The sequence below is a fragment of the Poecile atricapillus genome, chromosome 6, assembly GCF_030490865.1.
Source record: "Poecile atricapillus isolate bPoeAtr1 chromosome 6, bPoeAtr1.hap1, whole genome shotgun sequence".
Lineage (NCBI taxonomy): Eukaryota > Metazoa > Chordata > Aves > Passeriformes > Paridae > Poecile > Poecile atricapillus.
This window is the reverse complement of record NC_081254.1, coordinates 30,811,203-30,883,291: the sequence shown is the minus strand read 5'-3', so window position 1 is coordinate 30,883,291 and position 72,089 is coordinate 30,811,203. Positions and strand designations below refer to the sequence as shown.

Sequence of the window (72,089 nt, the reverse complement as noted above, 5' to 3'; positions counted from 1 at the left end):
TCAGCTCCCTGTTTCTGTAGGATTTATTATTTCACCCTCCTAACTAAGCCTGTCACCACTAAGAGAGAGATGTTTACTGTGAGGTGGCTCTTCCCTGCAAATAATTGGCAGTGAGTTCCTTGCAGAGGCACAGCAGAGACTCATCCTTGCAGAGGACTCGAGCTCTGACAACGCAGGTCCTGCTCTGCCAGCACGGACTCAAACAGTGCCTTCTTCCTAATTATGGAGAAAACATGAAGGAAAAAGGCCATTGAGGGACAGAACGTTATGCAATGGGAGTACATTCTAAGAGAGGAAAGGTTTAATAATTAAAACTCTTTCCATGCATCTGAATAGGAATATCTTCTCCAGAAGAGATGAAGAAAATATTTATTTGCATCAAGAATTTTGCAAGCTGCTTGGAATAGTGGATAGCAAATCTATGAACAAGGCTGCAGGATTTGTATTTCAAAACAGAAGCATAATTTTCCTCCTTTTTAAACAATCACATTTTATGCTATACTTCATATTCAATCTACCCGTTCTATGCAACTTCCAAGATTATTTCTCTCTGTCTTCCTGCCTACTCAGGCAGTACCTATTTATCTCACTTCAGTATTCATTTACTTTCCTGAAGGAAAAATTAAACAAACTTAGCAATACCATATTTTTTAATTGACACAATTACAAGTAAATTCTGTTTCTATGCCTGAAATTCCAGTAAAATATTTTAGATCTGTAGGAATGGGCCTTATATTCTGAAGCAGACATTCCTTAAAGAAAAGAAAAGAGAACAACTGTACAGCTGACAAAAATAATTGACTTTTAATTGACTAGTTAGAAAGATAAGATTTGCAACTCATTTTAATCAGAGGTGGTTTAGAGGTGGCTTTACATGTCTGCTGTGCTTGAATGACATTAGCAATGACCTTTGCATGATTAACTCAAAAGCCTAACCTGGAAAGATAGCCAGCTCTACCTTAATTGCCATTATTATGGTACTCACTTTGGCCTTGAAGACTTTAGTAGGCTGTAAAATAGCATCTATTCCAAATAAGCTCTGTTCTCTGCTACCTATCCATCTCCCTTACACACAGTCACGGATTACAAGGGCAGAAGTAATTGTTGTCATCTCACCTCCTCCTTCAGACTGATCTTTTGGATGTCCTTGGTGCTGAGTGTCCTTTAGACCTTATCAGGCTGTGTTGGAGCTAATTTCACCCTTCTAGGAAGTCAATGGTGTTGAATCAAAGATTTCAAGTATCTGCTCTGCTGTTGGACAGTTATCTGTTTATCTATCTAATTAGAAATATTGTTTCTTATTTTCAAGCCGTGAGTAGTTTGACTGGATATTTTTATGCTTTTGTGAGAAAGAGAAAGGAGCTGTCACTAGGAATGACAAAATAAGTATTTGTAGGCTGATCAGATCACATGGTAATTTTCTTTTAAAGAAGAGTGAGCTAATTAAGCCTCTAAATACGTGGCAGGCTTTCCAAACCTTGAATCATTTTCATAGCCCTGTAGTGAACCCTCTCCATTCTGTCAGCTTACTTTCTGAAAAACCCTATTTTAAGATGAATTTAATCATTTCACTGCAGCTTCAGCTAGAAGGCAAACGTTTCTAGAAATCATAATTCTCCACTGCTCTTTCTGTAGATATGTAAATCTGTGCTGACAGGAGAAGGATAAAGTGACAATACCTGAAATAATCATTTTACTATCCAGCAACCAAACTAATTCCCTTCCAAGGACGTCATATGCAGAACTATTTCCAGCAAATAATTGAAAATACACAGGCTAAGCTTTGACTGCCCATAACCAAAACTGACCTGAAGCTGCGTGGGCCAGAAAATTGCTTCAAAAGCAGTTGTCTTTACTGCAGCAACAGCTTTTCTTTCTAGGCAATTGCCAGCACTTCACTAACACCATCTCACAATTCACCTACCCAGGTCTGGATGGAGGATTGTGCTGCCACGGCCCAGGGAGCTCAGCTCTGACGATGCTGCTGGGCAGTGCTGGAAGAACAGGCTCACAGGGCAGCTGTTATCCAGCAGAATCTGGAAAGGATGGGGCAGCCCACAGGAGCACACCTGGGGGCTGTCAAACCTCAAAGACATGGTATTCCAAAAGTGGTTTTCTTCTGTGCATTGAACACTTTGCATGCTACTGTACATGCATTCCTCTGTTGCTATTTGTCTATTTTTGCTCATTCTCAGTTCCCCAAACAAGTCATAATTTCTAAAATCTATCAGTGCTCCGGCTGAACTTCTGAACAGCTATCAAATTGTGATGTGAGGGTTTGAAATCATACACAAAATGGCAGTATCTGAGAAGTCACAGAATCACACAATCACTGGGTTGGAAGGGACCTTCAAGATCATTGAGTCCAACCCAGCCCTACCTCAACTAGACCATGGCACCGAGTGCCACATCCAGACTTTTTTAAAAAAGTTGTTGTTTCTTTCCATTAAGAAAAAAATAAAAAGGTAAAAATATACTAATTCTCCAGAACAAATCTCACAGCCCAGGGAAAGTGGAGTTCATATGAAAGCCATTCCCAAATGCACCATGATTGCCACCAACAAACATGCTTTAGATAAATTTTTCAATTTCCTTCTGCTCCATTCTCTGGAAATATTTCACATTCTGCCTTGGGCACAGACCTTGACACAAGGGGCTGGATAAAGCATCCCCAATTCATGTCAGAATGTAGCTATGCAGGGAAAACCCCCACTGCCTTCAGTGAGATACTGGTGTATCTGAGGCATATTAATATGTGCAAGAATTGATGACTAACATGAGCATCTGCTTCAAAAATACCCCAGCTAGAGCTAAGGTATTATTATAGACAGTCTATTGTACTTGCAAAAGACAAGTAAAGAGTTCCTGGTTGAGAACACATGTCAAAAAAATGACATGTTTTCATCACTTCCAGCCATAGTTAAAAGACTGAATACATTAACCAGCTGAAGGAAAAATACTTTCAGCTTTTGTATCACGGTGGGAATCCGTAAATGCAAGTTATGATGTAACAGACAATTACTGTGAATTCAACTGTTCATCATTTCTAAAAAGCTAATAATTTATTTTTTTTAAGGTACACAGAGAAAGGTGGTATTTTTCACCACGTTTAAAATGCTCCAAGCTAGGGAAAGGAGTTTAAGGTGGGCAGGACTGACTCAGTAACTGCAGCTGAATAGTTATTTAATACAAAGCTTTAGCTCATTAGATATCTCAACTCAAGTACATGTTCCTGCATCACTTTTCAAAATGATCCAAGTCCTTTTGATGAAAATCTGGTCAATAATTCAGCGTGCCAACTGGCATGGGATCCTGGGCTTTGCTTGCAATACCTTCTTATCAGTAATGGCTGTTTCTGCTGGTTCCTCACCTAAATCAGACTTGTTATTTCCTCTATGCAGAAGGCTTCAGCCATGCCCCAGAGACAAAATTCCAAGAATACACAGATGGTTGTTCTACCTCTAGGAATGCAGAGCATGGATCCCGAAAGGGATTCCTTGTGCTGGCACCAGCAATCACCTGAGGATTACAGGTCTGACAGAATACATCTATCGCTGCCTTTGCACTGGCTGAGGGAATGTGAGTATAGGGTCCAGCCTTTAGGCAAATTAGACTTTGAAATAAAATTCTAATAGATTTAAGATCTGAGTGTAATAAATAATGGGCCAGTTGTAAACAATAAATTTAAAATAAATAAAATAAAACTAAATTACTTTTTGCTTACTTGGGCGAAGAAAAGCAGGAAAAGGAAAAGATAAGGAAATATGTGGCCATGCAAGGAACAGGTGTGTGCACCCCTCAGGCTTTGTGAAAGGCACATCCACAGCCATGAGTGTTACTGAAATGCCTCAAAGGAAACAAAAAGGAAACAAAAAGTCTGGAAACACGAGTATGTGTAGCATCTTTACCGAGGAAGAAAAACAGTGATTTTCAGGTCTATATAAAGAGAGAGAAAGTAAACTGAAAGCTTTACACAACCAGGTTTTGCCTATTCCATTTAAATTCTGATGGAAAAAAAGGGGAACCAGATCCCTGAAAATGTTTCTGTACCTGTGCAGATCCTTATCCATCCTATCCATGTCGGTACAATCCTCTGCTGAGCTTTACCTTCCAGTCACAAATCTCATTTTTTCTCATGCATTTAGAGCAGCACCAATGTCACTGTGACATACAAATAGAAGAAGAAGAAAAATGTTAATGTAAATATGGGACTATGAAGCAGGAGACCTGGTTATTATTCCCTGCTCCTCTGGTGCCTCTCTGCCCCTCAGGCTCCAGGAAGACTGTACTCCTTGGTATCTGTGAAATCTTCAGACAATGTCACATTGAAAGAAACTAAAATATAAGTACAGAATCAACATTAAATGCCACCGATCATCTTCAGTATATTTTATCCCTATGTTTAGTTGGATGCTTTTTCCATGCTTGAATTATCATGTGCCTTGTCATGTCCTCCCTCTGCCAGCCTTTTCCCCTCTTCCACTGTATCCCTGCAACACCCCTAAAGAGGAGACAAAATTTAGCATAGAATTTGTAATGGCCAAATTAATTGGCATTTCTAGGCTGCCTCAGCTGTCAGTGCCTGTGATGGCAGGGGATGTTTTGCCAGCACCACTTTCATGAAAAGATATATATATACATATATATAGCCAAGAACAGTGTGGGAGCTGCTTCCCAAAAAATGCTAAAAATCACTAGTGACATAAGAGTTATTAGAACATATCATTTATACCATGTCAAATAAAAGAAATAATGAAAATAAAAGAAAAAGTGCCTTCCTGGAAAGTAAATGCTATAAAGCTGTTTAATTAATATGAGGGTTTAGTGGGTGTCTTTAAGCACCTCTTTAGGTTAATTTTAGTCTCAGCAGGGGTGGGGATAAATAGGAAGTAATTTTACCTTGTTCCAGATATAGCATCATTTTATTAAATCAGAAGGGACTAGGCTTTCCCAGTTATTGCATTTATTTTACTGCTCTATGAGGTAACAAATTTTCTCTCTGTTTTAAGCATTACAGTAGCATCAAGACCATTATGAAAAAAACAAAACAAAACCAAACCAAGAACTAACCAATAAATAATAAGTTAGGCCTGTATTGCCTGCTTTCACATTACACACACTAAAAAATGTGAGAATTTGAGGCCAAACTTGAATCTGAAGGGTGCTGACCATCTCTGGAGTAGAATTATATTTCTGACCACTCTTCTGCCCTTAGCCAAAGCCAGATCAGCTCATTTTTATTTAAGTCCACAGCATGCACAAAAGGACACCAGAAAAAGCAGTGATTCATCCAAACATGGTGTTTCCAGAGAAGAGCTCTCTCAGAGCTGCTTGTCTCCAAATACAATTTATATATGGAACACAGAGACACATCTCTGGTAATGATTCCACTTTTATGTTCCCAGCCTTTCTTAAGCAAGCAAACTTGACATATTCCTGTTATTTCACAGATAAGACCATATATTTTAATAAATCCTACAGACTTTTCTTTTTCGAGCATTTCTTAAATATGCAGCAACTGAGAGCACCCTTTGTGGTCTCCCAGATTGCCTTTCCAGCAAGGAGAATTTTTATTTCATATTTTATATGAATTTGCATCAGTAAATGAAACAAGTAAATAAACACTTTTGTAAAGTTCAGCCACTGATTTTGACAGAAGTGAACTACTGCAGCTAAAGTGCAGAGTAAATCAGGTGGTACAACCCACCTGGCCTCACCTTACACACAGGCTGACAAACAGATTTACAGGGTTTCAAATTTACACATTCATTTTCTGATACTTAGAAGTTTAAATATTTAAATCTGGATTTACTTGTTATCCTAAGAAGCCTCCTGCAGGTTTACAGGCCTAAATTCTTCAGATCTGCCTAATTCCAATCTGTCTTTTCCTGACACATTGGAGCAGGTTTTAGCTAACACATTTGTTTCTGAGCTGTTGCAGCACATTCAGGGTGTTCTAAAATCAAGTGTGTGGCTCCTCCTTGGCAATGCTAAGGAATCTTTGGGATCCAAACCTCAGTTGCCCCAAGGTTTTTTGATACGCAAGTTAAAACATGGAGAAATATGTCCAGTACTACCTAGGACTTGGCATCTGCCTGTTCCCATTCCCAGAACCACAAGGAAGTGAAAGGGAGAAGTAAATAACAAATAAATAACAAACAACAATAACAAAACACAACAACAAACCTCCCTCTTAACCTTTTAAAAATATGTTTTTGGGTTTTTTTTTGTATCTCCAGTATTTCAAAACTGGAATTCAACAGTATAACAAAGCATCTCAATACCTCAGGAAGAATAAATAGTGTATGAGATCATCTTAATAACACAGTGTAAGAGACAATGAAGTGATAAGAATTTTAGGAATTTGTTTATAACAATCAAAATAAAAAGAGGACAGAGATAAGAGCACAACCTAATACACATTATTAGCATTATCCATGCTAGCCTTAGTTCCACTAAATGCTTTTGCTGCTCACTTACTATCAGCCACTTTTGTGGTATTGGTTGTGTCCCTTTCTCCACTGTGGTGTGAGAGTTTAATATAGAAGATAATATCAGTGTTCAAAGCCCTGCTACTCTGTCTCTGAGGGTGTACCTGTGATAGGATGCTGCTTTCCAGGTCTGAAGGAAAACCCTTTGTCAGGCCATTCCCAGAACATCAGCAGATCACTGTGATAAAGCAGCCCCTGCTTACACTCACACACCTCTTGCCTGACCCAAGGAACTCCTGCCTCGTTCCAACTCTTTGGATCTTGCACTGGTTTTCATTTTGATGCTGTACTCGTTTGTTCATAAACTTCATTGTGTCTCATGACAGGACAACATTTGGGGGAAAAGAGGGGGAGGCTAATTCCACCCTAAAGAGCCTTAAAAGTGTCTCTATACACTATAAAATCTAATTTTTTATCCTGAAAGAATGGCTGCCTGCAAGCCCAGCCAAGCAATGCAGCAGTCAAAGATGCTGTGGTCAAGCCTCCTCTTCAGAGCAGCTTCTTTCTTTCAAAGCTTGAGCACCATTAAAAGAAATACTGAATTTACAGCTGAACATGTGTCAGTCAGGTGTTTCTCTTCTTAGACTTAAATATATTTTGATCACGTATCACCATAGTGCTGGTTACCAGCAGGGTTACTGGGATAGCTTATTTGTATTGGAGGGAAATGGCAGCTGAGGAAATGAAGATATGATGCAGGAAGCTATAAATTACTTTAGCATAATTTTGAAATCCTTGTGCTGGCAGTTATTTGAAAACAATTTATTTTTTTCCCCCCTTCTTTCCGCCTTTATTCCACAAGACAGCAGAGAGTTTGTGACAGAACCTGAACTCTGTAAATACCACATTACCAACATTCAGGGCCTGCCTCCCCCAGCACAAAGCTTTGATTTTGACTGTTCCATGAGACCCAAAGCTTCCAGAGGGTGAGGACTGAGCAGGCTGCCAGCACCTGCAGGAGAAAGGTCCCAACAACCCCAAGGTCCATCCAGCACCAGCCAGTCTGAGTCTGCTGGGGCAGCTTCCTCCTGCCACTGACATTACAAATCCATCTGCAAAGCCAAAGTCTTCTAATCATTAAAAAATGTCTCATTTCCACCCAGAATGGACCTGGGGCTGCATATCAGCACTCGAGCCAGTGTTGGGATCTGTTCTGCCTCCAGTGCTTTCTGACATTCCCTGGCATTTACTCCTCTTCCCCACAGTTCCTTCAAGGCTATCAATATTAACATTCCTCTGACTTGACTCCCCTAAAACAGGCACTCCAAGCTCTCAGGTTTTTATTTTCTGGGCCCAGGTTTTGTAAGCTGAAGAGATATATCTATGCCTAGAATTTTTTGAGGTGGAATCAATCCCAGTTTTTCAATGTAAAATCTTGCAGGCCAATTTACCGAAGTGTAGCTGTCTGCTGGATGTCTCCTTGAGCACTCAAGCTCAATAGAATCAAAGAAAAGCAACAATCTCCCCTTGACAAAAGAAATTAATGTTAAGGAAATATTCTTAACAATTTCTTGAAACAAATCCTTGAAAATTAGCTCTAACACCAAGGGGAACCCAAAAGCATAGGGAGTTCCTTTAAAAATATTAATGGGAGAAAATACAGAATTTTAATGAATATATGCTAAATATCTTATGACTTGAAGCACTTAAGATGCAATTGATCTCACCACAGTGGTGACAAGTTAGGGAGCAGTGAGAACAGAGACTTATCATCAGATAAAAAGCTCAAAACAGAATTACATTCTTTGCTTGTCACCAAAGCACTAATACTGAGAGGGTGTGGGAAGGCAATTTACATACAAAATTGGAGCCACATAGCTAATGTACTCTGATTTTTCACTTGAACTATATTTCACTGACAGAAGGGTCTTTTTCTGTAGCCCATTTAGGAAAAATGGGTGATTGTTTTCCTCATGCACTATCCCATTTTCTATAGAGAATTATTTTGTGTTCTGCTGAAAATTGTAAGGTAATCTAATGAAAACTGGCCATCCCCTGTCTTCTCATCATTTCAAAGGCCCTAAAAATACTATTTACAAAGTATGCAACTGGAAAGCTACACTGAATAATGTATAAAGAACACATTTCTTTGAATTTCATAGCCTTTTGATGGCAAAAACTTGACAGACTGAAGGATGTTATTCTGTCATGTAGCAAGCTAGATGAAGAGATGTGTAAAGTTTTCTTTCTTCCAAGCACATCCATCTTCTGGGAGTAGATACCTGGAAGTGCATTTATGCTACTTTTTTGTTGGTTTGATGGGTTTTTTTGTGGGTTTGTTTTTGTGGATTATTTTTGGGGGTAATGGTTGTTTGCTCTTTTTGTTGTTTTTTTAATATATACATTTGGTAGTCAATTCTGAAATCTTTTCCTGAATGTTAAGCTGTTGTCCTGGTTTAGGGTGAATCACCCCTTCTCTATCACATCTTGGTGACTCATAACTGACAGCACAACTGAGTGATCTTCTAAATTCCAAGGAACTCTTCTGACTTCCCCTTGTGGACTGTGATGCTCCATGGCAACAACTCACCTGCACCTCCTGGGTCGTGGTTCCGACAGCAAAGGGATTTTCCTGGGCTGAGGGCAAGGCCATGCCCAGGAGCAGGCTGGATATCTCCTGTCACTGAGAGAAACATGCAGCCAACAGGGACACAAAGGGACATGGAGTGCTGGTCCCAGCTCCACACCTGCACTGGGAGAACAACTTCACTTTCTCACGGATCGATTTTCCTCCTCGCCCGTTCCTTCACAGCCACGAGGCAGGAAAATCTCTTCAGCATGAGCATTTATTACTGCACACTTCATTGCACAGTTCCAGCAAATTCCTCAACAGCTCTCTCTGTTAACAGGCATGCTATTACCTGTGCTTTATTCCCACTGTAAGAATTAGTCACTGTACACCATCTGTTTTCCCCTTTAGTCAGCAGCCAGTACATAGCACTGTGCACAGAGCATCAGGCCATTCTTTCAAGGTGCAGATATATTTTTAGTGATCATTTTCACTTTTCTGAGAAATCAGAAAAGCAGATTTCTCCCTCTTCAAGGATGATTGTTATGTTGTGCTTTTTCTGAGAAAGCAGAATTATTAATTTAACCCCTGCAGAAATCTCAGTTACAAAATGCACATTGCATATGAGATATTTAATGTGCACAGCTGGTGTGACCATTTAAAAAAATTAGGAAGAAAATAGCTTCTTGGTTTTCAATTTCTTCCCCAAAAGAATTTTAAAAAGGCACATTTTGTTCTGCTCTAATTAGTATGTGTGCCAGTGCATGACTTCCAAAGCAGGCAGATGCTTTGAATGAAGTGTAATGTAGATTTTCATTAATCTTCTTTGGCACAAGACTTTTCTTCTGCTATGTGTATGCAGGAAGCAATGACTAGAAAAGATGAGCAATCACAGGCATTTCTAACCAACTTAAGCTGGCTTTTATAAAGGGCAAGACAGGGTCATAAAAGAATATGGTTACCTCAGTGTCTGACATCTCTCGGTTTCTGGTTTTTCATAATAATGAAGGGTTGGGAGTAATTCCTTTTTAATACAAAATATCAAATTCAGATATGGGGACTCTAAAGAAATTAAATATCAATGCACTGACAAATGCATGCATTTCAATCAGTTCTGGGACCAACACAAGAGAAAACCACAGATATGTTTTCCTGACAGCAAGCAGAGAATTCAAAAAATTGCATTTCCTGAAACCACTTTTCTATTTAAAAAGGAGTAAGAAGAGTTTTTCCATTTTGCTGGAAATAAAGCCTATTATAAAGTGAACAGTTTTAGAGTAAAGCTGGAATTACTTTCATCTTTTCCCACCTCAGTTTAGGGATATTCTAGATTGCTTTAGATATGGCTAAAGCAGAAAAAAGCTTGAAGTAGACTGTGCATGTTTCCACTTATTCAACAGCAGAGTTATTCTTCCAAAGACAAAGGTCCCATGTTTGGAGAAAGTCCATGTGCCATGATGAGAACTGATGGTGCTTCAGGCTCATTTGCCAGCAGCAAAATCCACTCTTGTCAGGAGAAGATTGACACAAGAGTGAAAGTCAAACATAAACAGCTCTGAATTCAGAGGTACTCACTTAATTTTGAGCACATCCTGGGGGCACAAGTTTTCCACTCCTGCGTTCTCCCAGTTGAGCATAATTAATTTTTTCTTTCTAAATCTGCTATTATTACCTTTTGCTTTTCTGCAGTCTCTTCCATGTCTTCCCTTTCTCTTCCAAGAGTCGGTCACCGATGCCCTCTGCACTTCTTGCCCTCACTCGTGAGTTTTGCGTCTTGCACTTCCCTACTTGTAAGAAGAGACTTAACAGATTGCTGATCTATACATGAGATTTGGGGATGAACTCCTGAATTGGAATAATGGGACTGGGAGCTTCATGCTGCCTCAGAGATGTTGGCTTGGACAAATGCTGCTACTCAGATGTTTGATTTCCACTTTGAGAAGAGTCTTCCTCACAATCATGAGGTCAAAAATGTAGCTGAAAGCCTCAGCTTTTTCTCCAACAAGAAACAGGCCCCTAAGCACACTCTGCTGGATAGTTCTAGGCTAAAGATAGCATGTTTGACAGCTATGCACAAGAGAAATTAAATTAAAAAAAAAAATGTTCCTATAATAACAAAATCATTAATTACACAAATGGATTTCTATTTACAGTGCAAGTGAAATGATGACTTAAGAAGATTACAGAGCAACGTGCAACACAGAACATTGCTTTCAGGAAGAGTACAAGCCAAAAAAAAAGAATGAAAATTATATGCAATAATTTGATATAATACACAGGGGATGCAAAAGCAAGTTCTAAAAATGGAAGGAAATGTAGTTCTTTCTGACCTCTGTAGAAACAGACAAAACCATGAAGCAATGGCACAGGAGCATTAACATTTCCTGACAAAGCATTAAAATAACAAAAAGAGGGAAATTTGGATTTAATCTACTTTAAGTACTATGTTCTATAAAAGCCACACAGAATAAAATAACACTTTCCTTAAAACAACAAGAGGCTTAACTGGTGGATATTTATAGGAAGAAAAAAGGAAAGGTACTCTGTTTGGGAAAAGTACCTGCTTTAGGTTGCAGGTTATGATGGTAGAACTGGGCAAAATATTAGGTTTCCCAGAAGCAGCAGGATTCCGAGATTTTATAATCTACATTTCATTTTCTCTTTGCAGAGTAGAATCAGTTCAGCTTTTCTTTCTTTTTCTTTATTATGAGTTAATAGGTACACCCGTGTCACTGAAGAAACAAGATCTCATTCTGCTCTCAGATTTGCAGCCCCCTGTGTGGAACCACCTCCCTGTGGCTGACCAGGCAGGGCCCCCCGTGAGCACCTGCCTGCATGCACACTGCTCAGCTACAAAACAAATCAAGGCTCTTCAGTCCTTGCTTGTTCTTCAGCGTGAACTTTTAGAGATGAGGGATGGGCAGGCTGATAAAGGGAAGAGGACTGGCATGCTGTCTGGCTTCAGATCTCCTCTCTTTCTCTGCCTATTGGTTTATTTATTGGGGGTTTTTTTAACTCTTAAATAGGAGACACCTCTTTACCTCTCCCCACTGGCTGCTCCAGGAGCTGAAGCATCACTTAGAGCCCAGAATTTATAAACACACTGCAAGCTGCCTTTGTGTTCACTCCACTGTCTTGTCAACAGTTTCTGTGGCACACACTGAGGTTGGGCATGATACCTGTGGGCTTTATCAAATAAAGGATTGAAATTCTAAAAAACAAAAAGAAAAAAAAAAACACTCAGAAGTTAAGGCCCAACTAGAGTTTCTCTGGTTCATTCAAACATTAGAAATGATCACATTGTACCTTGGTTTGCAGTGCTCTTTTGTCCCAGCTACTGTGAAGCTGGCCTTGTTGGCATCTGGACACCCTGGCAGGGCCAAGGACTATTTTGATCTCTTGCCTTAAATATTTTCTTTCAGGGCATCCAGGGTTTTGTGTATAATTTTTCATTATGAAACATTGTGTTAATCCATTAGTGGTTCTTTTCATTGTATGTATCTGTATCTACTTGTTTATCTACTTGTGTAAAGCAATGATAAATCTGTCCATTACATCAGTTAACATTAAGTGTAGATACATAAATCAGCATAAAACCACCAGATTCAACCTAAATAAATTGACTGCTCAAACTCAGACAACATATTTAATATCTGAAGAGGAAAAAAAAAAAATTCTGCAGGCACCTTCTCTGATATCAGTCTCTACTAAAAAACTACTTTAGGTAATGCCCACTTCATAACAGGCATTAAAAACCCCTGTTAATGACAGTAGATGCATGAATATCTACTTTAGCTTTAAACTTATTTATAAAAGCTGTTGATTTTGGAACAGAACACTCTGAGACTGGGTTTCCCTTATTATGGATCTTACCACACCGAAAAGATGTAACTAATTAAAGCAACAACACAATTTGTTTTTTCTCAAGGTTTGGGCCTCCTATACTGTAATATCTCATAAATAATTACAATAATGAAAGGACATGCGTGTATCTAAGTGGACATGATTATAAAGGAAAAATGTTGCTTCTAAGGCTGATACCATAACAGTGGAGTGGCTCAGACAAACTAGCTCAGATAAATGATCTTTTTTTAGCAAAAAACCCACCAAACCCGCTCTACAAATAACCTTTGTTTCATAAAGAAAGTATTATATACAACCTTACAGGCAGGAGAGAGATTCATATGAGATAAAAGCTCCAAGGCAGATAAGTCAAGAGAGGAGCAGGGGGATGGGCAGGAAGCGATACCGCCAGGCTGACAGCTCACTTCTTGCAGGAGTATTTTGAATTGTTTCAGTTGTCATTACCTTAAGGAAGCTTTGATAGCATAAATATTATATATTTTTAAAGATGAAAGTTCCAAAGAAACTGTGTGGAATTATTTTTATTTTTTTTTCCTTCCATATAAAAGCAGTAGTCAGTAACTAGACTGCTCACGGGCTACAAAGAGAGAAATAAACCTGCACAATGTGACCTTAGAAATGATCAGCTGTGAATTTCATTAATGTAACGCTAAGCTGAGCTCTAAGAATTTTAGCTCTCACCCTTTGTAATGTCAAATATTTTGGCTATGAGGCCTCCTTAGAGTGCTCTGTGTATAAATACCTTTAAAGTGCCAAGAAAAAGAGCCAGTCATAACTAAGCAAACAACCAAGAATAAACCAAACCACAACAAGAACAAGAAAAAGCCTTCACATGCCATGTGTTCAGTTATCTGGATTTAAAACTCCATTAGGGAAAAATCTTTTAAAGACTCAACATAAGTTTCATTTTTAAAGTGATACTTAGGCTGTGCAATAACATTCAGGACAGAAAGTGGTGCCCAATTAAAGGGTGAAAGAGAGTAAATAAATATTCTTCTCTGAAGAGTGCAGTATTTCAGTATCCCAGGGCTTTTTGCAAACAAGTGGGAGATTAAGCACCAATATTCTATTTAAATACTATTTTCCACCCAAAAGATGATAAAAGACTTTAAAGTATTTCTTAGACTCCCAAACTGAAGCTGGGGGAGAACATAAAATAAAGAGTAGATAAAATTGCTCTCCTGAGAAGAAGAAAGGTGTGACTCATTTGCTGAGCCCAGATGCTCCTGAGCAGAAGGATCCTTCCCTGCACATCTTGTGCAAGCTCAGCTCCTTTCTGCTGGGCTGAAATGGCACAGTTCAGCTCAGACAGAGGAGAGAGCTCCTGAGAAGGGCTCTCCTGGTGAGAAACAAATCAGAGTGTGGGAAGCAGAGGACAACAAAACAAATGAAGCCACCAGCATCACAGCTGGGCTCAGGGGTGCATGAGGAAGCAGCGTGGAAGGGAATCCTTGTCCTGTGGTGGGGGGGAAAAAAGCCCAGCAAGAACATGGGATGGTCTAAAACACAACCTCAGTGGGGTCAGCTCCTACAGCTCAATCTGCCTTCCCCAGCAAAGCCTGAGCACCGCTTATCTGCTGATCCTGCTGCCCTCAGTGGTGGAGGAGGCTCTGTCTGGGGCCAGACTCAACCCAGCACGACGAGGAGTCCCCAGAAACACATCAGGGACAGGGGAGACAGGAGCTGGAGATTGGTGCTGGCATCAGAACACAGGGGGTGGAAAGGATTTTCTCCCCCTCCTGAGTGCTGCTCTCCTGAGGAACAGCCAAGGCTACTTCGTGCCTGCCAGAAGAAAGGTCCTGGTTTGAGGACAGCAAGAGGTCTGAGAAAAGCCTCCCACCAGAAATCTGAGATTGGAGACATGGAGGAGCAGTAAGAAATCTCACACATCCCATGTGTGGGTAGCCTTGTTTCTGCAGTCAGATCAACCAGTAGAAACCCACTGATTTCAGTAAAATCATGATTTTGCAAAAACTGAGAATGAATAGAAATTTGTGCTGTAAAAAATTTAAAAAAAAAAAATGCAAACTGACAATTTTTATTACTCAGAGGCAGCAAAGGTACATTTCAAGCATAAGAAAAGACAATTTATCAAAGCCCCAAACCCAGTTGGAGAATTCATGACTTCTGGAATACAAACAGTAAAATCCTTAATGAGACAAGTACCTCAAGTACAAGAACTGCTGCTTCAGAAATACCCTGAGCAGCCACACTTACCCAATTAGTGATCTGGCAGGAAAGTGAGCACATTCCCCCATTCAGCTCTACAGAAGAAAAATAAATATTTAATGTATGTAAACTCAGTCACTGACTGATCATTAAACATTACCCTAAAGAAACAGGAATATCTTATATATTCACACACATTTTTTTTCAGCTTTTCTCCACATCTTTGTGAAGATTAAAGAACTTTTGTAGGATTTAAATTAAGAGCTCAAAGTTTTCATGAAATAGCTTTGCGTGGTTATTGTCTACACTAGAGTACTGCAAATAATTCTACCTAAAATATAATTTATGAGTGAGTAAAAAAAATTGCCTGTGATGCTGAAAACTCCTACATTTCCTGCAGGGTTTTCTGGGGTGCTGGGAAAAATATTCTTCTCTATTTCTAAATTGCAGCTTTGCTTTTCAGAGGAGAAGGAGCATTTCACTCGCAGTGTCTCTGCCCTGAGGAAGGAGGCACCATGGCAGGGGTGGGTCAGGAGGGAGTGGAGCCAGGTCACCCAGGGCTGATGGGCAGCTCTGCCCCTTCCCCACAGGCTGTCAGCTGGCAAGCTGTGCCCAGCCACTGTACATCTCATTAAATGTTCCCACAGCTTCTCAGAACTGCTGATCTGCGTGTCAGCTCTGCTCCTCAGGAAAGGAGAGGCTGCATCATTAGTGCCTTTCTGCTACAGAAAGGAAAAAAAGACTGTAACGCCCCTTCAGCACAGACACGACTCAAAGTGCTGAACTTTTCAGGACACCAGCTTTTCACCTCAAGAATAAAAAATGTATTCCCAGTGAAACAATAAGAAACATAAAGAAATGGCATCAGGAGGTCAGCATATACTCCTGAGGTGGCTCCTACAACAAGCAGGTGCTTTCCCTGTACCTCACCACTCACCTGCAGAGCCGCCTCTGCAGGACCAGACTGCCGTGAACATCCTCTGCCTGCAGGTCCTGTCACACCAAAGCCCAAAACCCAACAATTTCGTGCATATGAAATTAAAATAGTGCTTGATCTTTTATTAATATTTTTGAATGGATATTATCTTCAATCACCACTAAGTGTCAAAAAGAAGTCCCTCTCCTATATTAGGGTGTCCACATTAAGGGAGACACCATCTACTCCCACCCAGCTCTGTGAGCCAGGGCAGCCAGCACATCCCAGCAGCATCACTGCTCTTCACGCTGCAGCTACAACACCTTCCTCACAGCCCCAGGAGAGTTTGCTACTTAAGGCTCTTTTTGTTTCATGCATAACATCCAGAGCACGATGAGCTTTTGATTAATCATATGATGATTAATTACTGGCACTCTTTCTGGTTTGGATTCAGCATAGCAATCAGCTCCTCCCAGCAGCATATTCTGAGCTCTGAGGTTGGGGGATTACCTGCACTGGCTGCACATGTACCACATTCCTATGTACATTCCTCATGTGTTTGGATTCTGTTCCTGGAGCACTTGCATGGAAGAGACAAAAGTCATCCCATTAATGCATCAGCACTCTGCAGGCAGCACCACACAACAAGGGATACTTTTAACATGTATTAAAATGTAGCTGTGACTTTTCACCAATGTTAAAGAGGCTGATCCAACAACATTTGTTATAAATAATAAATATATGTGGCTAGACAATGTATTTTGAAAGCAAAATTGTCTTATATATACAAACACCTATTTTAGATTAAATATATCATTGAGCAGAGGCTCATATGGGTGAAGACAAAAATCAAATTATGTCCAACTTAGACGTGCAATGTGTGGGACGTGCTGCTTGTACCTGCAGCTGAGCTAGAGAAAAATTCCCATCAGGCCCATAGGTGCACAGGCAGAGGATAACAGGCCCATCCTTCCAAGGAGCAGTGAAGTGACAGCTCCAGGAAGGGCAGATGTTTGTCCCTACATAAGCAGTGTCAGGTCAGACCCAGGGCCATCAAATACAAAATGACCTTTTACCTCTTTTAGTAAATAACCAAAAGAGAGAACCAGCACGGGGAAAATAGGGAGTGATGAAAGTTCTGTCCCAGTCTCCAGCAGCTTGTGGCTCAGACCAGCTCAGCCAGAGAAGGTATAACAGTACTCAGGTAAAGAACCTGCAATTTTAACTTTGCCTTTTATGGGTTTCTGACAGTTGCTTAAATCCCAAACGTTCTTTCTAATTAGCATACATTTAAATATGCATGAATCCATCTACACTCTTGCCTTGTTTGGGGCCTTGGGGGTGGCAGAGTGCAGGGTGTCTTCTCCCATTAACTTCCAGAAGGAATGATTTTTGAATTATCTGTTAAAAGCAACTCTTTTTTTTTTAGTGTTGAAAAGCGTAACCCAAAATGGAGGTTAACTACAAACCTGTGAAATCTACTGTCTGATTGACATTTTAAGAAAACCACTGTTTTTTCCTTCATTCATGCTATTTTCCTGGTTTAGGACTGCAGAGCTGGAGACCCTGCATCACCACAAAGCTTTAAATTTCTATTTTATTTGTAGGTAAAGCATCCTTGAGTCTTAGACAGTGGCACTTTCCCAATCTGTCTCTGCCTGCTCACTCAGTGCCATTTCCCCAAGATCTGATACAGTATTTGAGCAGAGACACTGCCAGAGTAATTTTAGAAGTTTCCCTGGTAACCACTGCTGACATCTCTAACTCAAAATTTAAGAGTAGAGCTCTCTGTAACACCCTTACATGGCAAAGTGCCTCGCATCAGTTCAGCTCAGGAACCTCACAGACAACAATGCTGCTCACAGAGTTAAGGTACGTGCTCACAGACATTCCTTTCACTTAAAGAAAGCTGCCCTCACCTTCCCTGGGCTGCAGAGAGGGAAGAGGCACAGATGAAACTCTCAGGAAGTGATTCAAAGAAGGGAAAGTGAGACTGAGAAGAGGTAGATGCTGGAGAGAGAGCTGGTAAGAGACACAAGGGAAGGGAGGAGCTTAGAAGCAACAGCATTTAGAAGGCAACAGGAACACTCAATACAGAAATGTATTGAGCTGGCAAGAGAACTGAAAACAAATTATTTTACAGAAATGAAGAAAACAATGAAAAAAGGGGAAATACTATTTCTTTAATCAGTCCTTCAGTATATTTTCTGGAGGATGCTCATCTTCCTCCCCAGGTCTGGGAGGGAGGCAGAAGGAAAAGGGGGTGGCTGTGAGATGGTATTGAGGGCCCCTGTGTGCCTCAGTGATTTATCTCTGGGCATGGATGCTCTCCCTTCAGTGCATTTTACAGACAACCAGGACACCTCCCTAGCTGGAGAATTATTTTATAAGTAATACCTTTAATGAACTGCACTCCCATGCCTGTCTAGACCCTGTAGTCCCTTTCTGTGACCCTGCTGCTGTGAGCTTTCCCCACTCCTGTTCATCCCAAAGGCTCCTCCTGTTCCTGTGCCCCTGCCTACTGCTCAGGGCCTGTGAGTCCTCTGGCTCTGAGCTTATCCATCATCTAATGCTTTGGAATTCTGGTCCTCAGCGGGCTCTTAGTGTTACATGATCATAGGTCAGTGTGAGACAAAGAGAAGAATGAATACTGAGAGACAAGAATAAAGAACCAGGGAAAAAAATCACTTTGAATAGAGAATATTGCCTTGTCTTCATTCTCCCATTTTCCCAGGTACATGAGTGCATATTGGAAGACATCTCTAGGAATATATTTTCCCCCTCACACATATTATTACTTTTGTTTTACCTCCTCAGGGACTGGAGTGCTGTGATTCAGCACTCTGTGTCAAAGGGAGATTTCTTGGGCAACACTCAGCACTCTGGGCCCCATCTTTCCTCCCATCCTTCATCTCCCAAGTTTCAGTTTCTTTGACAAGGAATCTCTCCCTCTATTTGTCTATTGCTTATCACAAATGAAGTCCAGTTTCCTGTTTCAGAGAAAGAAAAAGCAGTAAATAATACAGCTAAGGGCAGGATAATTTAAGAAAATGCTGGAGAATCCCTGTTGATTAACCTGCATTGTACAGGAAAACCTAGGGAGTGTGGTGCTCATTAAGGTGTAAGGAAAAATAGACAATACAAAGGGATAGAGGAAAGGAGAAATCCAGCTGTTTGGTCCCTTACCACAGCAAAAACAACAAAAAAATCCCTCAAAAACAGAGTCAAACTACAGTGCCAATCAAGGACAGAAAAAAAGGAACAAAGAAAAAATAAAGAATGTGTATAGAAACAGCAGAGTGGGGTGAAGTAGAGACCAGAGAGCTCTAACCCATTATAAAAAGAAAATGCTGAGGTAGGGAACTAACACTGCCACTACAAAGGTCACCAGGAAACTGCTGGGGGAGGGAGGGAGGAGTGAGGGGGGATCCCTGGGACAGAATTCACCCTGAAAGGGTCAAAGATAGTTACTGCCAAAGCAGGTTAGCTATAATTAGTGCATGGGAACAGACAGTAAAAGGATTGTGATGCTAATGTCTGGGGTTTTCAAAAATACTCAGAAAGCTTTTTGTTCTCCACCTCTCGAAGCCCCTCATTGTCTTTGCATCCCAGGTTATTGATGGTTTCAACTACAATTCCAAATGCAGAAGGAACACAGAACTGATTATCTCTTGCTGCTGTGGCTGAGTTCACCAGTCCTTCAGAGTGAGAAGGAGGCAATGTCTTCACAGATGAACATTTCACCTCTAAAATTTCTGAGCCATGTACCACAGCCCCAAGCTTTCAGCATTCTCTCAGAATCCTTTAACATGTTTTTTCTTAGATGACTAGACGTGAAAATGTGCTTTCCACTCTTATTATTACATTACTGTGCCTTCTTTCCCTCCACTCCTTTATTTTCTAACTGCTTTAACATGTTTGAGAACAAGCAGTGCATGAGAGTGCAACTCACACTTTAAGAGACATCCATAAATTTAGACTTGAATTACACTGCTGGTGCCATGCTGTGCAGCTGCTGGGGGGAAACTAGGCCAGTATAGAGTAGTTACTGACAGGAGAGATTTTCCTGTAATGGTACTGTTAGGTACAATTCAAGGGTCAGCATCTCCACTTTCCAAGTGTCTGTGAAGAGGCACAAACCCCACTGAGTTTAGCTGCATTCCAATGTTGCATAAAATGAAAACCAAACAATTTGTCTCCCAGAAAATCTTGACTCATCACCTGATCTTCATGAGATACACCCCCTTGGCTGAAAAACCACAAACACGTTCACAAGCATATGAAAAATCCAAGTTTTGCTTTCTGCAGTTCCTACACTATTGGAGATCTCTCTCCTTCCTCTGGCACTGGCCTAAAACCAAACACAACCTTCCAACAGCATCTGACTAAGGGAGCCACAGTTTAAGACCTGAACTGAATGAGCTCTAAGCTAGACTTGACCTTTTAACTCTGCTTGCAGGTATCATCTGCAGAGTCTAAATCAAATCTTCCTAACAGAAGACACAATCCTGCAACCTTGGCAGTGAATCTAGAAGAAATTTTGGCTTTTCCCCCAGGATAATGGGAAAACTTGCTCCAGGCCTTTAATCTCTTTCTGTGGTAGGGAGAAGGCAGGAGAAGGTCTTCGGGGTCCTCAGATTCGGGGTCCTCAGATTCAGGGTCCTCCCACCAGGAGCCGTCCATGAGGATGGTAAGGACCAAAGAACAAATTTCTAACCATGCAGTTTCTGGTCCATTTTCTGGTGAGTGGAATCTGCAGCTGCTGATGGAACAGCTCTGATGTTTACCCCTCATCACCAGCACATTTCTATAATTTCTTAACATTTTCTTACCGAGTCTGATGCTCCAGGGCATCACAACTCCTATAGCTCTTCAACATTTCACAAAATGCAGGTGATTGCAAGGTTTTGGATGAGCTGCTCTGTCAGGGTAGTGAGGGCAGCACAAGCAAGGGCTGGGTGATAGAGTTTGTCCCTGTTTCCTCTTCAGAGCTGGGAATTGCTCAGTGTCTTCCCACCCTGGGAACCTGACCCCCCCAAAATTTGCCTGCAGCCTCTGCTAAGGCAGCCCAGGCTGCAGTGGTGCTACAGCAGAGCTGTTTCATGCAGGTACAAGATAGGGTTTTTTTTTAAATAACACGGTCCTTCGCTATCCTTCTATGCTGCTCAGCAAAATTTACCACCTGCTAATCACGAGCTGATTATAAGGTTTTCCTTAGTCTGCTGGAAAAGCCAGCAGTGTAAGTGGGCCATTTCTCAGTGCTCATTAGGCACTCCCAGAGCCCAGCATCACACAGGACACAGAGGCAGGGCTGCAGGTGCTGAGTTTGCTGCCAGCCACTCCAGGACTCCCTGGATTCTGCAGCTGCAGAGCTGAGGGCACCTCACCCCAGCTGCTCCCAGGTGTCCCCAGCCCTGGCCTGACCCACAGCTCACCTGCCCAAGGAGAAAAGAGGCTGTGCAGGCACCTGTAGGATCATACTGACAGGAAAATGGACACGTACTAAACGAGCCAGCCTAACCCTATGGAACAAAAGGATGAGGTCATCTTTGTGAATAAAAAAGTTGACGTTGCAAGAAGAAAGAAGAAGCAAAAAAGTTGCTAACAGACAAAGGGGTGTCTGTTAACCAAGTAAAACGAGGCTCACAGCATCTACCAATTAGATTAAGAAAAGAGATGCGTGCTTGCCTCCTGGACAAAATAGAACTACCAATCAAGAAATGCACGGACAAAGCTGAGCAACCAATCAATGTGTGACTGTGTAGACCAAGATAAAAAGTAAATATAAACAATGTTTAGAAACACAATAAACAGCTTTTATTTAATTCATATGGACATGTACCGAGTCCTTTGGCTTCTCCCCTCTGGCACCTGGGGATGGAGCAGAGAGGGAAGGCACAGCTCCATCACACCCACACTCTGCGCAGCAAACGTGACACAAAGCTCAGCTTTGCTGGCCCAAGAGCTGCTCCTTCTCCTGCATCCACCAGCAGATACACCACATCGAGCCCACAGGCATAAATCCATTTGTGTTGTAGTGTTCCTAAAGCCCAGAATGGAAGAGGAGCTGTTTTTACCCACACTGGGAAGGTATTTTTGCCATAAACCACTTCAGACCAAAGCAGCAGGTAAAGGAAGGGCAAAGACAGCAGTCAGGAGAGGTTAAGGTCAGTGGGATGGTACACGGGACCCTGCACTGCTCACCAACCTCCTCCTAACTCATTCTTTTCCCAGAGACAATCTGTCAGTGCTTTACCCCTTGACTGAGGTGGAACCCTTAATTAACACTTGCAAATTATTTTCATAACCCCAGGTAAGAGGTGCAATACAAATATGAGGCATTAATAAAAGAACAGCCCTTACGCCTGAACTCCTTTAGTAGTGCAGAGTAAAAGGAATTACTTAGAGAATAAAGAAAATAGTAAAACTCAGACTTTGAAATGTCATCTGCATTTTTGACCTCAGAAATATAAAAGTATATTTAGCTGGGACATTTAAAGAATGCCAGAGCCTTTCACGTTAGCTTTACCCAAAACAGGACAGAGGTCATTGTTCACTGCATCAGAAGATGACTTGTTAGAGTGCAAAACCCTTCTCAGGAAGCACTGTGCTTTGAACATAACATCCTGGATTGCATTTTAAAACTGCCAGTTAAACAGGATTGCAGATAACAGGTTCTGGCAACCAGCAAAGCCAAAGGACAGGCTGATTTAAAGTGACTCCGAAGAGCGACCTGCAGAGATCAGCCCACTGCTCAAAAGAGATTCCTGGGGGCACTGGGCTTTCATTTTGAACTAGGTTTGAACTAGCAGCTAATGGGAGAGCTTTCCTGCATTCCTTCTTTATAACTAGGTACAAGCAAATGGGAGACAGTGACAAATGACATTCAGCTGTAACATCTTCTTTTTGTATTATTATTAAAAAATGGCTTTTGTGAATGCCTTTGGGGTTCCACATTCTCCAGGGCAGATTTCTGCTCTACATCACACAAGTATAAATCTGGAATAATGTCAGTGAAGTCAAAGGAAATATTTGGGCATTACACAGACAATTTTGAGCAGAACTGGTTAAGACTGATCTAATTACAAGAAGGGACAAGCAGATATTCTGCCATTAGTTAAGGGGCGAGGGGAGCACAGCAGGTTGCACGTGTTCTTTTGATCAAATTTGACTTTATCACATGCTAGCTGGAGGCTTTAAGGCACATAAAACTACTCCCCAAAATATTAAAAAATAGTTTTATACATTTTGTACATTTTTAACATTTCCTGCCCTAAGACACCAGTTTGTATTTCCAATAACCATATGTACATGAATCCTAAATTATATGGAATGCAGAATTTCAGCTTGGTGGAACAAGCCATGATCCAGGTAACTGCTAATCTCAGATTGACTAAGAGTTCTGTTGAGCTTAATTGCTGTTAAGAGTTCACACCCATAAACATGGATGTTTATTTCCTCTCCTCATGATTTTTCTGGCTTCCTACTTAAACTGGGAAACATATGGAGAGGTAAAACATTGTCTGCTGTGATGCACACACTGTCTGGGAAGGAACTCTAGTGTTTCACATTAATGCTGTCTCATTCACAAGCCAGATCCTATTCTAAGTGAACTAAAATCCTCAATAATTGCCTTAAAGCCCTGCTTGACACCCTTGTGACCACGAGTCAACAGTCCTGAGCCTACCATTTCCTTTTGAAATTAAAGCATAATAATACCTACATTTCCTGGACTCATCCTCTGTGGAGCGTAACTGGGCAGATGAAGAACTTTCAGATGTGCAAGACAAGCTGGTAAACATTAAGTAATACTCAAAAATGCCTTTACATGACACAACCTTATGACACTGACAGTTCTGCAATTAGCAGTGACAGTTCTGACCTGGAGAATTTCTGTGAATTTGCAGCTTCTTTCCATTCTACCTTCAGCCTGCAATAGACTGAATAGTAAGTCTGAGTAAACCAAATCCAAATAAATTTTAAACATAGTTTTAAAGAAAAAAAAACCCCTCCTCCTCCCATTTTTTCCCTGCCTACCTGATGCTTACTCCATCTCGTGCTCCTTCACATGAGTGCATCTTCCCTGCAGAGTTAATTTTGATCACTTGGACTCAGCCAGCTGCGTGGCAGCTTTCAAGCTTTGATGCACCAGGCCATAACTTTGACAGAGCAGCCAACAAACTGACCAAGTTGGCATGACAGAAACACAAACTCAAATTAAATCCTGTTGACTTAGCAGGAGCCTGTGAGGAGCAAGCCCTGAGCTGGCAGTAAGGCCTGAGCAGCTCACTGAACCCACTGACCAGAATATTCAACAGCTTGTCTAAGAATCTGCCTCTCTAAACAGACATTAATCCCTGCTTTGGAAAAGTTCCCTGCTAACCCTGAGATTACTGGCATGTTTATTTTCCAAATAAAATATTTCAAAATACCAATATTTTTTCCTCTTTGAATCATTCTTAATACTCTCTTTTTAAAGATTTTCATACTCATTAAAATAACAAGATCAGCTGTGCTTGGCTGAAGCTCTCTGTATTCAACATTCAGTTCCTCAGTTTACACTGGAGTCTACAGACAGTAGATTTTAGAGGAAAGAATCAGGTCTCTCTCTGCAGTCTTACACTGGGATGCACACAGAAATGGGGTTAAATTATAATTATTGCAGTAATTAAAGTAACCCCCCATAATGAGAGAACATCCCAGGAAATTAAATAAGCTGACACAACAGGAAGTTTCTTATTCCTTTATGCAAATGAATTCAGGTAACTATAGCCTAAAATTTCTTCCATTGTGGGCACACATCTGGTATCTCACCAGTTTTGAGAAACAAAGTGCTTTCTTCCCTTGGCTGCAGCTCCTCACTTGTCTCTCTGGGTCAAATAAATCTCCAGAATGGAAGATGAAGCCTGTGGCTTGGGTTATATATAATAGAAGAGTCACTGGGTTGACCTTACCTCCAAACACACACTGAAAGACATTTTTCTCACTGAAGGGTAAAATACACTAAGGCAGAGGCTGAAGATTTCTTTCTCTTCCCAGCTGCCCCCTTCCCTTAAAACACCTGAACCCTCATGAGCAATGACTCTGCACCCCATGGAACGGAGCCACAGGGGCCCCTCACTCAGAGCTGCTCCTTGGGAAGTGCACTGGAATTCACTGGAAAGGAAGTTTGAATTCCAGCTCTGCATTTTACTGAAGGATTTACATACACATAAAAGTCTGCAAGAAAATAAACAATTGCTGTATCAATTGAGCTTCCCAAAACCTGCAAGTGTGACTGGATAACAATAATCCCACTTTTCTGAGAGTGCTGCTACATTGCTGAGAAAGAAAAAGCCAAATGCTATAAAAACACCTCAAAAACCCGATCCCCATTTTTTTTGCAGCCTTGTACCACACCAGTGTTTTCAGACACCAGCCATTTTTCTTGATTTACCAAGACCTCTCAGGTGTTTCTGCTCCTCAACAATTAGTTGCTCCTGGCCAATTTTTTTTTTTTTCTCCTTTCCAGACCACAGTCAGCAGCATCCCTAGACTGTAACTTTGCTTTATAGCCTCGGGCCAGTTACGAAACCAGCGCATTGTTGCAGTGAAAGATAAATGATTGCAAGGTACCAAGGAGCAGAAAGGCTTGGGCAAAGCTGTCCAACTCTGAAAAAAACCCCAAGCACACACATGTTCCAGAAGTGATGGGGGAAGGTGTGTTTTTCTTACACAGGGAGAGATTCATGGGATGCCCTCTCCTATTGCCAAGTTTATCTGGCACAACAAGCACAGAGCAGTGTGCCTGAAACAGAGAGGCTGCCAGGCATTCATTTTTCTTTTCTTTTTCTAAATTAAATAGGTGAAAAATTAAAAAATGGTAGAGTCACAGAAAACTGCAGGAATTTCTAGAGCTGACCAAAGAGCTTGAAAACCAGCCTTGGAATGGGAGAGTCAAACAGAATCTGAGCTCCTTTAGCAAAGGAGAGCTGGAGAGTTCACCCAATTACTTTGATAATCCCACAGAGAAATGGTGGGAGCTTTACTCCTGTGATCCAACAGCTGCATGCTCTTCTACAAGATGCACTTCCTTGGAAAATCTCTCTGGTGTGGTGTGTTCAGGACCAAAATGCAGATTCATGGGACAGGCAATCCTGCTGAATTTTCTGTCTCTGCCCCCGTGAAACACGCTCTGCTTCTACAAAGTTTCATTTCCTCAAATGCTAATCATGACTTTCTCTGTGGCAAGATAGCTCAGTTCTGGGTTGCTTCTATGAAATTCTGAAGGACCAACTTGGATTTGTTAAGGCAGGGGAGCAAAGCGTGGATGTGCCTTCCCTGTTTCCAGTGATGGGAATGGATGAGTGTGCTCTTTCCAGTAATTAGCATCTATGGTACAGCAAAGAAACACAGACAAAACTGCTGCAGGGATATGGGACACAATTCAATAAAAATGTTCCTAACTCTAGAAACAGATCACCAACACACTCAAATCAGTTTCTCCAGTCTGCACAGCCTTTAATAGCACTCCCTAGAGAAATTAATTTCCTAGATAAACACTTTTTTTTTTTAAATATCACTAATTCTATACTGGCAATTTTTGTGTTTAAGTAGAAAATAGAACTGCTACATATTCATTAGACATGGAACAACTCTAAGTGTTCTGCCACACCATTAATATTTATTTTAGTCTCTTTTTTTCTCCTCTAAGAAGCAATACAATTTTTCAAACCATCAGTTCACATTACTAAAATGGGAAAAAAAAATCCCAAAAACATGATAGGTGAAAATGAAACACACAAGGCCTTAATTCATTGAGTAATAACTTAGATAATTTAATAAAACAGGACAGGATTCTTCTCACTGAGGTCAGAAGAATTAATCACATGCTTTAAGTTAGCTCTGTACCCATAGACTTTGTTGCTGTTTCCCATCGATTGTTGGAGGGAGGATTACAGGAGCATTGTCCCCTGTTATGCTCTCGGTGTTTTGCTGGAGGTTATCAGGACAACAGAAAGAGACCCAGGCTCTTCCCCCAACATTCTGGTTTATTTGCACCAGCAACACGTTACACACCAGCCTGTGACTGGGACAGATGAGGTGAACACGCGTTTCTTTCTGCCCGCACCACGCCGTCCTTGGGAATCCTAAGTAGTAAATGAAGAGGTTAAAGCCAGGAATGTCTCTGTGTATGCAGCAGCTGGGTGAAATTAATCACCTGGACAAGAAATCAAGAGTCTGCCAGTGCCCTTTGTGAAATTAAGAGTATAAAGTAAGAACTGTACATAAAGCAAGGCAGCACGGCAGCAGTGAGGTTTAACGCAGCCTGGATGTTATTTCACCAGAAGAGCATCTGCATAGCAAAGATTACTGAGAATTAGTCCTGTTTTCTAAATACATTTAGTGTTTGTACACCATGTTCCATTTCCACTGGGAATTCCTACTAGGTACCTGCAGAACTTGAAACAGTTTTGTGATCCCTAGGACAGCCAGCTGCGGGAAATGATTTACTGTGAACACACCACTCACAAGAGTAAGTTATGCCAAAGATTTACTGCAATTTCATATAAGCAAAACAAAACACTGCCTCTTGAAGGGCTTCACAGAAAACTATCTTTTCAACTGCTGAAATGAAAATAAATGCCTTTTCTCACATCAGCACACAGTAACAATCTCTCAAGCATTTCCACATAAAAGCTTCTTAAGCTTTGAAATGGCATATTTAAGCTAATTGTTCTGTGCTAAAAGAAACAGAAAAGGCAGTAAAAATTGTGTTACTTCTCTTTACTTTCCTCTGTTATAACACTTGATGTCTCTTCTTACATAATTACCAAAACTGAGTTCATCTACTTTAAAAACATAAGAACTGAAATATGCATTTACCTTTTGCCATTCCTCTTCTACCCCCTCCTTTTAAGCTGTAAAATCATGTTCTGAAGCCACTAAAACTAGCATGACATCTGTGAAATGATGCATTTTGTTTCTAATGCATGCACTCAGCTGCAGATTTGACTTTGAAGTACTTAATTCTGAAATATCTAAAATAATCCCATGTCCCAGGGAAACAGCACTAAAGCATTCAGGACCACGTTACAAAAGGGTCATGGTAAGAAAGGGCCCAGATACACCTCATCCTTTTCAGTTCTGCTTTGTTACCAGCCTTCCTGTCCCCCAGAAACCACACAGCTTCCTTACGCTACACTGCCCCAAGGCCCACATGTACCCAGAAAGGATTTCAGAAGACAGGATAAGAAAAGTTTTAGGATGAACTGTCTCAGACAGTAGGTAGATAAGGTAATGGGATGCAGAGAGGAAAGGACAGACACAGAGCTGTAGTCTAAAATGAAGATGTCTGGTAAGAAGAAGGCTATTTTGTGTTGATATTTCAATTTCCATTGCCTCAATTTTTGTCCTCCTCATTCCTTTCCTGGAGCAAGACAGACAATCCCCTTTAAAGCCCAGAGTTTTAGCAGAAAATTGCTCCAGCATCCACAATACATGGAGCAATGTGACTGGGAGAAGTTGGGGAGAGGCTACAGCTTTGATTTAACCCACTTCTCAGAGCTAGAGGTAAGGAGTGATGAGGATTAAAGTCCCAGGCATTCACACCCATAACAAAAACATAAGGTATTTCTCAGGCAGCCATGCTAAGACTTCCTCTGAACCATGGCACTGCGTTCAACACTTCCCCAAAGCAAGAACTGCAAAAATATGGCTTTTCTTCTTGCAATAAAGTCCTTTTCTTCTTGAGCACTGCAACCACCCACTGCCAATTACCATCTTCTTGCTTTGTCTGTTTACACCTATATGATCTTAGCAGCTGATGGTACAGACAGAGATGTGGCATCTCCTCACCCAGAGCAGACATAAGCATTCACGTGATAAACTTGCTTGCCTCACACGCCTTTAACCACTGGTGATTTACTTAATCAGGTTTCACAAAGAAGAGAATTAAACCCATGGCTATTAGAAACAATGACTGCTTTTTAATAGAGACAATAATTCTGCCCAGGCTGGCTGAATCCATTCACTGTCTCTGTGATTTCCCTCTGGCTGTATACTGCAGTCACACCCTCACACACTCTCACTTTGCTTCTGTAAGGCCTTTTCAATTAAATTAACACCACTGCAAACTCAGTCCTTGACTCTGCCAAGCAAACAGCATGACCCTACTCATTAGAGTCAGAGAGCTATTCACACAGAGTGGCAAATTCACCATCTATTAAAATAAAAAAAATAAGGTATCCCAAAATTGGGGGAGTTATTCAAAGTTTTACTCTGCTGGCAGCAGAAATATATTATGAAGTGAAAACTACCATTTAAATAAGGAAGAAAGACAGCCAGCTAGGCAGAGACATTAAAGGGAGAAATTCTGACGCCCTTGGCAAACTCACAGAAGCAGCAGCAGCACTGGAGCACGCGGGGCCAGGCTATGGTACCACACTTCCAGGGACTGAAGACAGTGCCCATGAACAGCGCTCATTAAAATGAGACAAATATTTCAATCTCTGTCATGGGTATATTTTAAATGGTAAATCACAGACATGCACATTTTCTGGCCAGAGTACCATAAAATTCCTATTAACTACCATGTGCTTCAGCTGGGATCTCAGTACACTAACTCTTCTAGTAGTCTCATAAATATTGTATACACATCTTTCCTCTTTAATGTTGAGATATGATGACTGTCAGTAACCAAGGTCCAGGATCATGGAACATTTTATTCCAACAAGAAGTTTTGCTGTGGAGATAGCCCAATTCTGAAGTCTGGTAGCTCTAGGATGAGTATGTTACTAAGAATAAGGAAGTTAAAAAGAGTATTTCCCTAAGTTCCCATGGGAACACAACTATCCATATCTGGACAGTTTCAAGATACTGGGTTAAACACTTATTAAAACATATCTAAAAAGGTTATTTCTGAACTTTTCAGAGGCTTCCCAGTTTCTGTTCACTTGAACTACAGGCTCAGGGCACAGAGAACCATTAAAACACAGAACTTAGGAAAAAGCACACAAGTGAGGCCCAGCACACAGGAAAAACACTGTGAAGTAGCCTGAGGAGTTGGAATGTTTGAAGAGATAGCTCAAGTGTTTAGGAATGGAATGGGAGAGACACCAGTGTTTATTGCATAATTCATGGCCTTACTGCACTCTTCACAGTGTTCTCCAACAACTGCTGCCTGCCATGAGTTTGTCCAGTTTGCACACTCACACCTCCAGCCAAACACACCTGGCTAAAATACCTTCTGTAGTTCAACACGACTTACGTGGGGAAAAGGTCGTCATCAATTCGAGATAAAGAAATTCTGCTTTAATTTCTGATGGACTGGGGAAGATGAGAGGAATTCCAGGAAAAGAGGCTAAAGCTGGTGAAGTAGTAGACTTGGCACTGCTGGGGTAATGGTCAGGCCTGACGGTCTTAAAGTTCTTTTCCAGCCTGTATGATTCTATGTAGATTCCTGAACATGAACAACTGCTTTCCATCTCTCTTTATGTTTTCCATACACATCAGGACCTGCAGCCTTAACCAGAACGTGTTGATGTCCACAAGATGCTTTTTTAAATTGCCATTTCATTCCTCTCCAAGTGTCTAGACTATGGAGCAGATCCCATCTTCTCAGGATCACAGATCTGTTAGCAATAATTACAACAGACCAGTTGCAAGCTAACCAGAAAGCTGATAAAGATAGAATTCTCCTTTTAAAACTAAAAATATCTGGGGCTCTTAAATGGAATAGCAAGAAAGGGTTGGTGAGCATTAAACAAACAGATGAGGTTAAGAATGTGTTAGACACTTACAACACTGTATCCAAATGTAGCCTATTAATAGAGATTTCTCAATTGCACTGATTTTTAAAGAAACAAATCCCTGAAGATGAAAGCAGCAGACTAGCAGAATTGTATCTAGTGTGCTATTTTTCAAAAATCAGGAAGAAAAATAAAATGAGAACTTAATCTAGAAAACCACAGGGATAACTAGGAAAATACAGATTCTGACAATAAGAGAAGCTGTGTTTCAAATTAAAGTCTTGGATCACTCAATATAAGTACACTGGAAAATGAAATTTTCTGGTTTATTTGATTTGTTTAGGAAATAATCTTTCTTCTCCGTTTCTACTCTAAGTACCAGAAGACCCACCCCAAAAAGAAACAAAAATCTCCTGCTTTTACCTCACTGGACACAAGCTTTTCTCCCATCCTTGAAATCATAATTTCTTGTATTAATTACTTCATCCATATTGTACTTTAAATATGCTGCTGCTATAGTGCTCTAACATTTCAATTTGCTTGTGCTGTTCTCAACATTTCCTTTAAGTTCTTTATAAGAATATACAAAGGAAGAAAACTGTTTACTGAATAAAATGAGGTCTGTCCTTCTAAACAAAACTTCCATTAATTTTGCACAGAATTCAGTTTCTTATTGTACAGAAAACAAAAAGAAATCCTATAAATGTCTGGAAGGGTATACTGCAATGAGAAACTTCAGGATATTTACTTAACTTCTCTGACTGAAAGTAAGTTTGGAACCACCAAGCCATGTAACACCTTTTTGTAAGATGCAGGCACAAACCAGTCATCTTCAGGGATTGTTTATACTTAAAAATATTCCCTTAGGCTGATATTTCAGACTTAACTTAAAACATTAGCACCTTCATATACCGCATTCTAGGAACATCTGACTGGAGAACAATCTGCATAGGAAAAACTATAGTAAAATGGATATATTCTGAAATGGATTTCAAGAAAGCACACCACATTCTTGTGTCCTTTAAGCTATGATAGAGTTGTCACCATGGTACTTCCAGATTTGACTACCAGCTGCAAAGAAAAAATTATATTTTTTTGGAGCACATTTACCAGACATTATTGCATACAATTTTTTATTAATGAATTCGCAACAGCAGCCATTTTGCACCCTGAAAGATCTTTTAAAGCCTATAAAAATTTGGCATCAGTTACAGTGTGCAAGAAGGAAAATAAACAATCAAGAAACAGTTATCTCTGGATATTTTCAGTGCACATTCTAACCCCAGGAAACAAAAGAATCATTTCTCTTGTGTTCCAGTTTGTCACCTTCCCAGCAGAGACTTGTAGATTTACACAGAAGGCGAGACAATCCCAATCCAATCTTAAAACATCTCAATCATTCAGTCTTTTTCCTTGACCCAACTTATCCCCACAGATCACAGCAGTTTCACCAGGATGCTCTGTCTTCAATTTTTTCCGAGCTGGTTCTCCCAGGAGCAGGGCTGTGCACTGCTCCAAGGACCGAGCAATTTCATCAATTGTCCACTTGTCTTCCTGCAGGGCGTGTTCCTCCAGCGTGAACGGCCCCTGCTTGGTGCGGGTCAGCTCCTGCACTGTGGCACAGGTGGAGAGCTCTGCAGCAAAGGACAAAACAGGGATTGGACAAAGTGCACGGAAAAAAATTTAAAAATGTAACCACTTCCAGCCCACTTAAAATATATTTTTGTATGTAGCTTTTTACATTATTCTGCTTTGTTTGACAAGAGAGGTCATGAAGATTTATCACTTGTTTATATCTTCCTGAATTTCACCCAAGGAAGGCCTTTGATTTCAAGAGCTGTCCAGTGTAGTAAAAAGTTCAGAATCTGACAGAAAGCTGTCAAGAATTTCCCAGATTTAGATCAGAATGAAAAGTGAGGAAATAATGTCATAATAAGATGTAAGCAGAACGTTCTAAATTCTCAAGTGACCATGAACTATTTTTCCACACATTGAGGCCTTCAAGAAGTATTTTTAATATTTTTATCCTGTGCTGCCTATCAGGATAACAGAAACTAAGATAAGGAAAAGTAAAAAAATATATACAAATGCTCTCCCATGTTAAATAAATACCAGCAAGATATAATTACATATCAAGATGCTACAAAACATAACAGCAACAAGCACTGACTTGTAAGCACATGGGTCCACTAAAATATTCCCTCCCCTCCTTTGTGATGCAGGAAGGATTTTATTTCATATTCAATCTTTGAAAAGAAGCCAGGCATGGACAGACTTTATCTTGGTTTGTCATTAAAGGGCTAAACATAAGCCAGTATGCTCAGAAGGCAGTAACAGAAACTTGGACTTGCCTAAGCACAAATACCAACATTGAAATTCTTAGGGTTATCCCACTTTACTTGCCTTCCTGCAAATGTATCATTTAAAAAAAAAAATAATTTTGAAATGGATTATCTATTCTCCATCATGCAGTTTGATAGATACAGAGCACAAGACAAATAATCCTATGGGAAAGCAAACCTATTCACAGTTCAGGCAAAGGAGAAAGAAAACACTCGAAAAATCATCACCAGCATGGAAATCTTTCCAGCATATCGGGTTTATTATGTGCATGGTAATGCTCTGTGCAATCTGTTTTCAAAATGTGATGAATAATGTTTAAAAAGACAGTATTTCTTCTCATCCTTAATCTGAGTTAGCTTTAACACAAGAAAGAGAAGCAAGAAAAGTCCCCCCCTTGCCTTGCATTATCTTGCTCAGTGCTGCTGCTTGCTCCATTTTTATCACCTGGCCCCCAAGGTCCTCTGGCAATTATTTAGCCATCATTCCCCCATGCCCCTAAGGAAATTACCTGAGTATATAAAAACAAGTGATAGCACTACATTTCTGCAAAATAACATACAGGTCTAGTTACTTGAGACATACAGAATGACAACATTTTTTCATAAGCACACACTGTTCCTTACATTGTCATAGGTTTTTTTCATGCCTACCTTTGCCAATGTCATTGACCAGGCTCCTGACATAAAAGCCACCACCACATTCAACATCTGGAATGTTAAAAGTGACATGGTAAATTGCCAGTGCCATGTGAAATCTTACTTTACCTAGAAGCCAAGCTCCCACATAAATGTAAAAATGCACTAAGAAAACAACCCAGTGATAAAATATTTATAGGACACAACATCAATTATTCATCCTGTAACATATGTGAGGGTGAAATTGCTAAGCTAGATAGGAGGGAAAGCAAATAAAATGGCAACTGTACTAACTCACCAGAATTTAAGTACCTGCTATGGTATGTTAAGAAATGATTCAGTCCTATTCATTTTTAGCATTTCAGGTTGATTCATATTTCTAATGATGAAAGCAAGTTATTTCAAGTATAGCCTAAACTGACTATCAATGCTTTTCAGGTACTGCAGACAGGCAGCTCCATTAAAATTTTAAAATTCGTCTTTAACTTTTCCTGCTCTCTCAGCCCTTCCCTTCCCCCTCTGCCAGTGATCAGCTACTTGTCACCCAACCATAAAGTAAGGGCTGAAGTCACACAGCACTGAGTTCTGTCACTCGTACCTGCTCATCATAAAACATCTGGTCCATCACAGGACTGGGGATGAACTGGGCAGACAGATCAATGTAAAGCACCATCTTAACCTTACAGTACCATTAAACATTTACAAGAGTCTCTTTTGGTTTATTTATTAATATGCCTCTTAATGTACTACCCAAGTTTCTTGATGAATGACAAGATGGAAGGATAAGATCCTGCCTCCTCAACAAGAAAAAGGGGTCTGACAGTAGCTGAAACTGGTCCTGGAAGTGATGCCAGCAGCTCTGGGCATCTGTGTGAAAGACTGGTAAAGTGAAGTAAGCAGACCTGAGAGAGGAATGAGCTGGAGGTTGCAAAATCATGGACAGATGCAAATAATCCCCTGACCACTCTCAGAATTTTCCCTCACTGAGAGATTAGATATAATCAGCTTAACTTAAAACCAAAATACGGTGCTTTTAATACAAAGTGAAAGTCTTTGCACATGGGCTCAATCCAAAGTAAGTAGCTGAGTGAAATGAAACCCATTTCACTCTCTTAGTCCCATTCTGAGTGTAAATAAACATTAACAAGCTGGGAGCATTGCTCTATGTAATAATCTTTGACCTTTACCCAGCGTGAACAGTGGTGGCTGGAACTGCTGGAGAGAAAGGCTGTACACTCTCACTGGCCGAGCAGGCTTTGCTTCCACTGCTTCCCCTCTCTTCATCAGAGTTGAAAGCCTTTCTCCATCCTTCTTCAAAGCAGAATAGCTATCAGACAGAGCATGAAAATGTGTGTCATACGGCTGTAACAGAACAGGCTTCCCATTCTCCGGATCCTGGTAATACTGTACTAGGGTAGCACACATTTTACTACTCTCAAAGTATTCACAAAACCCCACAAAAACCCTGCAAGTGCTGCTGAAAGCACTTGGACACAGAATCATCCCATTTACCAGTAGCTACATAAACCAGAAAACAAGAGATGGCCCTGTATTTCTCTCTTGCTGTACCGATTTCAAAGCATTTTATCACTCACTTTGCAGTTTATGAAATAAAAGGGTTTCTAGAAGGGTTACAACACCTGCAGCTGCCTCTAACATCCCGTGTCTCACAAGTCAGCAGGGCATCCTCTGTTTCAGTGTTATGTTGAGCTGAGCACTGGAAGCCACTCAGGCAACTCCTGTAATTCTACATTGCACCTTTCCTTGTCCCACACCAGGGGCTTTCCCCAACAGCAGCTGCCATGTTCTAGGATGTTTAGTGAACCACTACAGAACCACAGAAACTGATTTCACTGATTACATGGAACCAAAGCTCCAACTCTGGTCACGACAGAAAGATGACCCCAGAAAAATCCAAAAGGATCTTGCTCACAGTATTAGAGGGGAATTTGAAACATGTCACATGGAGCAGAACACGTGGGGCATTACTGACCTTACAGGGCTCACACTGGAACCACAGTAAGTGACACATGGCAAATGCAGAGGAAAGCAGGTTAGCTTAAATCACCATAAAAGCCATCTGTCACAAGCTAAGTCATGCACACTGCCAGCTACTATGGCTCACCTGACCAGAAGAAATTTGCTAAGCTACAGAAGCTCAGTCATTATTCACTCATTCATACTCTAAGTTTTCAAAAAAATAATTCAAAGTCATTTAAGGCACTTCCACAGAAATGTCAGTAAGATTGGAAGATGTAAGACAAGTCCTGCAAAGCTGTTCAAGACTTTTTTTACTTTACCCAAAACACCCACAGACTCCAGGTCACCATTTGTGCTGGATCTTCAAATGGGCATGACCTGCACTTGTAAATGTTAAACTCCTGACTGCCTGGCCTCTATCCTCTTGTCAAAATGTGTCTTAATACTTCTGAGAACTGACTTCTGTTGGCAAGTCCTGACAGCTGAACACAACTGTCAAGAGTGTCTGAATATCATAGAACTTACAGTGGGGGAACTTGCATGATGTCCCCTGTGAACTTTCGCAGAACATTTTCAAGATCTCCTTTTGTTACTTGGTCTGTGGAAAGAAAACAGTATGTTAGTATTGATTATTCACATGGCACTAATGGCATCAATCACATTCTGCAAGCAGATACGAGTTCTCTCTCTTCTGAATTTAGATGGGGTGAAAAACACCAAAGCAAAGAGATAAAAACCAGATTGTAAGCAGGAATGTGAATTACCACAAAGTGGAACAAACTGTCCAAGGTGATCAGGACAATCTGGATACTTTCAGAAGGGCAGAAATCCTCCTTAATGTTTTCTTTTGTAATTCCCCTCTTTTGAGGCTGCAAATTCATCTTTCTTGGAAACCATATAAAAGCTACAACATTTGGAATGTTCATATTTTTTTTAAAAAAGCACAAAAAAAGAATAAAATGCTCAAAACCCTGGGAACTTCTCTCTAAGAGAACCTAACTGCAGGGAAAAATAAAACAGATTATTAGAGAACAAAACCACTGGTGTAGAAAAAGACTTTACCTGAAACAACACATCAAAATTTCCCTGTCAAACAACTAACCTGCAAATGTACTCTGGGGTATAGTTATATATTAAGTAAGGCAATTTTACTAACAAAATTCTGTAAAAGAAAGACAGCTGGTTTAGGCAATGTACTTTCTTTTAAGAGTACACATAGAAATCTGTCCCACTTTTATTGAAGGCTATAAGCTAAGCAGCTGATTGCACTGGTCTTCTGAAGCTCTATTCAACAGAGATGACATTCATCCCTAATTTGTTTAGAGAATGCAAACATAAGATCTGTAATCACAATGCACTTCAGTGCATTTCTACTGTCTAGGGTTTGACTAGCCCTGTTTCTCATAAGTTATATTTAATTAGTGTCATGCCTGCTAAATCAACAGCATTCTAGAACACAAACCAATCAAATTTATTTATTGTGCCTTTGCTGTATTTTGAAACAGACCTTTACTTGCAAACCATAAAAGCCAGATGTAGTTCATACTGTAAGTAAAAAAGATGAGATTTCTTTTCGCAGCAGCTCTGGGAGATGATCCTGTGGTTCCTCACTTCTATAAAACAATCTTTGCAGCCTCAAGAGTAGATACTCTCCCTAGGCCCAAGCAGCTGTCCCAAGATGTGTCATTAACAGCAAGGTTGCAAGGCACAAAACTCCGAGATGCTGAGAGAGACTAATTTACATCAGAATACAGGCTAGGAACAACAAACTCAATTGTACAGTAGCTCTGAATCTTCTGAGGAGTTTCTTACACAGTTATTTCAATCTTATTTCTATTTAGCAACATATCACAACAATGGCTGGAAAGTCAGCATGACCCGGCTCCATGACAGTGATCCTGCCAGCCTTCTTGTGAACCCCAGGCTGCTTCAGGTTAAAATTCAGTATTTAAGACCTAAGCACATGTGCTCCTTGGAACTCTCCTTCCAATCTTCACTCCATGAACTGCATTTGAGACCAGGGTATTTAATGAGACACCTGGCTCTGACCTCATATTCTCTTGACTGAGATGTTACATGTGACCTCTGAGGAAGTCACTCATGATACAGTAAACCTCTGTCTCAGGTGCAAAAAATCCCCATGTGAAGACTGATGCATTAAGCCATTAACAAACCAGAGCTGTGTTGTGTGTTATCACAGTAAATATTTACAGAAGTATTTGCTAAGATCTGGTGTGCTTTTGAGCACTGTTAACTGCTGACTGATTTTCCTGCTACAAAGGAAGGAAAATAAAGTTACCAAACCAAAAGGTGCCAGTTGTGCCACAACCTCAAAAAGCCTCCATTGAAAGGCGACTCTGCCCTGCGCTTGTTAACAAACTACTCCAAACACAGGAATTATCCATGACAGTGTACCACAAGTTCAGCAAATGACCTCAATTCAGTCTGACGCAGCACAAATTATTTCAAAACAGACACGCAGAATCCTGAAAGGACTACACTTTCCAAATTATTCAGGCAGCTCTATTAAACATATATTTCAGCATAATCATCAGAGACCTGAGAAATGCCTCATTAATTTTGTTCTCCATGTCTGGATATAGCCTGTAGGCAGCTGGAAGGAAGTGGGTTTCAGAATACACAGTTACAAATATTAAAAAAGGGCTACTAACATTAATGTGCTCAAAAAAGCATCAGAGGAATACTAAATGCTACTTGCTTCCAAAGTCAGCATCTGACAGCCTAGCAGCAGTATGAAACCATAATTTAATTTCATGTGGAAATGCAAACTCATTGTATGGTAAGAAAAAAAAGCTTTGAGAAGTTCTGAGGGACTTAAAAGCAAGGAGCTCTCTTCAGTGCATCCTGACACTGTAACTAACTGTACAGTTTGCTTCCTAAGATGCTGTCTAGGGACACTTTGAGGACTAAAATGTAACACTTTGTTAGAGTTAATACAGCTGGCAACTTTCTGCAGGCACTTTCTTCTTATGCTCCAATGAAGTCACTTAAGAAGAGTTTTACACATCTTGCAAACTGGTTTAGTGCCCTTTCTCTGCACTAAGGCCCAATCCTGGATGATGCTGGTACTACAGGATTTATATTACCTTGTTCTGCTTCACAAAGGATCCTTGTAAATGTCAAAAGAATACTGAAATTGAACTCAAACATCTGCTTTGCCTTTTCTTGGAGTACCTATTAAGGTCAGAAATTAGGGATGGTGGGCCAAATAGAATATGGAAAGAAGAAGAAAACCAAGCTGTTTTGGAGAAGACACTGGAAAAGATGAGAAATACAAAACATGCTGGTACCATGGAGAGCAAAAAAAGGAATATCTGTGCTCTTTTCTTTCTGAAGAAATCACATCTGACTGATTTGCAGCAACATGGAAAGCAACTGAGACCGATGTCATGAGCATTTCTTTCAGCCATCACTTTTGGCAAAAGGAAAGGCCCCCCCCAAACTGCACTGCCCCAGCAAAGCCAATGCTGCTCGTCAAGAGCCCATGTGATGAACTGGATCATGCAACTGATCTCAGTTTAAAATGACAAGCAACTCAAAAAAAGGAGGTATTTTAAAGCCAAATCAGCTCCCCAAACACAGAGTCTAACAGAAAGGTAAACCACTGTAATAGAGGTGGTGCAGAGGTGGAACTGCTGTAGCAGGAGCTGCCAGGGAGAGAAAGACATACAAAAACAACACTCTAAATCCTGTCTGCAGTAAAGAATACAAAATGAAAAAAGCAAAACTAGTGTTTCAAATAATGGATTTTAATTTTTTTTTAATTAACTGACCATGGAAGTTGCATTTATTTGAAATAGTATAATTTGAATCAGCTCATATGTGATCTAGCATCTCTGAAAACTTCTTAGTGCAGTATGACCACAAAATTCCACTTTGAAAGGTACAGATAAATACCAAGAAAGTGAATCATCACTTCATTCAACCATCATGAAGTATTGGCAACTCTAACACCATGTGGATCCTCAGGCCTCCAGAAGCTTAGAGACTCAGAACTTGATCCTGAAGCATAAATAAATGATCCAACATCTCTGGATAACATCGCCTAGTAAATAACACTATTTAGAATGCGGAAAAGAAACTCATGCTTGCCTGCCTCATGAGAAAAGGAAAACTGCAAAAGAAAGGAGATTGGGAGTGAAATCCAGGCTTTTTCATCACGCCATTAAAAAAACATTATTTACTTCATGTATCTATTACCAGGTACAAAGAATGTCAGACCTGTAGAGTTGCTAAGCAACCGGTTACCTATTATTTTTAATTTTCTTTTCCCCCAAGGTTGTGAAAGAACTAATAACAAACACAATTTCTGTGTTACTATATTGTTTCTAAGATGCCCAGCAAAGACACAGCCAGGATGAGTTCTGAAGCTTTAAACCCTTGTACTGTGCTCTGTCAGTCAGAAAATTTCATTTATTAAAGATGCAAGCAAGACCAAGATCTGGAAGATAGCCATATGTAGAATGTAGTTTATGCTATCCTCATTAAATATTAAGCAGTCTGTAGGTGAAGTGGTGTCCTAGAGGAAAGATCCAAATACTTTATTCCTCCACTGGCCTTATAGAGTTTTACTAAGAGAGGACTCCTGGGACTATATTCTGAGAGAGGAAAATGTTACTGGACACAGCATGTCATTTGTCAGCCTGTCAAAGATTTAAAATGACACAGTCCTGCCCAATTCTATTTCCTCCCTCCTAATCTGATGCCTGGTTTGTTTTTTTCCAGCAGAAATGAACACTTGCACTGGACATAACTGCATGAAGCTGGTTTGAATTATATGAGCAGTGAAGTTGAAGATGAAATAATCTTAGTTTAATTTCACATTTAAACTTAATTCAGAGTCCCAAACATCTCTTCCGCTCTCCTATGACAGAGACCACTTAAGCCTTCAAATTACATCAAATGTGCAGATACATAAATGCTTACCATAAGGTTTCTCTTCAGTTACTTTTCCTGTAGCATCTAATGTATCAGTAGCCTTGCCCAGCATTCCAATGGCAGTGTACTTCTGGGAAGGAATAAGAGAGATTAGTGAGTCAGGTCTTTGAGGTTGTTGCTTAGGTTTTTATTTTCTTTTTTCTTATTTTTTTAAGATAAAGACTGCAACTGCCAATTACTTTAAATCAGAACAGGAATAATACTGCCCGAGCGGTCAGTCCAGCAACTTTGGGTAAGCAAAAGTCAAAATAAAAAGACACAGAATCAAACAAAATGTAAATCCTGTATTACATGTGCCTGTGATTTTGGTTTTAGAAACCCAAGGAAAAAGCAACATGGAATCTAATTTTGACTATAAATACATCAATACCATAAAGAAAATAATAGGGTAGTAACATCAAAGTCTCTGTGGGGTGTCATATGTCACAGTTGAAGCAAGGCACAGAGGAGTACCTTTCACAGACAATTTTTCTGTTCCTTTGCACATTAAAAAAAAAAAAAAAAAAAAAAAAAGACACAAAGACCTTCACTTGTGAAAGCAAAACACCCACTGCCAAGACAAAGCATTACAATGGTTCTGCCATGAAATGCAGGGATATGCAATAGCCTGAAGCTGCAGTTTTGAACTCCTGGGATGTGGTAAGGACCTTGTGACCAGCACAAGCAGTTCAAGGTCATTGAGTAACATCTCTGTTCATAGTGAGTTCTCTGAATATTTGTTTCAGGGTTTTTCAGGGTTCTGCTCTAAAAAATTCTTCAGTGTGTATGTCAGTAGTTTGTACGAAGGAATCAACCTGACCCCAGGACAGCAGCTCCTGTCCTTGCTGCATTTCACCTGATGCCCTCCTTTACCATGTTTTCACCCAAAGAACTGCCATGCTCTGAGCATACCGCACAACCTGCTGAAGCTGACAGAGCCTTCTCTGAACCAGCTGCTCCATGCCTTGTCACAAGGCTGTCAACACACCAAAGCTCACTCTGTAATGTGAGTCTGAGTCAAGTTCAGGGATAAGGTATTACATGGATGGTCTGACCCACTGCCTATCCCATTCCATTCCCCTCAGCCTCCCTATGGTAAGTCCAGAGAGTGTGGGGGAGAAAAATCAAAGTGTGTTCCACTATTTCCCAGTAAGGTTCCAGTGAACTTACAGCTGAACTAACACAAATCTGAAGGTGTATTTTTTAGAAGCTGGCTGACCAAACTCCTCTGGAAAACATCCAAACAGGCATAAGCACTAACATTTTACTCTGAGATGCAATGCATCCTGCTTCATGTACTTACAAAGTACAAACAAGCTCAAGTAATAACAGTGTAGGCATATAAATCACACCCACACCACTGGGCTAGTAAGACATGCCTTGATTTTGTTCCATGTGACAATCTGCCACTTCGATGTATTTCTTCAAGCAACTGCTGCAAGATGGAAGCAGCAGAAATAGTCAGACAAAAGGCAGCAGAGAGTAGACTTTAACATAAAAATAACTGTATTCTTTGCTTACTTCATGTGCTGGGTTGGGCTGGGAATACAGAGAATTTTCTTCATAGTAGCTGGTATGAGACTGTGCTTTGGATTTATGCCGAAAACAGTGTTGGTAACACAGATGTTCCCATTACACTTATTAAACTGCCTTTATCACAACCCACAAGTATTCCTTTTTTTCTGATTCTGTCCCCATCCCACTCCACGGAGTGAGCAAACAGCTGTGTGGTGTTTTAGCTGCCAGCCAGGTTCAACCACACCATCACATTAGGGCTACATTTTTCTGAAATATTGCAAATGTCTGATAACTCTGCAAAATTAGGCATTTTAAAATAAAATCCTTCAAGTTTACACACTTCTGGAATACATGAAAAAAGAAACGTAAGAAAGAATGGATGAATGCTGCTCCACAACAAATATTTAAATAAACTTTAAGGTCTATTATCTTTTACTACTATATTAGCTGTTAGGACCATAAAACTGACTGCTTTCTGGGATATTTAATGATCTGGTTCTGAGCATTTAATAGCATTGCCAGAAAGACACTATTTAGCACCTATCCTAGAGCAGATCATCATTATCCTAAGCATGATGAATAATCTTAGCAGTTCAGTAAAATTTTAAATCTGAAAATTTGAAAACTCACACTCTGTCTTCTGATGTTTCCAAATCAAAATACTCATACTACTCTAATTTAAATTACTTCCTTTCCTTTAATTCTGCTTTTGGTTATCTTGCTTTAGGCTGTCTCTTACAATAACATGTTGTATTTGACCTGCCAGCAATAGAGAGAAAATGTCTCATCTGTTAATATATAAACACAAACTGCATGAACAATACAGTCCAGATCTCAGTACTTCCCCTTTGATTTCTGCAAAAAGAGCAAAAGGGGAGTAAAACTGCGAACAGTTAGTAAAAAGAACATCCTTAAACATCAGTCACAAATCCCCATTCCTTACAGGAGCCTTTAAAGGGTCACAAAATACTCAAGCTAGCAATGCAATAATCCACAAAGAAGGCTATAACAGGTCAGGAAATTAAGAATTACTGTTGGTTTATGATCAGTCTCTGGAGTGCCCTTGGCTATCTACAATTATATATCATAATTCTTGCTTGCCACTGGATAAGGTTTACATCTTCCCCTTTGGTAGAGTGCAGAACCTGGAGGTTGCAGAAGATATTATGAGAGTCCAGAATTATTTGTGTCAAAATTCAGCATTAACACTCTTTAGACTCTCACTCACACTGCCCCCAGAAGCACCCAATAGATTCTGAGTCATTTAATAACTGTTCAGTGACCTTTTCTCACCTGTGTTGGCAACCATTTATTTCTTCCAGTTTTATGAAATACATCTAGGGGCATTCTCTCTGTACTCCCGAATTACAAATCACTGCAGAAACACAGACAGCAACTGCTCACAACACTCTGCCTTCAACCCACTCAACCCGAAATAAAAAAAGCAAGGTAGTAGGTGTTGCAGGCAGTGGCAAAGCCTGACAAGAGCAGACTGTGACAGAAAGTGTCCCTACATTGCAGCTCCTCAGAGAACACCCTGCCACTCAACAGCCCCTACCTACATCCTTGTCCTCTACTCATCTCAAGAGATCAGGACCCAAATAATTCAAAGATTAAAAGCAGCACCTCAACTTCCCTATGGGATTGCACAACATGCAAGTGCAGCACATTAAAAGCTGAGATCCAGCGTTCCCAGTCATGACTTGCAAGTGCTGCAGCATCGTGCATTAATTCCAACACAGAATGGGTCCCAAAGCAGAGCCTCACAACCGTGCAACAGTACCCTGAGGACAAACAGACCTTTCCAAAACTATCCTGCAATAGGGAATGGCTGTCTCTCAGCTAGTCAAAAAACCATTTCCTTGAAAAAAAGAAAACCATTATGGCAAGTGAAACAAAAGGCAGTGAAGTGAGCAGAAGCTCTTGACAGCCCCACCATTCACAGCAGTGAGAAGACAGCCTTAAGAAGATACTTTACAGAGACAAACCACTGCCCTTCTTCAATGATAATGCACAAACTCTGTAGCACAGACTGGGGGATGTGCTGGATGCAACCCCAAAAAGACCAGACACACAATGAAATGCTTGGGTGGTTGTGCACCATACCCATGACAAGAAAGAAACACACCATAAAAAGCCAGCACTGGATAAAAAATAGGATTACAAGAATCTGTAAGAAACAAATTACAAAACTAATAAATCTCACAGGTCTTGGGAAGAGGAAATTTTGTTTTAGTGTCACAACCACAGGGCACAGTCAACATTCTCACAAATAATAAACCATATGTTTTCAATATTTTTAATAAGAGAGCAGCTATAATTTGTTTTTTTTATTTTCATACCCAGTTTCAGGGAAGTCCTTAGACTAACACAGAATGAGAAAGAATATCCATAAAAAGAGAGAGAGTGAAGGCAAGACTTTATCAGCATACATATTTAACTGGGAAAGGGAGAAGAGGAGGAGAAGGAGGAAGAATCCCCTCCCACTTGAGGGGCTGCACAGCCAGCAGAGCTTTCAGCTGCACAACCCCACCCGGGGGGGCTCTGGGAGGCTGAAGCCCCTGGGCTGACTGCCAGGCATGTCTGCCCCACTTATCAGTGCAAATGCCAGACAGACCAGGCAACACAGCTTCTCAGTTTTAACTGTTGAGACATCAAGGTTTTATTTGGAAAGAAGCCAGAGACTTGAAATCTTAAATTATAGCATGTTTTAAAAGCTTTTTCATACATGGAGAAGCAACACTTTAAAAGAGCTAGACAGAAACACAAGTAATTACGAAACAAGGTCACCAGTAGCTGTCAGGAAGATTTTAAGATGGCTCCCACTACAAGAATTTCCCAGGCAAGCAAGCTCTCTGGAAGAGGCAGTTCACAAGAGTTCATCCAAGGATGACCCATTTTCTCATCACAGCAGCAACAGAACACAGAAGTGTAAAAGGAAAATAAATAAATTAAGGCTACAATCCCCTGTGCAAGAGACTGAAAGCTGGAAAAGGGAAGTCATATTAAAGAGAAACAGAAATTCAGTTTATGTAAAGTGATGTCTGCATGTGGCTAACAAGTTTGAACATAAACAAACATAAAACAAGTGCTCTAGAGAACCTGATGGAAATCAGGGGGAGCATACAGCAGGCAAGCACTGATCAGAATTAGTGCTCCTGTGCCAAAACCATTTGCTCTGCACTCACAGACTTGTAGACTTAGGCCACAGAGATAGTGAAGAGGCCTTAAACTCCCAGCTTTGTAATGATATTCAGCTTGTGTTCAATGATTTCTAAAGCACAAATAACCAGTTCTGAATTTAATATTTACAGAACTTATTTTGTTGTTTGTATAACATTAGCAGCTACCAGTAGTTTCCAGTATGCTAATCATCCACCAAAACGGAGAAGTCCATGAGGTAGACAAATAAGCTGGAAAAAACCCCAAGGGTTGCCATAGTTTCAATTATTTTCCAAAACAAAGCACTCTCACTAAGCAGATTCCAATATATTAAAAGCACAGAGCCCTAATCTCTTAAAAGCAGGTTGCACGGAGGGCAAAATAAAGACTGCAGGATGAGGGAGGAGTTTCATGTTTTACAATAGAGCAAATTCAAAATTATCAAACACCAAACATGACCTTCTGATATACATAAACATTCACAACTTCTCTACCATTCTTTTTTTTCTCCTAAAAGAAAAAGCTGACTTTGTGCTAAGCCTGCACTAAATTGCATTTACTGCTAGATGCTGTAATTGTACTGTCACTGCTGAAGAACTATCTGATCTTTACTTTGTGGACTAACAGGATTTTCTGATCTCTTATGTCAGCTTATTTTAAAGAGTCCAAACATTATGGGATGGCTAGATTTTTCATGTGAAGGAAGGACTGGAACCCCCTCTAACAGGAACACAACAGAAGATACTTCGCCTGTAACTCAGAGAAGCTTTAAGGTGTTAGCTAAAAACTGCATCAAATTTAAATTTTGGAGTCAGAGGGAGCACAGGAAAGGAGGGAGGGGGGAGAACAATGCCAACAGAAAGAGGAACACTGCATCACCTGAGATAGCACCAGGCCACACATCACCTACAAACACAGTGCAGGCTCACAGCATCCAAGAGGGGATGCAGGTTAATGTGCAAAGGTGGCTGCTTTAAACCCACAGTTTCTTTATGCAAACCTTTCTGGCAACTGCTCCCTGTGGAAACCTCCCTCACTCATCAAAATGTCTCAGGTCAGCTCTTAAATGTCATCCTCAGCTTTAATACCTGTTCCATCATTCTGTCCTCTAGTAGTCATATCACAGATAAAACAGATAAAGAAAGATGACCTCCAAATTCTATCTGGGAAACAGAATTTCAAGGAAATATATAATTCTCTGTCCAGAAATAGAAGACAGTCCTTCCAGAAGGGTAAGACTTTATAGCTACATACAATATCACAGATCAAACTGAACGTATGAAAGCCTTTGGCTGAATTCAAAAGCATTGCTAAGGCCAAGATGCAGCAAATTCTAAAAGGCAGTGCTAAGAGCATCTCCAAATAACTATAAATGAATACTAGGGAAAACAGTGTAGAATGGCTAATCTAAATTGGTTACCATCCTTTTTATTTTCTGTTATTTTTATAAAGAACGAGAAAAAAGTCTTGCCATGTTGCAGTCTCAATTTTATTAATGAATCCAAGCAAGAACTGCACATGAAGCACAGCCATATATGCACAATTATAGAAAGGTCAAGATGGAAGAAAGTACCACTGACCTCATGAATGGAAGAACAGAAAAATCACACCAGAATATGCTCTTAAAATATTCAGCATTTGGGGAGGAAAGAGCAGCACAATAGGTGCAGTCTCTTCTCTACAACATTTTCAACAGTTTAAAAAAGAGTGTGAATATTAATAGAGCATGAAGCTGAGCTATTAATAGATTAGGCCTCTGGGGTGAGCATAAAAGAGACTTGAGCACTACACAGCATCTTGAGCCAGCTTACTAATAGTATCACTGCAGTACAGGATGTAACTACACTGTTCAACAGCTTCTTCTTCTACAACTTTGTTTCAGGGATATTGGTCAGGGAAGAAATTATGATTAAAATCAGCCTCTTCTGCTATGATTTGTTACCAAAAAAAGCAGGTTAAAAATGTATCACATGTTTTGCAGGAATGGGTAATTAAAGATGTTGACAGTGTGTAAGGCTGTTTCAGCCCTCTAACATTTTAGCCCTTCCCAATTCCTGCATCCCCCACTGTGCTGGTTCAGCATTCTCTCAGCGCAACTCGTTTTGTACAAACACCACTTCAAGTTTTGCTAACACCTTCTACACATTCTCAAAACACATCAAAACCAACTTCATTCATGCATTTTCCCAGCCTTCCTTTTATGTAAGTATTTTCCTTTTGACAAAATAAGAAAGACAATCACATTGTCTTCAACGTGATTTCACAAACTGACACTGATCTCCAGTTAATATATGGAGGCATCAGGGGAACAAGAAATTCACTGCCAATAAGGTAAAATAACACACAGGACAGAAACCAGTGCCAAGTTTGCACACACAATGGGTCTCTGAACCAATCTCCTCTGCTGTAGAGAGCTCATGGAGTTACAATACAAAGTTTTGGTTCTGCAGAAACCTTCTCAGGTGTCAGCAGTGGTTAAAAAAACCCCACCGAACTATTTTAGCCAAACCTAGATTTGGTGTTAAAGAGTATAGACATTAAGTAGGGTAAGTTTTATTAACAGATATCTTTGCACTGTATTGTGCAAACATAAAAGGAAGTATTCCTGGAATGTTTGCACAATAACATAACAAATACCATAGAACAGAAATGTCAAGACTTCTCTGTCCTATACCTGTATTTCAGGAATGTAATATATTTCCTCAAAATGGTAACTAAATGGGTGAAATTAAACCACCAGTACATGTCAGGAAGAATTCACCTAGCCAGTGTAAAAGGGCTGAAACACATCCATCTGTCTATGGGTTAACACTTCTCATAAACCAATCACTCCACCTCCAATCTGCCAGTCCTGTTCCTTAAGGAAAACCCATAAAACATCTTTCAAAACAAGCATGGGAACTAAAATTCATAACTCCACTGGGTTCAAAAAACCCATGGACTCAATAGAGATATTGGATTTCAGGCACACTATGATGTTATCTCACATTAACCCCTCCCTGTGTCACAACATACCAGGCTCTCCCCTTCTCCTAGGAGATAACCCTATCATCCTCTTCTCTCTTCCACCTCCCTTGTAAGGAAACAATAATTTCTTTTGGCTTGAACAGAGGCAAAGCAGTGACATTTTGTGTAGCTACAATCCATTTTTTTAAAATAAGCAGGTCACATTCTGCACTTTGATACCTCTCCCATCTCACTACAAAAAGAAATTCTGTCAGATCCTTGGTTATTCTGGATGGGATACCATGAACAAAGAGGTGTGAGAAGGTAAACCTGTGGCATAAATCACAGAGTGAAAAATGACAAGGTGCTGCAGATGAAAAATTTCTGAGAGAAAAGGGTAAAGAGCAAACAAACCACTTCAACCTGGATTCCTCAAAGACAAATACTACAATTTGAAAGCAAAAGCAGATAAACACAAGCAAGGTGGGATCTGAAGATTCATCAAGCAAGCAGTTATAGTCCTCCTTGCCTTGTGCCTGGGAACTTGGCTGATCCATTGTGAACAAATCCTTGGTGCCCCACTCAGGAGATAAAACAGTTTTCCTAATGTATTTTATTAAAGCAGGTATCTTTGTGGAGCACTCTTGGGGTATTATCTATATAACTGCTTGCCCACACAGAATTGTTTGTATACCACACTCACAAACATTACCTACTTTTTATTTCAGAAGTGGTCTGAAAGATACCTATTCCACTAAGCTTTAAACAAATCTGAAATATGCTTACTTTTAAAATCCATGGCTTCTATTTTAGATCTGAGAGTGGGCTTGCATATCCAAACACCTAGTTTTCTTTACCATAACAATTAGTCTAATAAAAATATTACCACTGCCCAAAAATCCTGCCCTTCCAAGACAATGTTAAAAATATCAGAATCTGAAAAAGGAAACAGAACACATCCCTATGCACTGTATGAATAAGAGAGTCTGGTTTCACCAACTCCAAAAGAAAGCACAACGAAGCACAGAGCTCAGCTGGTGATACCCTAGAGAAATTTTTAAGACTTAAAGTAAGTGCACACACCACCAAGAGGATCCTTTGAAAGGAAAGTCAATTCAATTTTCTTGCACTTGCAACTCAAAAATGAACTGGAGCACAAACACTGAAATACACTGAAAAGAAAAAGCAACAAACCAGCACAGTGAGGCTATTTAAAATGAAAATTAGAATTTCTAAAGAAATAGCACTTACACCACCATGGTGTGCATGTCAATGTGCAAACACACAAATGTTGGCAGAAGAATAGAGGTCTCAGAGATGCCGTGTTCTTACAAGCCTCCTGAAAACAGACAGATAGAGGAAATAAATCTATTGCAGCTTCTACTACGAAGGGTCCAGAGGGAGCCCCCCTGAATTACTGGATACCAAAAAAGTCCACATGAGGCTTTGGTGTCTAACGAGCTGTAAACAAACAAAGTCACAAGTAAAGGCTTCATTAGTTTTGCTCCTTATAGAACCACTGGATGTGCTTTCTAATGCGTTATTAATTCATTGAACTCACTGCCAAAAGAAGGAAGCAAAGGACCTAATTAAAAAAAAATTAATTCATGGAGAAAGCTTAAAGTTTGAGAAGGGATATAAATAAAAACTTATTTTTCAGGACAGTAAGATAATCACAGGAGTTAAAGAAATAATCTTGTTTATGAACACTTTGTTCTGCCACCCCTCCAGAGAAACAGTTCTGCAATACACAAACTCTAATCCCAGAATCACACTGCAAAAAAGTAATTTACATGTCTCAGAAGTTCCACTAGGTGATTTGAACCAATTCCTGCTCAGACAAGCCCTTTCTCACGCCATACAAGTGTGACTGGCATGACTTAAAACCTAATCACTGACCTAGCACTCATTTTCTATCCAGGATTCATAAGAACACAAATTTTAACTATTTTATGAAATGAAAGTTGTCACATATCGGGTCATGGATGTATCTTCATTCTGCCCATAACCTCTTTTTCCTTTTCTAGGCTTGAGAACACTTGGAGTTTGGGTTTTACTCTACCCAGAGGTCTGGGTTTTTTTTTTGATAGCTTCATTCTGAAGAACCCGCAACTTTTGAGATTAAATTTTCTATTTCAACCAGTCATTGCCCAAGCTTCTGCCACCAGTGCAAAGTACTCAGGGACTTTCCTTCACACTGAGCACTTGGGGAGGTATTTTGTATGTGGACCATGACAAGAAGTTGCATCCTCATATAAAACCAATATACCCTAAGCTTTCCACTCATGGAGCGGCAGTGATTGCAAGGACAGCTTGATGGATGGTGAAGTTCTTCATTCACACTAGCAGGACTAAAATTCTCTTAGGCTGAACCCAGGTGCTATGTCACTGAAAAATAAGCAAATTAAGCATAGAACTGAAATATGAAAGTTTCAGTTATCCATAAAAGCTGTATGTGTTAGGAAACATCTCCTCCCAATGTAAAGTATCAGATTAATGAAGAATTCCATTGCTTAGTGCTCTTCATTTTTTTGTTCTCTGATTAGCACATGATCATTTCCCTCATTGCTTCTATGTAACAGCACATTCTCCTAGATGAGAAGTTTTGGGACAAATGGGACAACCACTTTGGAAACTGTGCTACCGTTTTCTAAACCATTTCCTTCCCAGAAAAACACAGTTCTACACTGTGTTTGAGACAGACAAGTCATACCTAAGCCTGAATTGTTCAGAAACAATTTACCATCATAAATATTGGTCTACCCCCATCATGTTAATTTTACTGGTGAAGAATGGAATATTTTCTCTTTTTACTCTCTTAATTTTGCCAACATTTAAAAAAAAAAAAACTTTAAAAATCCTGAGGTGCAGAAAGTCCAAACAAGACCAAGTGCAAGTCCCAGAACAAGAAAAAAAAAGTGGTTCTCCTGTGTAACACTTATTAAATGCTCAGTATTTAAATTCCAGATCCAAGAGCATTCAGCTTCTCCCTCTCACTTGGAACATTTGAAACAACAAAAAGCAAACAAACAAAAGTGAAGCCAGCTTTAACATATTTCTATTTCTGGACAAATATTAAGCATTCACTGAGAAATCTGGAACAATAAGCAGGTATTGCCCTTGGCTGCACATTTCTGTTTGTCTTGAGCTAATTCCTAAGGAGGTCAAACCAATGAAGAACTAGGTTTACTCGTCAAGATTAACACTCCCTGCAAAACTTTTGTGAGTTGCACACCAAGGGATAAAGCTTAGAGCTGCCATACAGAGTCAGGAAAGTTTCATACAACGTCTGAGAAAAAGTCAGAGCCAGTCCAATTCCTGGGCAGAGTCACCATATGGAGTTTACTGCACTACCACACATTTTGGCCACTCCACATAGCTCTGCTGCCAGCAATGATAGACTGAACTGTTTTTTTCACAAGATGCATTCCTAGAATCAAACAGTAAATCCTGGCCAGGGAGGGTCAGACAGCTCCTCTGAATCTTTATAATAACAAAAGGAATGAAAGAAAAACATCACATTTCAACAAACACTTTAGCACCCAAAATAGCGAAAAAAAATTAAATAAGAGTATAAATTTCAAACACATGGCATGGAAAGCAAAAAGACACTCAAACCTATTTAGACATGAATTTATCTCTTGATAGATAATGACATGCTGTTGTCAGTGTGGTCAAAATCCCAACAGGCAGGCACCTGTGAGAGATCCTTCAACTTCCTTCAGCCTCACAAATTATTGCATGCCTAATTTATTGAAGTACAAATAGAAAGTAGGAAGGCAGAGACAGGAAAGGCTCCAAATGAATGCTGCAGATTCCATACTGGGCACGCATGTCAGGTACCTCACATTCTCCTCTGCAGGAGAACACAGGAACAGCTGTGGTGGAGGAGCTGCTGAGCTCTGTAAAGATGTATCTTTGCCTCACTGAACCAAGTGCCCACAGCCACGTAAGGCCAGGGATGGATCTGCCTGGGCTGGCTCACCAGGCTGTCCCCGCTGCACATTCTCACTGCCTCACCCCTCAGGAGCAGCTCTAAGCCCCTGTGAGCCAGCAGGGAACAAGGTTTGGCTGGATAACCCTGTTACTGGCTACAGGATTTCACAGTGAAGTCGTCAAGGAACCTGAGCACACCCTCTTCTGCCAAAAAGGCTGAAGGTACTTCATCCATCACAGCTGTCTCCACTGTGAACCTCAGCTTAAGAGCTAATTCAATTGCTTTACGTGTTTTTAAATCAACAATTTACACATTTAGCTGTGATGACTTAATTTAGCTGAAGTAAATCTATGAGTTCTTTGAACTTTAAAAGTTCTTTCAAAGGATGTGTCATGTGGTAACTGCTTACATTTCCACTGTAAATCCAGCTGTTTACTGCATGTTTCAAAACGCAGATGCCTCTGAAATGCAGTCATAAACCAAATGCAAACCCATTAGAGCCAATGCAGAGACTGGCACTGCCTAGTATGGGTTTTGGATCAGACTCTACAGCTGTGCTCTTTTATCCTGGTCAGTTTCTCTTCTGTCCAGTTACTTGCCTCTGAGTTTAACTGAAGATTGTCAATCAAATTCTACCTTTAAGCTATCAGTTCAGCAGCTGTAAAAGATTTTAAGTGTTCAGACTAGAAGAGAATGGGATAAATGGCAGAATATAATGCATTTTTGACTTTTCCTGCATTCAAGATGAAATTTGGAACTGATTTCTACATCTGTCATTCTTATCTAAACTTCTCATGTAAAAATAATGGCTAAACCCACAGGATCTGACTTGTGAAGAAGGAAGCAACACTGGGACATTACTCTTAGGAGTACTTGTATTTTTTTGTGTATGTAACACAGTCTGGGGGGGAGTCACCACAGTAAAATTAACACAGTAAAATCAAAACCAGCAATGAACAAAATTTCTATCTGTCAAGGCTCTGGTCTGGATTCTCTCATGCAGCCATGGGGCTTTTGCTACCTTTGGCTTCTCACATGCATCTACTGATGTATTTGTAGAGTATCCCTCTACAGCAGCAGCAATGCAATCCAAAACACTCTAAATTCCAAAAAGCACCTCTTAAGGTCTCATGGTATTTAAGAAGACAGAAGAGCAACAAAGACCATCTGTTATTTCAAGCTAAATATCAATGAAGTTATCTACACATAAGGAAAATTACCAAAAATTGAATTGTCATCCACAACTACATCCCCAAAACATCAGTTTCAGTGACATCTTCATTACTTTTTCTTCTTTTAGTACACTAAATAGTATAGAAATTTTCCTGTAAAATGGTAATTTGGTATTTATTAACAGTTCACAGAAAACTGAGACAAACAAAGTTTTTTAAATAACCAGTCTGGACATTAAAGTCTGAGTAGCACATTTCTGACTAGCTGCAAAAAAGAGCTGAAATACACATCTGAACTAAATATGCAGCATGGCTGACATATTTGTATGCTGGTTCAGCTCTTCACTGACAGAAAAAAGAAACCCAGCAAACAAAACCCCCACTAATACAAGTCATTTAGCATTCCTTACCTTGGAACCTGCCAACATAGTTCCCAGCATTTTTGTTCCTTTTCCAATACCAACAACTGCAAAGACAGAAGAAGAAATGCTACTTCAAAACAGCCCTGCAGTTCCCTTTTTTAACACCATTCAATACTAAATATTATGCTAGTCAGAAACTCAGCCTTTCATGCTCTCTTAGCATATGAAGAGAGTCAACACTTTTGAGAAAGCATCTCTGATGTCCAAACAACATGGAACTACTGAAAAGAAGTCTAAAGCAAAAGATAATAACCTTCATCTGATGTTAAAATACTATAACTCAACTCCTACATTTATTTATCTTTTAATCACCAAAGAAATGGAGAGTGCAATCAACACTGCCTCTGGTTTGATGAAAGCTATGGCTCACCAATAATGAATGAACCCTTCACTGTAACCAAATAGTTTTAAAGGTTGATAGTGACCAAGAGTAATACAGCCAAGACAGCACAATGGATTTGTTTATCAGATTTGCAGGAAGAAAGTAAAATAATCAAAAGGCCCATTTTGCCTATTACTTTGCATGTACAGATTACTGTTATTTCAATCTTAACACTAGTATTCTAAAAAGCAGCAGTCAGCTTCTCATAAAAGAATGAGACAGAAAAAGAGCTCTATTTTATATTTTACTTTAAAGCTTTTTACAAGGTACTTTCCCTTAAAATGATTTGCTATTGATTTTTTCCACATACAGCAATCCAAAGAAAATTTTAGGAGGAAATTAGTTTTGTGTACAACTCATGGAATGTGTAACAGCTTATGTATTTCATTTAATAAAACTAGAGGAGTTAAGGGAGCTTTCCGGAAATCAGCTTCATGTTATCAAAGAGCCAGGACTGAAAACATCAAACAGAAAATGAACTCTGAAAAAAAAAATAAATTTTTTTTCTTCTGTTCTAATGCTTCTCAATTTTTATGCTCTGAGACTGGTTAGATTGCTCCTTAGTTACTATTCCTCTTATTCCTGAGGGGTTTTAGTCACACAAGCCCTCGTGCTTGTGCTTTCATGTACCTTCAGTTCAACCTGTTCCTGTTATTTGCCAGATAGGAAAGAGCTGCAAGAAGGCTGAGAAAAGGAGATAAGCACATAGATAAGACTTTATAACCAAGCACTTTTCTTGCAACATGATGACATAACTGACACTTCAACAGCTGAGCTGAAATTTGCTGAAGAGTGTTAAGAGATTCAATAGAATAATTTTAAAGAGACACTGAACTCTTTTGTGAACAAGATACTAACAATTTTCTCCATTAGTCATCAGCGTATGGAGACTGTTATTGAACAGTGACATAAACCCCACTTGAGAGACTACATTGAATGTAACAGATTTAACTGAATTTTTATTTTTTTATACTTTTTCATGTTTTCTTCTACTGTGGAAGCATAATTCATTACTGCCATATAAAAATAAGCCAAATAAAATTCCTACTATACAGGAAGAAACAGTAAGCCAGAACCACAGCCCTAGAATAATACCAAAAGAAGATATTCAGCAAGATGTGACCTTGCCTTTCTCTCACATGTCATAGATCGCTGACCTCTGCCTCCAAGGCCCTTCCTCATCTACATTTGCTGTCAGTAAGAGAAGAAATATAGAAGTATGTTTCTGATAAAGAGCACTGCTCAGCTACTGGCAGTACACCTGGCACACTGAGCAGGACTCTGTATCAATTAATTCCCAGGAAAAAAGTTATAGACATGCAGTACATAAAACCTGGGAGACAGCAGTATAGATCACAAAAGGTTTCAGAAAATTTAACACTTCTATCATGCTCCTGCCCATGAGGAAGGAAAGCTTTCTGTTCCACCACTCCATCCCGAAATCAGCACACATACTCTGAATAACTCGTTTCTCTTGTGTCCTTCCCTCTCTCCTCATTACCTTACCTGAAACACACAAGAAATCTGGGCACATTCCCTTTCCCACTCCTCTCCAGTTTTGTCCCCTCCAATCCAGCTACCACTGACTTTTCCCTGTGTGTTTTGTATGACAGTGAAATGAAAGATCCTATGCCTTTTTTCAATCCATCCACAGCTAATTAAGGTGATGTGATTCTCTATCTATACCAAGCACATCAAGCCCAAATACTTTTTGTTATGCTGTAGAAGGAGGCTTTGGAGACTGCTGGGTATCGGAACAGTTGAAGAAGCAATTAAAAAAGCAGGAGTGGTTTTGCTTTTCCTATGGATCAATGCTGTTGACTTCGCACAACGAGAAGCAGCATGCTCAAAGGGAACACCTGTGTAAAAGGAAAACATCTGCTTCAGGAATGCACACTAAATTCTCTAGTGAGTGGCCACAGAGTACAGGAAATTCAAACCAAACCAGGCAGTGCTCCATTCTAACCCAAGAATGTCACATTTTGCCATGTTCACAAGTGACAATTACCAGCTACAGGCCTCTAGCAACACTCATAGGAACCAACCTCCCCTTGAAGCTGAATTCTTCCTGAGAGAACTCATTCATCAAAACTCAGAGCAATTACTTTCAGTGTATACTCAGAGTTGTACCTGTTTATTTTCAACAGCAAAAACATATTGCTGTTATTTCTGCAAGCCAAGGAGAGCTACAAGGTTGTGATTTGAGCAAGCTGTAGTCTGCACATTACTTATCAATAAAACCGTTGGTGACAAAGTATGATGTGGGAATAATCACAGTGGAGGTTTTAACACCAGCAAGTGACATATCCTGTTCTTTAACAAAACAAAAAAATTCACTACCTGGGTTGCTATCAAAATTAAAAGACAAAATATCTTTTAAGACTTTTTTACGAAGCAAGACAGGACAGGTACCTATAGCTTTTTCTGTGCTGAGCTGGAAGAAAAGCAGCAGCTGAATTGTTATTATACATCTTTCTTTTGGCAAGTATTAGCAGCCCTAAAGGCTCCCTCAAAATCCCAGAATAGCATTACTTTGAGACAAAATAATTCAACAGATTATGATGACTATAAATCCCCAGCTTAAGTTAAAAAAGCCATCCATTTCTCAGGTACTTTACAATTCATTACACAAGAGTTTGTATTTTCCCACATGTAATAACCCAGAAGTTATTTCAGGATTTGGAAGACAGGAGAGAAGGCAGGAAGGAAGAATACAGCCTTCTGTTAAGAAACATGTTACATGCATGTAGAAGTATATGCACAGAAAATTCTTCCAGAGTAATCAGTCCTTCCCCCAGAACCTGCCATGTGTATCCCAAATTGTTCCTTCACCTGACTTCATGCAGGCATCAAAATTGTATTTTGATGACTACAATTATGTTTTTCATTACCCAGAACTCCTGTGGCTGCACTGTCCAGAGTTCCTCCATGTCCAATTTTCAAAACCTGATTTCTTTTGTTCCCGTTTGTTTGCACACCAGCTTCTGCAAATAGAAATTGAAAGGAAGCATTATAAAATAACCTTAGAATGTAGGAGAAAAATGGCACATATTTCCAGACTGCTAAAGGAGATAAAAATCAAATATTGAAACTATTAATTAGCAGCATAGAAATTACTATACTGTAGAAGACCCATGATTAATTTAGATCTACTCCAACCTCAAACAATTTGCAAGGTATTTTCATTTACATTCTAATGATGTCTCACATACTGTTACAAACTGATTTTTGGAATGTACTGGTAGCAAACCTGTGAAGCATGGAAGCACCAGCAGCAGAGTTCCCAAAACATCTGTTATACACTAATTTTATGCTACATATTCTGAACCAATTCTTGATGTATTTACTGCCTTATATTGGGACATATTTATTTGCACATTCACAGCCCTATGAAAATGGCAGTGGACTGAACTTGTTCACTGCTGCTTTCAAGCTGTCATTGTCCCAACCAACAAACTTCCTACACAGCTGATGACTCCAGGAATTTTGCAGAGTCCAATATCCCTTACTAATTAGTAATAAATATGACAAATGATCTAAAGCTCCCTTACCCAGATCTATTTATCTCTCCATTCTGGGAACCTGATTATTCCCTGCAAGGTGTGTGCCTACTCTACAGTTCACTACAGAGAAAATCAGGCTAAGCATTCACTAGTCTGAAAGTACGTTCCCATTTCATCAGCAAGCACCCAAAAGCCCAGACTAGGTGACCAAGCCCCCATTTCCATCACAAAAAGAATCTAGGCCATAGTCACTCACACCTTGGCAACGACCTCTTTTTTTTTTTTTTTTTTTCATGAATATCTTGACATACAGACTTCCCTGTACTCAGAAAGAGCAGTTTCTGCGGACTGTGTCCAGGACTTTCAAACTTTTTGAAACACTATGGCTTTCACTCCTTTGGTGATATTTTTTAATGGCAATAGGCAGTGGGACTGCATCAGAACATCCTGGCAGTGCAGTGCTGCAGAGATGCTGCTGACTCCCACTCTGGCAGATGGGCACACGCTGTCCCTGGGACTGCCCCCAGCTCTCCAAGCAGCCTGGCATCCCCTGCACTGCAGGACTGGAGCTTCCTGCTGGGGCAAATCTCATCCCCATCCCGTCTCAGGTCTCACGTCCTGCTGTAACTCGGGTGGCAACAGGTGCCTGCCACAAGCAGCAAGTGGCGAAAGTGGGCTCACAGCTCACCGTGCAGTGTGACCAACACCGAATCTGACCGGGACAGTCTTTCCTTAAAGGCCTCCAAGGACACAACTCCACCACCTCCCTGCGCCACCCATCCCAATGCCTGATCGGGCTTTCTGTGAATAAATTCCTCCTAATGTCCACCCTGAACCTCCCCTGGCGAAGCGAGCCAGCACGTACCCAGGAATGGCTCCATTCTCCAAGGTGGGCCATGCCATGGCTATGAACTACTATCAAAACAAACAAAATACCCCTAAAGAGACACTAAACCCCCCTTATGCGCCACTTTTCTGACCGCTGAGCAAGACGGTGAAATGGTTTGCCGGGACTTGTAGCTGCCGCACCCCAAGGACCGCACACACCTGACCCCAGCCCACAGCCGCGCCGGGCAGGGCACGCCTGGCCCGACCTCTCCGGGTGTGGCGGCCCGGCCGCCGCCGCTCACCTGCCAGCAGCCGCTCCTTGAGCAGGTTGAGCACGGCGGCCGAGGTGGGTCCCTTGGGCTTGCGGACGGCGAAGAGCCCGCTGAGCGAGAAGAGCTTGTCGGCCGCTCGGCCCAGCGCGGCGCCGCCCGCCTCCCCCGCCATGCTGGCGGCAGCGCGCCCGGCCGGGGCCGCCGGGAACTGCAGCCGCGCGGGCGGGACGTGAGGGAGGAGCCGTGAGGGACAGCGTTAAGGTCGCTTCCAAAACCGCCGGCGGGGGCATCGGCGGGTACTTGATCTGAAAACGGAACCGAATTCGGTGCTAAAATCTAAAATCTGTCAATGTAAACCAAAAACTAACCCCGACATTATCTGATAGGCGGTTCCACCAGACACAGAGCGATTTGCAGGCATCGCTGGGGAAGTGCGTTGAGCAGTGTATTGCGGTACCTTCGATGCCCAAATGGAAAGAGCTGTATTTTGACAGGACAAGAGGACACAGTTTCAAGCTGCGCCAGGGGAGGTTTAGTTTGGGCATTAGGAGAATTTCTTTATAGAAAGGGTGATCACACACTGGAACGGACAGCCCAGGGCCGTGGTGGAGTCACCGTCCCTGGAGGTGCTCAAAGACAGGCTGGATGTGGCACTCATTGCCACGGTCTGCTTGGTACAGTGATGTTCTGTCATAGGTTGGACTCGATGATCTCAGAGGCCTTTTCCAACCTAATTGATTGTGTGATATTCTGCTGAGTAGTTGCTGTGGCCATTAATCTTCCTGCCTCTGTATGTGTTATATAGAGAGAGTGCTGGGAAGGCTTCTCTTGGATCTCTCGCCTCCATACATAAGTACAGTGTGTGGGTTTTCACATTTAAACAAAGCATGCTTGAGCAAGGCACCGAGAGCTTGGATGCTTCATTCATAGATTTAATTTATTCATTTGCATAAAAAATACATGTCTGACTAAGGGCTATGCATGTTCCCTTTCCAGAGCTTGAGAGAAGCAAATCTTCCTGCTGAAGTCAATGGCTGTCTGTGTGCAGAGCAAGATCAAGGTCCCTGTGTGAGTTTTCAGCCTGTGCTGGAGACAGTGGCTCATTCTGTGCCTTCCCCAGCAGCTGCACAGGGCACAGAGCTTCCAGCTGCAGCTGCCACCACTGTGTCCATGAGATGGGGAATGGCTTCCTGCCACCAGCAATGCCAACCAGCCTCCCCTGCACTTCTCCTGTGCATTTTATTAACCAGGCACCTTATTTGCTTGGATCTCGTCTGCAGCACTGTAATGTGGCTGTGGAAATATTTGCTGTTACCATAAGCTGCGAGGGTGGATTCCCTGGTGAGTGGTGCAGGTCTTTGCAGGACATGGAAGGGAGGTATGAGAGTCCTTCTCTGGAAGATGAAATGGCAAAACACACTGGGGGAAGAAGTCAGCAGGAAAATTGCTACTGATTTACATGGAGTTAAAATTTAAGCACTGTTGTGGAAGGCATATTGTAAATTGTGATGGAGCTTTTGTTGCAGACATGCTTTAATCAGGTTGTTTGAAAACCAATTCTCGCCAATTCCCTGCTAAAAAGTGCTTGCACACAGATTGCTCTCTAAGTGGGCTCCAGCAAAACTATTTAAACATGACCATTAAGAAATGGTGTTAGTGAGCTTTCAGGCAGGGAGATTGCAGCACAAGGACTGAAATGCAAACCTGTCCCACTGTCATGACCAGCAATATCGTTGTGTAAGCAGACTGCTCTGAACACATCACAGAGGATCAGAGGGAGATTATACAGAAATGAGAGCTCCACTCTTGGCATAAAGTTGTCCTTAAATGCATCTCAACTTTCTAAAAATGCAGTAGCAGACAGGCTTGTGAAAAAACTCCCTGGGCTGACTTTCTCAGGACTGACCTACGCTGAGAAGAGTCTAAAATGAGACCATTAACCTGACATAGGCATAGGCTATAAGCTGAGGGCAGTGTCTGACCCCCAGTACTGATTCTGCAAATGGCTAACAGCTTTTTGTTTTGTTTTGGGGTTTTGGGTTTTTTTGTTTTGTTCTGTGTTTTTCTTGGGCTTTTTTTGTTGGTTGGGTTTTTTTTTTTTTTGTTTAAAGGGAAGTGTTTCAAGTATCTAAAAAATGACCCCCCCCCTCTTGTTTTTAGTATTGACCAGGAAGTTCTTGTAGGTCTCCCAAACTTCTGCATCTGCAATTAAAACACAACACTTTGTAATTGCAGCAGATGGAGTCTTTGAATGCTTAGAAAGAAAAGGTTTTGTTTAAGTTCAGTGGGCATTGGATAAGGGCCCAAAATAAAAATTGTGAAAAACAACTAATGACTGCCAGTATTTTATTTAGCTGGAAATGTATTGTATACATTAATCTCACATGGCTCTCTTTGTGGGGCAAGGTTATTCAGCATTCAAAATGGTGGGAATCATGGACCAAACTGTTGATCTCAAGGGCTTTATTTCAGATTTTCCTTGTGTTGCTTGTGATTAAAAGTCATTACCATCTGCTCGGTAGCTTATTTGAAATGAGATGTTTATCTCCAACGATTCCTAGCCAAGCCAGGATTCACAACGACCAAAAGCATGATTAGAGTTATTGACTTTATTTGCAACCCTAATAAAGTGGCTCAGTAAATGGCTGAAAGGATGATGTTGTTTTATGCATAGAACATGACAGGTCTGGTAGAGGCAGCCAAAATCCTCCAAGCAGGTCACTGGAACTGCACAAAGCAATGCCTTGAGGAGCTGGTGCAATTGTACAGAGGAGATAATGGATAGTAGCTGCTGTACATGGAAACAGCAGATGAGTCCTGTTGCAGGAGAGGAGAAATCCCTGACTTGCTTGTGCAGAACAGATGCAACACTTCCTTCTACCTCCTCCAGCAAGATGTTCCTGCTTTGTGTGCTTTCAGACTGGCTTTGGATGAGGTAATGCTCACAGACCACAATGCAGAAGAAATGCAGCTGCATTACAGCTTAGGAAGCAGATTCAGCAGCAAGAGACCATTCCTGTGTTTGTGCTCATTTCATGACTCCAGCTTCATTATCTGTACCCATAACAACTGCAAGGAGGTCAATCACAGCACAGGGTCTCCTGTAAAACAAAGAGTTGCAGCTGTTTGAAAGTTCAGGTCACAGTCATGTAAACAGCTTCCTTGTCAAACAGAGGGATTCTGTCTGGAACAGGGACTATCAAAGCCTGAGGTATTTTTTTTTCCCTTTAACTGTTCTGTCTGCTTGGATAATAAGTTGTCAGTAAATAACACTAATTCATTTGTTCATTCAGTCCCATTCAGACGGGCATGAAGCACATATTCACATATTCATTGTGTTTGAATGGTTCTTCTGAACAAAGGCAGGTTCTTCAGTGTCTTGTTGAACTGCAGCAGGTTTGAAACAAGAATGTCAGCTACTGAATGCAAGGGAAAGACAGCATACACCCATCCTAGGTGTATGCCCATAGCCTACACCAATCCTAGGCTTGGCAATTAGTAATTTTCCCCATGGAAAAAGATTCCTAAACTGCAAAAATTTAGTGAGTAGATTTTTGCATTTTGTCCAGAAGATCAGTAGTCAATGTTTATACCAATCTGGATTTTAAGTCTAGACTTATTTATTTAAAGAAACATTTTTTTTTTAGATTTTTATGCTGGATTCTCTGTTATTTGTGGGATTCTTTTTCACCGAGAATAGTTTAGGCAAGAGGATGTTTTGGTAAGCCGATTCAATGCAGATTTAAAGTGCCAATTTGAATTGAACTGGACGGACTACAGTAGGATCCAAATGTTTTTAGCTCTTTCTTCTTTATGTGAAATGCAGTTTTGGCAGTCAGCTAAACAAGAAAACAATGATTTTTCCTGACCACTGGTACGTGTAGGGATACAAAAAAATATCACAGAGCTTTCCAATTGCTCCTTGTGGACCCTTCATAAACATATTGCATTAGTGAGGATAGATCTGGAAAGTTACTTTTAATCTCTGATATGTGCCCAGATCTGTCTGTAATGACAGAGGACTATGCATGCTCTGGAATCAGAAGTTTCAGTGATGCTGAGGGGAGAAAAATAAGAAAATACATTTTGCAGATCTTTGATTTTTCTGCTAATAAAAGTCTCAGTGGGATTCTCAATTCTTGTTTAAATTCACACAGTTTCTTGCTACAGATTCTGTCAAAGAAGTAATTTTCCACCAACCTGCATCATAATTAGGAATGATGAAGAACTCACCAGATGTGCATGTAGAAGAAGGCAACATATGAGAGATTGTTTATATGAACAATTTAAGTCCAACCTGCCCCTCTGTAAATTCAGAACATAAGGTTAAAATGATCTAAACACTTTTACAGCTGAGAAGCTGCTAAATGCCAATGCTAGAAAATAAATTCAGCAATGAGTTAATCTGGAGTGTAATTTTTTAAAAAATTCTCAGTCTTGACTTGGAGATTCTGGGAGGCAGGGAAAAAATAGATCTATATCTTCACCAGCAGTTCAAATTTATACCCATTTTCTCAAGTGGCTTTGTACTATTTCAGTGTTCAGATAAATGTGTTAATTATCAGCCCTTTGGCAACACTTTCTCATCTTGTGAGCACACATACAGACTCTGATGAATGATTTATGGTGAATGTGCAGAAAAGAGCATACCTGAGCTCCTCAAGTGACCTCTTTTCCTCACCTATTCACTTGAGGGAAGGAGGAGATTGTACCTCCAGAAAAAAAACCCAACACCTTCTGCATCTACCATTAAACTCATGTTAAAGTTAAATATAAGTGTAATTTTCTTGGTACAAGAAAGTCTATGAAAGCCACACCTGTGGAGAGTGTAAAGCTTCTCTCCCAGCACTTTCCTGCACGTCCAGGTTCAATGGGCTGTCACTGCAGAGGTGGCAGAGCCATCTCCTCTGCAGAAACTGGGGCAGCTCAGGTCCCACTGCCACTGCTGGAAGCCTGAGAAATGGCTGGGGAAACAAGAATGATGCTGCTAGGAGTTTCCTTCTCCCCTTACATAACCTCTCAGCTTTTTGTGGTCAGCAGCTGGAGATATTTTTAGCCAAAGCTGGAACATGGGCCATTATATTTGCCCTTTATCCAATGGCTCTTTCAGCTGTTGTCTACTCTGCCTAATTGCTCCGAAGCCATAAGTCCATTCAGCTTTTACTCTGTGCAGTGACTTTCTCAAGTCAGCTGGAGGTTCTATGAAGGAGACCTATTTATTTTGGCCTTTATTTCAAGTTACCTTGACTTGCACTAAGTACTTCCCAGTTCTAGTACAATGAAAAATGAAAAAATCACACATTCACTTCCTCCATCTCTTTCATGACTTGAAAGGTCTTAAATCATATCTTGCTCTTTCCCATCTGTCTCCTATCAATATGAAAAATCCTATTAATTATTTCTGAGGCTTCCTATTTAGTTTCTCCTTGGACAGAGGCTATTTTTTGGCTTATAATCTTCATTATCATTGTATCTTCACCTATTTTTAGATTTTACAACATCCTTCTTGATATGGGGTGGCCACTATTTTACTGAGCAGTTAAAATCTGGCCATGCTCTGGTTTTATAGCATGACCTTCTGTTGTGATTTACATTTCTTCCCAAAATTCATATCACTCACTTTAATTTTTTTATCTCTTTATGAGGTGCAAATCTTGACCTCCTGGGCAAAGCTCTTGAGCCTCTTTCTGCAGCTGGAGCATCATTAGCAGAGCAGGGCATGGATGTTTGCAGTGTCCCTGGCCCTCATCACACGTTCTGACTGCCTGGCACTACAGGGATTGCAAGGGAAGCTGCCTGATCCCTGATAGCTGTTCTCTTTCTCCCTGCATCCTCCATCTTCCATTGCATGGATGCTTTTAGGGGCACAAACACACAAATGATTGGGGGAAAGTATAATTCTCTGCAGAAGTAGGATACCACACATCATTATTTTTTTAATAAGTCTTTCCTCCCAGTCTGCCAAGCCTTCACACTCTTCCCAAGAGTGGTCTGCCCTGGGTGACTCCCAGCAAGGAAGTGAATAGCCAGGTGAAAACCTTTCTGCATGAGGCCAGGGGAAGCACAGAGATGAGGGTTCACTCCACATGGAGGTCCTGGAGTTCACAGCCCAAAATGTAACAATTGCTTAAAGCTCTGGTCTGCCATATGCTCATAAAAAGAAAGAAATCTCTCCCCTGGCATTGAAGAGGAAGAGCTGCTCAGAAACCCTACAAGGGGCAGTAGTTTAAGCATCTCAGGTTCCTCCTGCCAAAAAGAGCAGGATCGTAAGTTGATGATCAAGCCCCAGACAGGACCTCAGTCAACAAACCTCTCCAGAGACATCCCTCACATCAGTCATCCCACACATGGGCACAAACTGGCCTTTCTCAGCCTGGCTCTAACCTGGCAGTTTTTTCCAAGCCACCTTTTTGGTGCTGTATTCCCTATAAGTATTCAATCCTTTTGACCTTCTTTCAAAGACAGTTCCCATATTCATCTACCTGATCATTCTATCCCTTACAGCTGCTTACTTTCTGCCCAGCTAAACATCTTTGCTGTGAGTGGCTTGTAAACATCACCAGCAGCTACCTAGGATAAGAAACTCAAAGGTGTGAATTTGCTGTCCATTGTCCCAAGAATAAACTTGGAGCTGAGAAAGTGTCTGCTGTGTTCCCTGGCCAGAGGAGTCAGTGGCCATTCCAGCAGGTTTGGCCTGGAAGATACTGTCCTGGCGTGAGGGCAGCCAAAACACACTTCCTCCACACCCTTTTACTGTCCCAATCTCCCCTGAATAAGCACAAATAACTGCAACTTAGTTACAATTAATTCAGAAGTGCAGACAAACAGAAGTAGCCGATGCCCAGGGGCGGGGGCAGCAATTGCATCACTAATGAGAACTCCAGGATCAATCATCGAGCAGCTCCAGGCAGTGAAGTATACTTCAAATGCATGTTACAATACTGTTGACAGAAATGGTTCCATTTGCCATAAATTATTCAACTTTTAATTGTTTAGGCTTCAGAGTCTGTAAAGATGCTAATTGCCAGCTGTAGGATTAAACTGACAATGCCTGCTTTTTATTTTCATAAAGTTGCACTTAAAATTGCAGAGAAAAGAAAGACTGATTTTACAGGTACCTTGTTAAAAACAAGGAGATCAAAAAGTTGATGAGTTCTGCTTTTCTATTCTGGGTTGCAATCATTAAAATTATGTTCCATATTTATCATGTCTGTGTAAACAAAGTTATAAATATTTTGACCAGCACACATACCTAAATCCATATTCCACTCACTCTGGGTTATCCCATCCCATATCTTGATCATGTACAATGAGCACCCTGAGACTACATTTTTGCCTGTCGTATCTGAAGACCTATACTTTTATTTGAAATAGGAAAGTCAAATGGAGTCAAGTATTTCCCAGTTTTCTGGCATCTCTTCCAGGTTTTCATGTATTTTTATCATTCTTTCATTGGCTATTTTTTCTTGCAGGATTTGTAAGGATATTGTCAAGACAGCTGACAGAGAGAAAGTTTGGGATTTGTAGCAATCACTGTGGGGAAATGATAATGGAAATTTATTCAGAAATATTTTTGTTTAGGAAAAAACCCAATTTGCTAGAACTGAAAATCTGATAACAACTAGAAAGTCAGTCAGTTTTAACTGTTTTTGTTTAATTTGAATCTCTGTTTAAACTGTTTGATGAAGGAAGGAATTGCTGTTCTGGTATCCTGATTCACATTCCACTTCTGAAAGGACCATTAGTGCATTTAATCTCAAACACAAAAAATAAGCTAAAGAATCTTTTCCTCTGTTAGATGTCGAAAACCTCTTCCTGGAAAGCTGAAAAAAGGCCAAAGTATTTTTTTTTCTTTTAGCTCAGAATTTCCCTTTGAAGCAGTATTCACTTACACAGCTGAAGAGCTTGATCCCAGGAGTGCTATCTGTTGAAGTCGGTGAGAGGTAAAGGATGCTCAAAATCATGCCCTAATTGCTAGCTTGGCTTGAAGGTACATGCTCTGTCCTACTAAGGAGCAGCAATCACCCTGAGCAGGGGTGAAATCCCGCCAGGCTGTGGTGGCTGAGCTTACCAGGGTATAAACACAGCATTGGAAGAGGCTCTAAACAGGGCTACCATGGCAGGACTGTTTTGACAAAAGATAATGAGTAGAGATGTACAAAAAAAAAAAGATGATCTACTTGAGTTAGAGTTTCCATGAGGATACTCTGCTTGAGTATCCTTTTGCTTTAAGCCCCATCATTCATAGGAAAGTCATTAAATTACTTTGTTTCTGGAGTATATTTATTACTTTTAAATCCAGTGCAGTCTATTTAGTCTTTCATGATGCTTCATTGTGAATCATTAATGAGAAGCTCCTGCACACAGTCATAGAATTTGTCTGATTACTCCATTCATATTTAATAAGCTTGCTGCTTACACTTCAGAGTAACAACAGAAATTAGATAGTGCAATACTTTAGTCCTGGAGTGCCCCTAAATTTGGCTCTAAATTATTCATAATACTGGCTGAAGGCAAGAGAACTGTTGTAACCCTAAATTTATCTAAATCCTACATTGTCTAATCTGTGCCTCTTTATTGTTATTCTCACTAATACTAATTTTTATTGAAACTGAAAGCATCTAGGTTTTGTCTGTTGCAGATTTATCATCTTTCTCTGCAAAAGCACTGCAGTCAGCTAAAAACAAAGATCAGTTACTTGGACTTCAGCTATATAGATAAAATGTGAGTCCTGCAATCAAGAAGGACTGTGAAGATGTGTTTTGTTAAAGCAGGGATTGTATTTTCTAGCTATGACAGTATTTTTTTTAAACTGTCTATTAGACAAGAACACAGAGATTAACCAGCTGCACTCCCACATCTTTAGGGTTTTATTGTTTCATTCTATAAACGAAATGTCTCTTTTGTATGGGTTATTTCTAGAAACACACTATCAATGTAATATTTTTAAGTCTTTAAAATAAATAAACCTTGTAAGATAAAAGGTCTAATCTAAGCCTAGGTGGGTCCTGAAGCAGAGTCTAAAATCATAATGTAAATGTTGATGGGCTCATAAATGATTTACCAAAACAGACAAAATCTGCCATACTTTCAGATTTATCACTGGGAATGTCCCATATCTGAAAACTGGACCACAAAATATGTACCCCAACTTTATTTAAAGCAAAAATTTCCTAAGAACAGCTCACCTAAGGAGGTTTGTGTCCTCTGCTTCCATCTTCCAGTAGGGATTTCCTGTTCTCATGGCAATTATTCATAAACCACTTCTAAGTTTAAACCTTTAATGGATTATGTACAACTGCTCAGCATCAAAATGGATCAGATACTTACAGCACTGGCTCTGAGGTTTGTCTCCCAGTGTTACTCAAGTCCAGCTGGCTGTCTAACACTGTGGCAAAAACAGGCTCATGGGGAGGGGTACTGAGCATCAGAGAAATACCAGCTCCTCTCAAAACACCTTGGAGGAAAATAAATATGAAAAATAAAGTGTGTTTTAACTAAATTACACACGAGCAAGAAGCAGTGCAGCTACCCTCACTTCCTCCTCAATGCCTGCACTGCTGATTTAAATGGCTCCACTGTGGAAAGCTCCAGCCCAGAGTAGTGGCATCACAAAAAGTAATCATTCATCTCACACCTCAGCTTGACCGAACAACAGGGTCTAATAGGCCAAAATCAGGAAATAGCATAGAAAATGTGGTTACATATTCCTAAAATGCACTAAGTCTACATTAAAAGCTTGGAACCTTTCTGTACTCATTGCCTTTAAATTGATGTGCATCGTAAATGTGTCATTATCATCACCTGGTCTTAAGAAATAAAGTAACACATGTAAGAATTGGAGGCATTTTATCACATCTCAAGTACTGTCTCAGTGGAACACTCACAGAGACAGATTGCATATCCTGACAGCAGTCCAAGGGGGAAAAAAAAACAACTTTAGGAAGGCAGCACAATCTAAATTTCTTAGAGTTGAGCCAACAGACAGATGGCAGGAGCTAAACGTCCTTAAAAAAATCCCACGGCCGTGGTTGTCCTGGCATCAGTCTGATGCTGTGCCAAAGCATGAGCCCCAGTGAATGAACTGCAAAGAGTTTACAGTTGTTTCAGTCAAAATGAGCTTAAGGGGTGAGAGTTGGAATAGATGAACTGCTGCAAATGACAGCAGCTCAGAAAGTCAATGTGGGAACCTCCCCGTTCAGTACTGGCAGTAGGAGAGACATTAAAAGAAATCTGTGATTTGACAGTCAAATTAATAAGTTATTTTTAGCAGATCAGTTACTGTGACTGCTCCAGGACCAGCAGCTCCAGCTGCTGGAAGCTTACCTCTTCTGTAAAAAACAAGGACAAGGCTTTTCCCCACTTAAATCCTCAAAACTCAAGTTTAAATTAGATTTGTCTTGGATATAGCAGAGGCAGATTTATGGAATAACAGCCTCTCTGCTCTTTGCTTTCCAGGACTGGCTGCATAGCACACAGTCCTGGGCAGGGACCAGCCATGCAGCTCCCCCAGCCATCCCTGCTTCTAGTGCCATAGCAGAGCTTAAAGATTTCTCTTTCAGAGAAATCCCATTAAATAATGCCTTAGCTTTCCCCTGTGTCTTGCAGAGCAGGAAATACCAGCTGGGGATGGAATGAAATCTAGAATAGCAGCTTGTATTAAACAAGACTTTTGAGACCTCTGCCTCATTCTTTTAAGTACAGCTTTATGGTTCAAACACTAAAAGGATCTGCTTTCCTCTGCTGAAACATTCATTGGGATTTAGCTTTAAAATCCAAGAGTTTTAACAATGAAAACTGTGAGTTTGTGAGATTCAGCAGCACAGTACACTTGCTTTCTCCCCAGGGGTTTCTGCATTGTCTGACCAGCATAAAACAAGAGTGGAGCCATAGGAGATGCTCACAAGAAGATGTTCGTGTCTCAGAAAATCTCCATCATGACTCCAAAATCAGCTGTGCTTTGTGCTTTTGTGGGTTGGTAGCCAAAGCAACAGCCTTGTATGATGATGGTAGGCCACACTTCAGTTCATAGGCACACACTTCCAAATGTTTCTGATAATCTTCTGAGCTCATTTCAGAGACTTCATGGGGCAGAGAACAGATAGAAAAATGACCTTCCCTCAGAAGTCCTTCCCTCAATGGGTAGACTTGGCAATGTATCCCACTCGTAATTCATATTTCCATCTGTCCTCTCATTGAAGGATGAGGGTGAAAACATGCCTGGGGGAAGGCTGGCCACAGAGCTATGATTGGCTTTCCCTGCATCATTGCTGTCCAAAGTGAAGGAAACTGGCCAGTGACAGGCGGGCAGAAGGGGCTGCAAACACTTACAAACGTCTGAGCTGATTAAACTTGCTTTGATCATCACAGTAATTCTGCATCAAAGATGCTGTGTGGCAAATCGCTGCATTGCACAGATCACTGTGCTGGAGCCATTCCTGGGAGAATGCTTTTCTCCTCAGTGCCTGAAAATGGGTTCTTTATTCCACAGAAAAAGGGAAAGATTGAAGCAAGCTATGGGCAGAATGAGCAAGCTGCAGGGTCTTGTCATTTCCACTGGGGCCAGCCTAACACAGCCTGTCCAGGATCAGGGAGCAAAGAGGACACTTAACGCCACTTTTCTTCTTTCTTTTGATTGCTGTGTGCTTCTTGCCTGTGGATCCAGGCCTTTGCTGCTCTGTTTACCCTTCTCAGAAGTGCACTTAGCCATTAATGGAAGATTCGAATTCAGGCATTCACTCTGGGGAAAACATAGGTTACAATAAATAATGGTCACAGGTTAAGTCATCCAGGTATTGTGTATGCTCTTAATGGCTATCTGAGAAAAAATATGACATAATGCTTGCAAATAAATTTCCCCCATCACACCACCATCCATTTTAAATTATATCTCTTGAGACTTTTCAGCTATTTTCTTTGCTTTCAAATGCAGCTTCCCTGTGTGTCTCTGACTCTGAAGTAGAGAGCTGAATTCAAACTGCAGAGAAATCTGTTAGAAGATGCCTGGAGGTATGTGTGGCACAAAGACATGGGAACTTTATCTTCTTTTCTGGCTGCTCTGAACTGATTGTGGGGATTAATGATTTATCTCTCTTTAAAAAACTCCTTGGAGCTACGTAGTCTCAAATCAGATAAAGTATATACTATTCCTCAATCAGGCACCTGCCAGTTTAGGTTCAGCCTGTAATCTGGACTGTTGTAGTTTTACAAAGATTTGACTTCAAGAAAAGTTTCCTGAGAGATATCATCAGTGTTCATCACTTTTCCAAAGCCTGTATGATATTCCTTAGCCTGGAATTAGTATGAGAAGAAAAGAGAAATAGCAGAAATCTACCTTTCTGCTGAGAACAATGCACAGCCACCCCTTTCTCCTGGGTAAATCCCTTGAACAGTGTGTAGGGCTTGAGCTGGCTCCTGACACAAGGACAGAGGTTGCCTTGGAGAGTATCACAGGCACATTTCCTCCTGCCCTCAGGGCTGGGGTTGGTTACCAGCAGGCACAGGGAAAGCAGGGAGCTCCCTCATCCAACTAGTTCCAGTTTGCTGCGGATTTACATATCTGTGCAAAAAGGGAGCAAGGGATTAGTCAGAAGCAGAAATACACAATATTGGTCCATAGACAAGTGTTTAAGAGCTCAGCAAGGGTGTTTGTGGAAATGCACCCATGTGGCTCAGTGACATTAAATCTGATTATTGACTCCCTTGTAACAAAGTCAATGGGAATTATCTCGTTGAAAGCAAGTTTGGACCAGATACTTGTCTGATTCATGTCCTTATTTATATGAATCCAAAGTGGGATTTGCTATCTGTGGTAAAAAAGAAAAAGAGCCGTTTATCCATATATACAATAAAAGAGAATTCACACATAGTCAGAGGTCTGCCAAATGCAAGACAGCTCCAGAGAAAAATGGCATTGTAAACCACTTCATAGCTTAAAAGAAAATAAGCTGGGTGTACAGCAAGGTAGGAACCATCTGCTTGGCTTCAGTGGGAATTTCCCCAGAGTAATCATTACAGGGGTAGATAGATCATGAAATAAAGGAATTTTTTTCTATCTCTCATAATTAAATTTACTGGGTTTCTGCAGAACAGTTCCTGGCACAGAGCAAGGCATGTAGATGTAATACCTTACCATTGTAAAGCTACATTATTACAGTGATAAACAAGCCCATTTAGTTTAGCAGTCTCACATTTTGTCTGACTGACAGACCTGAATTTTCTACCCGTCATAAGTCCATTTTTTGTAGTCATGTCAGATTCCTCATTCAGCCACTGCTCCATGCCTTTCCTCCTCACAGCATCCAAGACAAATACCTGCTTGATGTAGTACCAGTTCTAGGAAACTAAAATTTGAAGGGGTGACCCTATTTGCT

At 40.5% G+C, this 72,089-nt stretch overlaps 1 protein-coding gene across 1 annotated transcript; it reads right to left on the bottom strand.

Annotated features, from left to right (window-relative positions):
• Positions 1-30,984: 30,984 nt before the first annotated feature.
• On the bottom strand, positions 30,985-58,928 carry TRUB1 (TruB pseudouridine synthase family member 1). Its single transcript, XM_058841803.1, has 8 exons — positions 58,747-58,928; positions 57,005-57,097; positions 53,720-53,775; positions 40,584-40,665; positions 36,162-36,234; positions 34,844-34,983; positions 33,672-33,728; positions 30,985-32,312 (listed from the first exon to the last, which is right to left on the bottom strand). Exons 1-8 carry the CDS (start codon positions 58,886-58,888, stop codon positions 32,071-32,073), a joined length of 885 nt encoding a protein of 294 aa, XP_058697786.1. The 5' UTR covers positions 58,889-58,928; the 3' UTR covers positions 30,985-32,070.
• Positions 58,929-72,089: the final 13,161 nt, after the last annotated feature.

Bases quoted from the DNA above. Each gene is read 5' to 3' on its own strand.
- TRUB1 (XM_058841803.1), bottom strand. From the start codon at position 58,888: ATGGCGGGGGAGGCGGGCGGCGCCGCGCTGGGCCGAGCGGCCGACAAG. The intron at 57,098-58,746 runs GTGAGCGGCGGC...TTCTATTTGCAG, and splicing joins CAAGGAGCGGCTGCTGGCAG to AAGCTGGTGTGCAAACAAAC. The intron at 32,313-33,671 runs GTAGGCATGAAA...CCTTTGCTGCAG, and splicing joins GGTCAATGACATTGGCAAAG to AGCTCTCCACCTGTGCCACA.